Here is a 72,089-nt window from a genome sequence, read left to right on the forward strand (position 1 = left end):
TGTTCAACCTCGTCTCCTGACAAGTACTCTTTACTCGTACCGTGGTATGTGGTCTCTTATGAACTTATTCATATGCTTGCAAGACATTAGACGACATTCCACCGAGAGGGCCCAGAGTATATCTATCCGTCATCGGGATGGACAAATCCCACTGTTGATCCATATGCCTCAACTCATACTTTCCGGATACTTAATCCCACCTTTATAACCACCCATTTACGCAGTGGTGTTTAGTGTAATCAAAGTACCTTTCCGGTATAAGTGATTTACATGATCTCATGGTCATAAGGACTAGGTAACTATGTATCGAAAGCTTATAGCAAATAACTTAATGACGTGATCTTATGCTACGCTTAATTGGGTGTGTCCATTACATCATTCATACAATGATATAACCTTGTTATTAATAACATCCAATGTTCATGATTATGAAACTAATCATCCATTAATCAACAAGCTAGTTAAGAGGCATACTAGGGACTCTTTGTTGTTTACATATCACACATGTACTAATGTTTCGGTTAATACAATTATAGCATGGTATATAAACATTTATCATAAACATAAAGATATATAATAATAACCACTTTATTATTTCCTCTAGGGCATATCTCCTTCAGTATGGTGGCTGTTTTGAGGAGATGTATGGGCTTATGTGTAGGAGAACAAGAGAAAGTCCTCCCACGGGTTTGGATGTACCGGCGAAGTATGCACAATTCTCAATGTGAGCAAAAGGCAATGCACAGTACCGAAGAGGCTAGCAAATTTGGATGGTGGAAGTGCCAAAAACCGTAGCTTAACATTAGTCAAAAAGAACTCACAAGCTTATTGCAAACAACTAGCAGGTTCAACATTAAGAGCATGATTAAAATTTACTCCAAGGAGGGCCGTTCACGGTGGCACAAGTACCCCGCTAGCTCCCTAGACCTTCAGCACAACTTAGTTATTACGATGAACTCTCAGACATGGAAAGCTATCAAGTCCAACTACACCTTCAACTATTTAAATAGAGTTTGTAGTACGGCACAAGCTTAAAGATAACAATCCACTACTAATTTTAACTTATTTATCCAGCAAGCTTTACCATCTAAATACCACAAAACGTTTGCAAAGAATCAAGTTATCAAAGCTCAATGATCTACAAGATTATGCAAGTGTTTCATTATACCACTACCACATGCAACATTTCCTTAACCAACCGAATAACAATGAACGAAGCAGTTTCAACCTTCGCCATGAACACTAAAAGCTAAGAACACATGTGTTCATATGAACCAGCGGAGCGTGTCTCTCTCCCACTCAAGCATGAATTTATTCAAACAAAACAAAAATAAAAACAAACAGACGCTCCAAGTAAAGTACATAAGATATGACCGAATAAAAATATAGTTTCAAGAGAAGTGACCTGATAAGTTGTTGATGAAGAAGGGGGTGCCTTGGGCATCCCCAAGCTTAGACGCTTGAGTCTTCTTGAAATATGCAGGGATGAACCATGGGGGCATCCCCAAGCTTAGACTTTTCACTCTTCTTAATCATATATCATTCTCCTCTCTTGACCCTTGAAAACGTTAACTTCCTCCACACCAAACTCAAAACAAACTCATTAGAGGGTTAGTGCATAATCAAAAATTCACATGTTCAGAGGTGACACAATCATTCTTAACACTTCTGGACATTGCCCAAAGCTACTGGAAGTTAATGGAATAAAGAAATTCATCTAACACAGCAAAAGAGGCAATGCGAAATAAAAGGCAGAATTTGTCAAAACAGAACAGTTCGTAAAGAAGAATTTTTTAGAGGCAATGGACTTGCTCAGATGAAAATGCTCAAATTTAATGAAAGTTGCGTACATATCTGAGGATCACGCACGTAAATTGGCAGATTTTTCTGAGTTACCTACAGAGAACCCTGCCCAAATTCATGACAGACAGAAATCTGTTTCTGCGCAGTAATCCAAATCTAGTATCAACCTTGCTATCAAAGACTTCACTTTGCACAACAATGCAATAAAATAAGATAAGGAGAGGTTGCCACAGTAGTAACAACTTCCAAGACACAAATATAAAACAAAGTTACTGTAGTAAAATAAAAACATGGGTTATCTCCCAAGAAGTGCTTTCTTTATAGCCATTAAGATGGGCTCAGCAATTTCAATGATGCACTCGCAAGAAATAAGAGTTGGAGCAAAAGAGAGCATCAAGAAGCAAATTCAAAACACATTTAAGTCTAACCCACTTCCTATGAAAAGAAATCTTGTAAATAAACAAATTCATGAAGCATAATGCAACAAGCATAGAAAGATAAAACAAGTGCAGCTTCAAGATTTTAAGCAAAAAGAGAGGTGTTTTAGCAACATGCAAATTTCTACAACCATATTTTCCTCTCTCATAAAGATTTTCATTAGCATCATGAGCAAACTCAACAATATAACTATCACATAAAGCATTCTTATCATGAGTCTCATGCATAAAATTATTACTCTCCACATAAGCATAATCAATTTTATTAGTAATAGTGGGAGAAAATTCAACAAAGTAGCTATCATTATTATTCTCATCAAGTGTAGGAGGCATAGCATAATCATAATTAGATTTATCCTCCATAGTAGGCGGCACCAAAAGACTACTATCATTATAATCATCATAAATAGGAGGTAAAGTATCATTAAAGTAAATTTTCTCCTCAATGCTTGGGGGACTAAAAATATCAAGCTCATCAAAACCAGCTTCCCCAAGCTTAGAATTTTCCATATCATTAGCAACAATGGTGTTCAAAGCGTTCATACTAATATGTTCCATAGGTTTTTTAATTTCCGCAGCAAACAATCCATGTCTTAACTCAGGAAATAGATTAAAAAGCTCCATGTTGCTTTCCATTATGCCTAACTAGTGAAATAAAAACAAGAAATAAAAAGATGCAATTGCAGGATCTAAAGGAAATAGCTTCTTGCACTTACAACGGCACCAGAAAATAACTTAGTTACTTGGGACCAGAGTGTGAGTGCCTTTTACCTTTCCTCCCCGGCAACGGCGCCAGAAAATAGAATGATGTCTACTCACGCTTCTTTTCCTGTAGACAGTGTTGGGCCTCCAAGAGCAGAGGTTTGTAGAATAGCAGCAAGTTTTCCCTTAAGTGGATCACCCAAGGTTTATCGAACTCAGGGAGGAAGAGGTCAAAGATATCCCTCTCAAGCAACCCTGCAATCACGATACAAGAAGTCTCTTGTGTCCCCAACACACCTAATACACTTGTCAGATGTATAGGTGCACTAGTTCGGCGAAGAGATAGTGAAATACAAATGGTATGAATGAATATGAGCAGTAATAACGGCACCAGAAAATAGCTTGCTGGCGTGCAGTTGATGGTAGTAATATTGCAGGAAGTAAAGATGCAGTAGAACAGTAAATAAGCGATGATTGCAGTATTTGGAAACAAGGCCTAGGGATCATACTTTCACTAGTGGACACTCTCAACATTGATCACATAATAAAACCACTCTACACTCTCTTGTTGGATGATGAACACCATTAATTGTGTAGGGCTACAAGAGCACCTCAATGCCGGAGTTAACAAGCTCCACAACATTCGATGTTCATATTTAAGTAACCTTAGAGTGCATGATAGACCAACGCAATTATACCGAGTACTAACATAGCATGCACACTGTCACCGACAAGCTATGAAAGGGGGAATAGATCACATCAATACCATCATAGTAATAGTTAACTTCATAATCCACAAGAGATCACAATCATAGTATATACCAAGTACTACATGATGCACACACTGTCAACATTACATCATGGAGGAGGAATAGACTACTTTAATAACATCACTAGAGTAGCACATAGATGATATTCAACTTGATCACAAAGAGAGAGATGAACCACATAGCTACGGTAGAGCCCTCAGCCTCGGGGGTGAACTACTCCCTCCTCATCATGGAGAAGCAGCGATGGCGATGAAGATGGCGGTGATGTTGATGGAGATGACTCCGGGGGCAATTCCCCATCCCGGCAGGGTGCCGGAACAGAGACTTGTGTCCCCCGAATTGGAGTTTCACGGTGGCGGCGGCTCTGGAAGGCTCTCTGGTGTTTCGTCAATCCGTATCGAAGATTTAGGTCAGGGGGCTTCTTATAGGCGAAGAGGCAGAGTCGGAAGGGTTACGGGGCGCCACACAACAGGGGGGGCGCGCCCCCCTTGGGCCGCGCCGGCCACCTGTGTGGTGGGCCTGTGGCTCTCCTCTGGTCCCTCTCGGGTGTTCTAGAAGTTTCGTGGAATTATAAGATGCTGGGCGTTGATTTCGTCCAATTCCGAGAATATTTCCTTACTAGGATTTCTGAAACCAAAAACAGCAGAAAACAGGAACTGGCACTTCGGCATCTCGTCAATAGGTTAGTTCCGGAAAACGCATAAATATGACATAAAGTATGAACAAAACATGTAGGTATTATCATAGAACAAACATGGAACATAAGAAATTATTGATACGTTGGAGACGTATCATGGCGCTTCGGCTTCTTGTTAATAGGTTAGTGCCGGAAAATGCACAAAAATGATATAAAGTGTATATAAAACATGTGAGTATTGTCATAAAACTAGCATGGAACATAAAAAATTATAGATACGTTTGAGACGTATCATCTCTCCAATAAGATAAATAACATGTTGGGTAAACAAATTACAGTTGGGCAATTGACAAATAGAGAGGGCATAACAATGCACATACATATCATGATGACTACTATGAGATTTACTTAGGGCATTACGACAAAGAACATAGACCGCCATCCAGCATGCATCTATGTCTAAAAAGTCCACCTTCGGGTTAGCATCCGCACCCCTTCCAGTATTAAGTTGCAAGCAACAGATAATTGCATTAAGTACTGTGCGTAATGTAAACAATACAAATATCCGTAGACAAAGCATTGATGTTTTATCCCTAGTGGCAACAACACATCCACAACCTTAGGGGTTGCTGTCACTCCCCCAGATTCAATGGAGACATGAACCCACAATCTAGCATAAATACTCCCTCTTGGAGTCACAAGTATCAACTTGGCCACAGTCTCTACTAGCAACGGAGAGCATGCAAGATCATAAACAACACATATATGATAGATCAATAATCAACTTGACATAGTATTCCATATTCATCGGATCCCAACAAACACAACATGTAGCATTACACATAGATGATCTTGATCATGATAGATGATACGTCTCCGACGTATCGATAATTTCTTATGTTCCATGCCACATTATTGATGATATCTACATGTTTTATGCACACTTTATGTCATATTTGTGCATTTTCTGGAACTAACCTATTAACGAGATGCCGAAGAGCCAGTTGTTGTTTTCTGCTGTTTTTGGTTTCAGAAATCCTAGTAAGGAAATATTCTCGGAATTGGACGAAATCAACGCCCAGGGGCCTATTTTCACACGAAGCTTCCAGAAGACCGAAGAGTCAACGAATTGGGGCCACGAGGCAGCCAGGAGGTAGGGCGGCGCGGCCCAGGTCTTGGCCGCGCCGACCTGTCTCCTGGGCCCCTCGTGACGCCCCCTGACCTGCCCTTCCGCCTACAAATAGCCTTCGTCGCGAAACCCCCAGGACCGAGAGCCACGATACGGAAAACCTTCCAGAGCCGCCGCCGCCGCCAATCCCATCTCGGGGGATTCAGGAGATCGCCTCCGGCACCCTGCCGGAGAGGGGAATCATCTCCCGGAGGACTCTACGCCGCCATGGTCGCCTCCGGAGTGATGTGTGAGTAGTCTACCCCTGGACTATGGGTCCATAGCAGTAGCTAGATGGTTGTCTTTGATGGGGTTCGTAGCATAGAAAACAAAAAATTTCCTACCGCAAGATGAATAAATCCAAGATCTAATCTATGGAACACCCAAGATCTAATCTACAAGATCGAAGCAACGAGATTGATATGAGACTAACCCTCGAAGATTTCCAAAGCCTACGAGATTAGATCTCGTTGTTGGTGTAGACGATCATCCCCAGTGCTGCAATCCGGCAGCACTTCCGTACTCGGTCGCGCGTACGGTGTCGATGAAGCCCGTCCTCTCCCCGTTCCAGCGGGCAGCGGAGGTGTGGTAGATCTCCTCCAAGTTCCAGCAGCACGACGGCGTGGTGGTGGTGGTGGAGGAAGAAAAGCTGCAGGGCTTCGCCTAAGCCTGCGCAGCGTATGGAGGAGGAGAGGGGCGGCCAGAGGAGGAGGCAAGGGGATGGGTTGGCCGGCCACCCCCTCCCCTCTTTATATAGGGGGCCAGGTCGGCTGGGGTGGCCCCCTTTCCCATCTAGGGTTAGGGGGGGCGGCGGCCAAGTGTGGGGAAGAGGGATTTCTTCCCCCCAAGTTGATCCCCCCTAGGGTTTTGGGGAAACCCTAGGGGTTTGGCCGGCTGGGCCTTGAGGGGCATGTGCCCCTGGCCCATTAGGCTAGGGAGCACCCCCTTGGCCCATGCTAGGCCTCCTAGGGTCGTGGGCCCATTGGTGGGACCCCCGGAACCTTCTAGAACCTTCCCGGTCATCCACCGGAAAAATCCCGAACTTTTCCGAAACCTAGAAATCAACTTCCCTTATATGAATCTTATTCTCCGGACCATTCCGGAGCTCCTCGTGACGTCCTGGATCCCATCCGAGACTCCGAACAAACTTCGTCTCCATACCATATTCAAATCTACTCATGCGACATCGAACCTTAAGCGCGTCACCCTACGGTTCGTGAACTATGCAGACATGGCCGAGACTCCTCTCCGAGCAATAACCAATAGCGGGATCTGGAGATCCATAATGGCTCCCACATATTCATCGATGACTTAGTGATCGATTGAACCATTTACATACGATGCCAATTCCCTTTGTCACGCGATATTTTACTTGTCCGAGGTTCGATCATCGGTATCTCCATACCTTGTTCAACCTCGTTACTGACAAGTACTCTTTACTCGTACCGTGGTATGTCATCTCTTATGATCCAATCATATGCTTGCAAGCTAATCAGACGACATTCCACCGAGAGGGCCCAGAGTATATCTATCTGTCATCAGGATGGACAAATCCCACTATTGATCCATATGCCTCAACTCACACTTTCCAAATACTTAATCCCATCTTTATAACCACCCATTTACGCAATGGCATTTGATGTAATCAAAGTACCCTTTCGGTGTAAGTGATTTACATGATCTCATTGTTGAAGGACTAGGCAACTATGTATCGAAAGCTTATAGCAAATTGAACATAATGACTTGATCTTATGCTACGCTCATTTGGGTGTGTGTCCATTATATCATTCACCTAATGACATAACCTTGTTATTAATAACATCTAATGTTCATGATCACAAAACCATGATCATCCATTAATCAACAAGCTAGTTATACAAGAGGCTTACTAGGGACTCCTTGTTGTTTACATAACACACATGTATCAATGTTTCGGTTAATACAATTATAGCATGGTATGCAAACATTATCATAAACACAAAGATATATTATAATAACCATTTTATTATTGCCTCTTGGGCATATCTCCAACAGTCTCCCACTTGCACTAGAGTCAATAATCTAGTTTACATTTGTAAAGATATAACACCTTGGCCTTCTGGTGCTTTATCATGTTTTGCTCACGGGAGAGGTTTTAGTCAACGGTTCTGACACACTCAGAAACGTATGTATTTTGCAATTCATTTGCGTCTCAATGCATCACTTATTTTCCAAATGAGTCGGCATTAATTGTATATGCTTAGTCCTCTGGTGGAACCTTAATTCCGCGTTCTGAAATAAGTCACTAATATTGTCATACACAATATAGCTTCAAAGTTCTGACACTATCAGAACTACACCAAGTTCTCAAAGAACTCCTCGACTTAACATCCTTAGTCATTGTCAAAACAATGACATACTCTGCCTTCGTTTGTAGAATCCGTCACAATATTTAGAACTCATCTAAATCTAGCATAGACAACTTCTAGCTCATTGTGCTACCTCAACACTTATCCTAATTGAGATTGAAATTTTATTTTCATATGTGACCAAACTAATATCGGTGTAACACCTTACAGCGATTTGTTTGTCATTACCCCATACAAAACTATATATATCCTTGGTTCTTCTAAAGTACTCAAGGATATTCTTACTGTTGTCCAATAATCATCACATGAATCATTCTGGTATATGCTCGTAACACTTTAGAGCACAGGACATCTGAATTTGTACATATTGTTCGTGATCGAAAGTCACTCATGTGTTTTTACTCATTGAGTGTCAAATACACTCAAGTCTTGTTAAACCTTCACATGAAAAGAACACCTTCTTAATATTTCTATATTGAACTACTTCAATATTCATTCTATGTACTTTGACTTAAACTTATTATGTGTTTCAATCTATCTTCATAGCTCTTGACACTAAATATGTTTCAGTCCATATCCTTTCATTGAAGTTAATTCTCAATGAAACCTTTTTAATCAATTATATAATTACATTATTTATAATCAACGATATGTCATCCACATAAAGTATTACAAATATGTCTCAGCGCTCCCACTTAATTTCTTGCAAATGCAAGCATCTTCATCGTTTCTGATGAAATCAAAAACTCTTTGACTATTTCATCCGGTGAAGATTCCAACTCCGCGATACTCACTTCATCCAATTGAAGTTCGTATATCTATCTAGTATTCCACGGACTAGCAAAAAACTCTTGGTTATATCTAGTATACATCCTTCATACACACTTCTGGCAAGGAATGTATTTCTGCCATCCTACTATCATATCTCATAAAAGAAATATGTAGCGATTACTAGAATAATCCACATAGACTTTAAGCATTGCCACGGAAGATCTTATCTTATCGTAGTCAACTCTTTGAACTTTGTCGTAAACAACTTTTTGATAAGTCAAGCTTCTTTAAGGATATTCCATCCAAGTCCATCTATTTTATAGATCCATTTACTTTCAAAAAGCATTCATCTATCTTGGATTTCATGACGCATGGCCATTTTAACGGAGTCAGGCCCATCATAACTTCTTTGTATGTAGTTGGTTTATTATTGTTCAAAAATCAATCCTTTGTCCACAAATCATTTATTTGATCACAAAGTAAACCATACCTACAAGGTTCAATAAGTACTTGATCTCCATGACTATAACACTTTGTAGACATGGGAGCCATGATCGTCGTAGCCGCTTCCAGAACCATTTCCGATGCTGCGCTACTCTGATCATTATGCTCAGGTTTGTAAACCTTATCAAGTTCTATTGTCCTCCCACTCAAATACTTCGCTAGAAAACAATTTCTTGGAAATAAGCAAGTAATATTAACAAACACTTTTGTCTTTTACTTCATAGTGAGAAGAATTCCCAATCCATTCTGTTGGGATAACCAACAAAGACATTCATCCGATTTTGGTTGTAAACTTATTTATGTATGCCATGCATACCAAAATTTAAGAAATGACTATTAGGGTTCATACCCATGCCATAACTCGTATGGTGTCATTTCAACGGATCATGATGATGCTCTATTCAGTGTAAAAGCGGTAGTCTCTAAAGCATAATCCATAAAAAATATAATGGCGTCATTTTATATTATCTCATCATTAACCCAACAGGTTTGGATACGTCTCTCGGATACTCCATCATCACTATGATACTCCAAGAAACGTGAGGTTGTAGAACGATTTCATAACTCTCTTAGATGTTCGCCAAAACCCGTAATTCAAATATTTCCGCCATGATCCAATCATAGATATTTGACTTTTCTATTTCGATGATTTCCACTTCATGCTGAAATTTATTTGAATCCATTCAAATGTTTCCAACTTCTTCCTTATCGAATATATCCACATATATATACTCAATTCATTGTTGGAAGTTTTCATGAAGTAGAAGAATCTCCCGCACACAACTATGCCCAGTGAACCATATACATCACCATGTATGTTTCCACTAAGTTAGTTGCCCGTTCAACTCTTGGCCTATGAACGATATTTAAGTCATTTCCTTTTAGAAGAGATTTGCAAGCGCCAAATGATTCAAAAATCATATGACTCCAAAAATCCATTTGCATGGAGTTCTTTCATGCGTTCCTCTCTAACATGACCTAAACGGCGGTTCCACATATAAGTGGAATTCAAATCATTTGCTTTATGGCATTTTAGCGTCAGTGTTATGTATGTGTGTTTTACCATTAAGATTTATAATAACTTATCCATCGTACATGGAGCAATGTCATAATTTGAACAACTCATTGTTTTCATTCGACCAGAGCAAAATAACAATTTATTAAGTTCTTTATTATAAATTCTAAGGGTTATGTAGAATGCCAACGACAAACATAATAACACTTTATTATGTTCCAGACGTGCATTATTACCATATTCCTTATCAGTCACTTAGGCCATCATATTCTTGTATTGCGTTGTATTGTATGACATCTCATACCAACCAATCCGGTAAAAATACCCAAGAATTTCATTATGTGACCAAACAAGGAGTACACCCATAACATGTATATCATCTATATACACCCGAGCTAGACTTTCTTTTTCTTTCTTTCTGCCAAAATATCTTTTGTAGTTTCTCTTTTAGCTTTCCTCATTCTTAGAAAACACCTCACCTAGGTTTGTTGGTCAAACACCAATAACCTTGAGGATCTTACCTTAAAGTTGATCATCACATGACAAGTGTTCCAGATTTCACTATTAGTAACTTTTAATGTGATGAACAATTTCACTCACAATTTTAACCATTAAATCATGACGACTTTCCGAGACCATGTATGTACATGCTAGGCTCGTGAAGTTTAACCTCAGTATTCGCATGTGCAAATCTGGCTTGCACCCGTTGTATGCACACGTAGAATCTATAACACCCGATCATCACATGATGCTTCGAAACAACGAGTCTTAGCAACGGTGCATACTAAGGACGATCATTTCATGGATATACGAATATCGTTAGTGCCCAACTAGTTGGAGGATCGGGACGCCTAGCGTCGTCAACCTTCGTACATTCTCATAAAACTTATGAGTTTATGTAGTCTCACTAGATTATATTCTATCATCTTGCAATAAGGTCTTAGATATCACATATATCTCATACCTTGCTTATTTTTGAAAACAAAATTTCTAGCTCCTTACTTTTCAAACGGATTTGAACTTCAAGTTTCACGGAGACAAGATGATTTGGTACTAATTGAAACCCCTGCTCTTTGAATCATCAATGTGAGGTTTACTAAAAGTTTGCATTAGGACTTAATCATATCTTGATACTTTAACAATACGGTACCAGTCCGTAAAGTTACTTGTCAGACTTAATAATATTTCTATCTCAATTACAAGACTAGCGCATGGTAGATAACGGATGCCAATTCTACAAATTTAATTCAAAATACTATTCAGACTATGTTCATGATAATTAGTTCATGTTTTAATCTAATTACTAATGAACTCCCACTTAATACAACATCCCTCATGGTTGTTAAGTGGTACACGATCCAAATCCACTACACCAAAACCGATCATCACGTGAGATGATGTAGCTTCGATGGTGAACATCAACATGTTGATCATATCATCCATATGACTCGTGTTCAACCTTTCGGTTTCCTATGTCCCGAGGCCATGTCTGTACATGCTAGGCTCGCCAAGCAAACCCAAGTATTCCGCGTGTGCAAACATGGCTTACACCCGTTGTATGTGAACGTAGAGTCTATCACATCCGATCATCACGAGATGCTTCAAAACGACGAACTGTAGCAATGGTGCATACGAGGGGAGAACACTTTATTATCTTGATATTAATGTGAGGGATCATCTTATAATGCTACCGTCGCGATCTAAGCAAGATAAGATGCATAAAGGATTAACATCACATGCAATTCATAATATGTCATATGATATGGCCTTTCTTCTTGTGCTTTTGATCTCCATCTCCAAAGCACACGAGCATGATCTCCATCATCACCAGCATTGCACCAAGGTCCATGGCGCCGCTTCATGGTTGTCCATCACTTATAGCTACTATAACAACTACTTGAAATAAAGCTATTACAAGATGAATAGACACGCAGGTCTTAACAAATTTAAAGACAACCATTAGGCTCCTGCCGGTTGCCATAATACAATAATGAACATCTCATACATCAAATATAATCATCATCACATCATGGCCATATCACATCACCAAACCCTGCAAAAACAAGTTAGACGCCTCTAATTGGTTTGCATATTTTACGTGGTTTAGGGTTTTCGAGTAAGATCCAATCTACCTACGAACATGAACCACAACGGTGATACTAGTGTTGTCAATAGAAAGAGTAAATTGGATCTTCACTATGGTGGGAGAGACAGACACCCGCAAAGCCACTTATGCAATACAAGTTGCATGTCAAGCGTGGAGCAAGTCTCATGAGACGCGGTCATGTAAAGTTAGCCCGGGCCGCTTCATCCCACCATCCCGCAAGATGCAAAGTACACAAACTAAAGCAACAAAAGCATCAACGCCCACAAAACCATTGTGTTCTACTCGTGCAACAGATCTATGCATAGACATGGCTCTGATACCACTGATGGGGTTCGTAGCATAGAAAACAAAAATTTTCCTACCGCAAGATGAATAAATCCAAGATCTAATCTATGGAACACCCAAGATCTAATCTACAAGATCGAAGCAACGAGATTGATATGAGACTAACCCTCGAAGATTTCCAAAGCCTACGAGATTAGATCTCGTTGTTGGTGTAGACGATCATCCCTGCCGCAATCCGGCAGCACTTCCGTACTCGGTCGCGCGTACGGTGTCGATGAAGCCCGTCCTCTCCCCGTTCCAGCGGGCAGCGGAGGTGTGGTAGATCTCCTCCAAGTTCCAGCAGCACGACGGCGTGGTGGTGGTGGTGGAGGAAGAAAAGCTGCAGGGCTTCGCCTAAGCCTGCGCAGCGTATGGAGGAGGAGAGGGGCGGCCAGAGGAGGAGGCAAGGGGATGGGTTGGCCGGCCACCCCCTCCCCTCTTTATATAGGGGGCCAGGTCGGCTGGGGTGGCCCCCTTTCCCATCTAGGGTTAGGGGGGGCGGCGGCCAAGTGTGGGGAAGAGGGATTTCTTCCCCCCAAGTTGATCCCCCCTAGGGTTTTGGGGAAACCCTAGGGGTTTGGCCGGCTGGGCCTTGAGGGGCATGTGCCCCTGGCCCATTAGGCTAGGGAGCACCCCCTTGGCCCATGCTAGGCCTCCTAGGGTCGTGGGCCCACTGGTGGGACCCCCGGAACCTTCTAGAACCTTCCCGGTCATCCACCGGAAAAATCCCGAACTTTTCCGAAACCTAGAAATCAACTTCCCTTATATGAATCTTATTCTCCGGACCATTCCGGAGCTCCTCGTGACGTCCTGGATCCCATCCGAGACTCCGAACAAACTTCGTCTCCATACCATATTCAAATCTACTCATGCGACATCGAACCTTAAGCGCGTCACCCTACGGTTCGTGAACTATGCAGACATGGTCGAGACTCCTCTCCGAGCAATAACCAATAGCGGGATCTGGAGATCCATAATGGCTCCCACATATTCAACGATGACTTAGTGATCGATTGAACCATTTACATACGATGCCAATTCCCTTTGTCACGCGATATTTTACTTGTCCGAGGTTCGATCATCGGTATCTCCATACCTTGTTCAACCTCGTTACTGACAAGTACTCTTTACTCGTACCGTGGTATGTCATCTCTTATGATCCAATCATATGCTTGCAAGCTAATCAGACGACATTCCACCGAGAGGGCCCAGAGTATATCTATCCGTCATCAGGATGGACAAATCCCACTATTGATCCATATGCCTCAACTCACACTTTCCAAATACTTAATCCCATCTTTATAACCACCCATTTACGCAATGGCGTTTGATGTAATCAAAGTACCCTTCCGGTGTAAGTGATTTACATGATCTCATGATTGAAGGACTAGGCAACTATGTATCGAAAGCTTATAGCAAATTGAACATAATGACTTGATCTTATGCTACGCTCATTTGGGTGTGTGTCCATTATATCATTCACCTAATGACATAACCTTGTTATTAATAACATCCAATGTTCATGATCACGAAACCATGATCATCCATTAATCAACAAGCTAGTTATACAAGAGGCTTACTAGGGACTCCTTGTTGTTTACATAACACACATGTATCAATGTTTCGGTTAATACAATTATAGCATGGTATGCAAACATTATCATAAACACAAAGATATATTATAATAACCATTTTATTATTGCCTCTTGGGCATATCTCCAACAGTCTTCTCCTCATTGTGCTTAATTGTCGGGTCTTGTGAGCTGCCGAACATGATCAAGATCATCTATCTGTAATGCTATATGTTGTGTTTGTTGGGATCCGATGAATAGAGAATACTATGTGATGACCCACAAGTATAGGGGATCGCAACAGTCTTCGAGGGAAGTAAAACCCAATTTATTGATTCGACACAAGGGGAGACAAAGAACACTTGGAAGCCTTAACAGCGGAGTTGTCAATTCAGCTGCACCTGGAAACAGACTTGCTCGCAAGAGTTTATCAGTAGTAACAGTTTTATAGCAAAGATGAGTGAAATAACAGCAGCAGAGTAACAAAGATAGCAGTAGTGATTCTAGTAAACAACAGGATTAAAATACTGTAGGCACGGGGACGGATGAACGGGCGTTGCATGGATGAGAGAAACTCATGTAACAATCATAGCAGGGCATTTGCAGATAATAATAAAACGGTGTCCAAATACAAAGCAATCAATAGGCATGTGTTCCAATTATAGTCGTACGTGCTCGCAATGAGAAACTTGCACAACATCTTTTGTCCTACCAGCCGGTGGCAGCCGGGCCTCAAGGGAAACTACTGGATATTAAGGTACTCCTTTTAATAGAGTACCGGAGCAAAGCATTAACACTCCGTGAACACATGTGATCCTCACATCACTACCATCCCCTCCGGTTGTCCCGATTTCTGTCACTTCGGGGCCATCGGTTCCGGACAGTGACATGTGTATACAACTTGCAGGTAAGATCAATAAACAATGAATATCATGATGAAACAATAACATGTTCAGATCTGAGATCATGGCACTCGGGCCCTAGTGACAAGCATTAAGCATAACAAGTTGCAACAATATCATCAAAGTACCAATTACGGACACTAGGCACTATGCCCTAACAATCTTATGCTATTACATGACCAATCTCATCCAATCCCTACCATCCCCTTCGGCCTACAGCGGGGGAATTACTCACACATGGATGGGGGAAACATGGCTGGTTGATGTAGAGGCGTTGGCGGTGATGATGGCGATGATCTCCTCCAATTCCCCGTCCCGGCGGAGTGCCAGAACGGAGACTTCTGGCTCCCGCGACGGAGTTTCGCGATGTGGCGGCGTTCTGGAGGGTTTCTGGCGACTTCGACTTCTCTCCGTGCGTTTTTAGGTCGAGGCCGATAAATAGTCCGAAGGAGGGCGTCGGAGGCCGGCCGAGGGGGCCACACCATAGGGCCGCGCGGGCCCCCCCTAGGCCGCGCCGCCTTATGATGTGGGGCCCTCGGGCCTCCACCTTACTTGACCTTCTGGCTCCGTCGCATTCGGGAAAATAGGGCCTTCGCATAAATTCCGAGGATTTTCCCGAAAGTTGGATTTCTGCACAAAAATGAGACACTAGAACAGTTCTGCTGAAAACAGCGTTAGTCCGTGTTAGCTGTATCCAAAATACACAAATTAGAGGCAAAACAATAGCAAAAGTGTTCGGGAAAGTAGATACGTTTTGGACGTATCAACTCCCCCCAAGCTTAGCTTATTGCTTGTCCTCAAGCAATTCAGTTAACAACTGAGCGATAAAAAGAACTTTCACGAACACATTTGCTCATATGATGTATATATTCTCATGCTATGGCTAATACTTAAGCAGTTCATAATGAGATATATGCAAATAGGATCATCTAACAGCTATGTCAATCATGGAGAGGTACCAACAATTAATAATAAGCATCATGAATCATGTATATAAGCAGGATTGCAATGTTCATAAGAGAGTATGATAAAGTGGTATCTCGCTTGCCTGTATTTGATTGGCAAAACATAAATGCCCAGGCACCTCTGGAGTTCATAGAAAGACTAGAAGTAGTGATTGTCAAAGATAAAAGCATCAAAGTTATACCACAATCAATCATATTTTGAGACAAGCATATTATACTAAGAATGACAGTTGTGCTCTCAAGATAGTGCTCAAAGAAATAATGGAGACACAACATAGAAGTAAAAGATTGACCCTTCGCAGAGGGAAGCAGGGATTAACATGCGCTAGAGCTTTTCATTTTTGAAATCAGGAGTAAAATCATTTTGAGAGGTGTTTGTTGTTGTCAACGAATGGTAATGGGTACACTAACTACCTCGCCAACCGGACTCTCAAGAGCGGCTCCCATGAATTATTTGCATATTTATGTGACACTCCTTCCAACCTTTCTTACACAAACCATGGCTAACCGAATCCTCGGGTGCCTGCCAACAATCTCATACCATGAAGGAGTGCCTTTTTATTTTAGTTTTATTATGATGATGACACTCCCCCCAACCTTTGCTTACACAAGCCATGGCTAACCGAATCTTCGGGTGCCGTCGAACAATCACAAACCATGGAGGAGTGTCTATTTAAGTTAATTAATTCGGGACTGGGAATCCCATTGCCAGCTCTTTTTGCAAAATTATTGGATAAGCGGATGTGCCACTAGTCCATATGAGAGTCCGTCAAAAGTAAATGACAAGGTTGAAAGCTAAACACCACATACTTCCTCATGAGCTATGAAACATAAACACAAATTGAGAAGCATTTTGAAGGTTTTAAAGGTAGCGCATGAGAATTTACTTGGAATGGTTTGAAATGCCATGCATAGGTATTTATGGTGGACACTCTGGAATAACTTGGTTTTTAGGTATTTGGAAGCACGAGCAGCGTTCCCGCTCAGTACAAGTGAAGGCTAGCAAAAGACTAGGGAGCGACAAATCAAGAGAGCAGTAACTGTCATAATCATGCTTGCGGCAAAATAAATTAACGGAGGCATAAAAGTGATACAAGAACTCTGAAGCAATATAAATCATCGAGGCTTAATTGACTTTGGTTCAGTCATAAGCATGCGTGAGCATGTGCCAAGTCGATATAGATGAATTATTCAGAGGAGGACACCACAATGCCATACTTACTTATGAATAAAACAATGCAAGCAAACATCCATGACATGCTACTCATATTAATAAATTGGAGCTAAACATGGGAGATCATAAACTACTAGACTTTCTCAAATAACATATACCTCACATGAACCAACTAAGCATGCTCACATGGATGAGTATATGTACAAAAATGAAAACAGATAGAGTTCATACCAGCCTCTCACCACAATCAGATTGTCGTAGATCGTCATTATTGCCTTTTCACTTGTGTAGCTTGGATAATATGAAATGAAAACCACGCTCCAGCCACCGAAGACCATTGAACTCAAGATGAACTTAACAAACCAAAGAAGAACAGCAAATATTTTTGGTGTTTTCGAAATAGAGACAAGAACAAAAGGAAACAAGCAAACAAAGCAAAATCTTTTTTGGTTTTCTTGTAGCAAACTAGCAATAGCAAATAAAGCGAAACAAATGCAAGAAACCAAAGCAAACAAATGGTGAAGAGAAACAACAGAAATATTTTTGGTCTTTTTGTGTTTTGGAAAGGAAACAAAGCAAAAACAAGAAATAGCAAACTAGAAGAAACACAGAAAAGCGAGATGGCAGAAATCTGCCAAAACCTGACAGCAGTACAGAAATCCATTTTTACAAAAATCTTACGTTGCTCAGCTCGAAAAGTGTTCAACTAATGAAAGTTAGATAACAACCTGGGGAACCTGCACAAAAATTAGCAGCTCAAAATAACGTTCTGGCTGTGCGCACGAATTTTTCTAGTAACAGTCCAGAATCTGTTTTCAGGCAGCACTTCCCCAAATATCATCTCCCTCTCATTAGAAAACCACTCAAAGAGACTAAACAAGTATGTACAAGTATCCAGCAATCATAATATGCAAAGAATGAGTGATGCCGGTATACCTCCCCCCAAGCTTAGGCTTTTGGCCTAAGTGGAGTTCAACCCCAACGAGGGTCGCTGTTCCTCGCCGGTGGATAATTCATGGCGTAGTCATAGTAAAGTTCCTGTGCAGAAGAAAAGCGTGGAGGCTCCACATGCCCAACATGTTGATGCGAGGAACTTGCTGCATCGGATGATGAGTCGAGGTGCTCCTCGACCTCCGTGTCATCTCTTGCATGATGGCCTCCTCTTTCTATGTGTGCATCCAGTGCACCTTCTGTGACCGACCAATCTTCCCTGGAATCAAGGTTAGACAGAACAGGCGCAGGCAATCTTACTAGTTTCTCAGTTTTCTTAGTTATTCTCCAGACTTTCTTATAAAATGTCATCTTGTAAAACAGGTTACCCAAGTTGGAGGAATCAGAAACAAATTCATGTTTAATCATAGAGGCTATGTCAAGTTTTTCTATGGAGAATGGAATATCAAAATGCTGAGGTTCTACATTATGAAAAGCTAGTAAACGAGAGGCGATGAGACCTCCACAAATTCCACCTTTCTCATGGTTAGTAGCAAGTCTATAAGCTATCAATGCCCCCAAATTATAAGTCCTACTACCTTGCAGTGCCGCAGCTAGAAAAGCTAAATCCGGGATAGATAGTTTACCGCCAATCTTTTTAGCAAGAACGCATTTAGTAATGAAATAGGCAAAGTAGCGGATAGCCGGGAGCTGAATGCTAGTGATTTTACCACTATCCTCTGAGAAACTCTTTCCATAGCAAATCATCTTGAAGAGGTTTAAGAGTTCTTGCGGCGATCCCCTTATCTTCTCGCATGATCCCCATTGTGGTACTCTAATTGCTGCACAAAAATCACTGAATGGCAAGTTGACAGCTTTATTGTAAATTTTATACTGGACCGTGGGGTTAGATCGTGACCAATTGAACTTAAAGTCCTGCAAAAAAGACATAGTTAATTTTGCATACTGTCTTGGCTCTCCCTCAACAAAATTACTCAGCCCTGCACGAGAAATTAGACTTTGAACATCTTCAAATATTCCCGCGCTTCTCATGAAATCTGCGCATGGGTAGTAGGAGGGGTATACTCCCTCTTCACGGTTCACTCTCATAAATTGTTGGACCTCCAATTCTTGTTGGTTCAATTGATATCTATTCCACTCCATTTTCTGAAATTTTCAACAAACAATATAAAAATTTGATTTGGTGACATATAATCAAGGGGAACGACTATAGGAACTTGCTAGAGTACTAATCATGCATCAAAACTAGTTTATACAACTTAGAACAAGCATGCAAGCTCACTAAACATGTTACCTACAGCAGCAAAATATTCAAGATATACTCAACCAAACAAAATTCTACTTGGATAGGTGGAGGAGTCACATACCGGAGAGCAAATGTGCCAAATTTCAGACAGAAATCTGGGCTGAGCAAAGAGATTGAAAAATCCTGAGCTCTTGAGCAAAAACGCGAGTGAGAGAAAGCTGGTTCGAGTTTTTTCGGGAGAGAGAAGGTGCTGGGAGAAAGAGATGAGATATTGGGGCAAGGAGGGGCCCACACCACAGGGTGGCGCGCCCCCCTCCTTGGCCGCGCCGGCCTGTGGTGTGGCACCCTGTGGTGCCCCACAGGTCATCCTCTGGTGCTCCCAGATGCCTCGTCGAAAAATAGGACCAACGGTATAATTTTTGTGAATTTTTGAAAACTTTGAAAAATGCACATTTCTGGGTATTTAGTTTATTATTACTGGCCAGGAAAAATTTTGAAATCTCCAACTAACTAAGGAACTTTGCAAATTAAAAGTGCTACAGCAACTAGAGCAAGTGGAGGAAGAAAGAGATGTTGTTTACCTCCTCTATGCATATAAAACGTATTTGTTAACAAGGTTGATCAGGTCTTGCCACCAAATAAATTTTACATAGCATAAGAAGAAATAAACCTCAAATCAATCATGTTACCTTGAATTGTATTGATATGGATCCAATCACGAGGGTTTGATATTCTTCTTTAGGCTCATATATAGGACAATCAATAGTTCCCACTTTGATAGTTCTCACATTAGAAATAGTATTAACTCCACACGCTTTCTCAATCCTCTTGGGAAAATAAACGGTATGCTCCCTATCATCAACATTGAAAGTAACCTTTCCTTTATTGCAATCAATAACAGCCCCTGCGGTGTTAAGAAAAGGTCTCCCAAGAATAATAGACATATTATCATCTTCAGGCATTTCCAACACAACAAAATCAGTTAATATCAAGCAGTTAGTAGTAACTTGAACAGGAACATCCTCCCATATACCAACAGGAATAGCAGTAGATTTATCAGCCATTTGCAAAGATATATCAGTAGGTATCAACTTATCTAAGTAAAGTCTCTTATAAAGAGAAAAAGGCATAACACTAACACCGGCTCCCAAGTCACATAGAGCAGTTTTAACATAATTATTCTTAATAGAACAAGGAATAGTAGGTATACCTGGGTCACCCAACTTCTTTGGAACTTTGCCATTGAAAGAGTAATTAGCAAGCATAGTGGAAATTTCCTCATTAGGAATTTTCCTTTTGTTAGTAACAATATCTTTCATATACTTTGAATAAGGAGGCAATTTAATAGCATCAGTCAAAGGGATTTGCAAGAATAAAGGTTTCATCCAATCACAAAATTTATTATAGTGTTCTTCTTCCTTTGATTTCAGTTTCTTAGCAGGAAAAGGCATTTGCTTTTGAACCCAAGGTTCTCTTTCATTACCATGTTTCTCAGCAATAAAATCTTCTTTAGTGTACTTTTTATTTTTAGCATGCTTTTCAGGTTCTTCTTCAACCTCTTCTTTATCAGAAGCATCATTCTTATCATTATCTTTATCATGTTCATTACCACTTTCAGTTTTAGCATCAGAAATAGAAATACTATTAGGATCATTAGCAGGTTCAGAGGATTCTACAACATTTTTATGTTTCTTCTTCTTTTTCTTCTTAGAAGGAGCACTAGGTTCAATGCGTTGAGAATCTTGTTCAATTCTTTTGGGATGCCCTTCAGGATATAGAGGATCTTGGGTAGAGACACCACCTCTAGTTGTTACTTCATAAGCATGTTTCTCTTTAGAATTATTCCCCAACAAGTCATTTTGCACTTTAGTGAGTTGATCAATTTGAGTTTGAACCATATGAAAATATTTAACAAGCATCTTAACATCATTGGAGGTTCTTTCTACAATATCATGCAATTCACTAATAGCTCGAGAATTTTCCATTAAATGATTCTCTACTCTCATATTAAAATTTTCTTGCTTAACAATATAATTATCAAACTCATCTAAGCATTGTGCAGGAGGTTTCGAATACGGAATATCTTCCCTAGTAAAGCGTTGAAGGGAGTTTACCTCAATCATGGATGAAGGGGGAATTATCTCACATATATCTTCTATGGGAGGAAGATTCTTCACATCTTGATTTAATACCTTTCTCCTTGAGAGACTTCTTGGCTTCCCTCATATCTTCATCATTTAATTTAATCATACCCTCTTCTTCAATATTGGCGTTGGAGTTGGTTCGGGCGTAGTCCAATCATCATGATTCTGGCCTATTTTAGCCAATAATTCTTCAAATATTGCCGTCTGAGTTCTTTTCCTGAAAACACAACCAGCACAACTATCCAGGTATGCCCTAGACTCAATGGTTAGTCCACTATAAAATATATCAAGTAAATCATGCTTTTCCAAATCATGGTCAGGCCGAGCTCTAATAAGAGAACAAAATCTCGCCCAAGCCTCAGGCAATTTCTCTCCATCTCCCTGGTCAAAATTATAGATTCTCTGCAAAGCAATATGTTGAGCACTAGCAGGAAAGTATTTACGGAAGAAAACATCAAGCAATTCTTTTGGACTTTTAATAGAATTAGGTGGCAAAATATTATACCAAGTTTTAGCGTCATCCTTTAATGAGAATGGAAAGATTTTAGCAACAAAGTAAGTACGCATCTTGACATCATCAGAAAACAAGCTACTTAGAGTAGATAACTCAATCATGTGTTCAACAGCACTTTCTTTTTCAGTACCACAAAAGGGTGTTTTCTCAACAATAGCTATATGAGATAGATCAAGAGAAAAATCATAATCTTTATCCTTAATGTTTATAGGAGATGTGGCAAACTTAGGATCAGAGACAGCTTTATATCTAACGGCATGTTCTGCAAGCAACTTTTTAATTTTTCTTGCATCAGTAGTAGCATTGCATTTTTCAATAAAATCATCATTAAGCTCCACATAATCTTCATCAGGATCATCACTAAAATAATCAAGTTCAGGTGAATTAACAGGTGTAGTAGCATTAGGAGTTTCAGCATTTTCAATTTGTCTAGACCTAGCAATTGTAGCATCTAGAAAGGATCCCAACGAACCACTATCATCAAGCACATCAGAAATATTATCAATATTATGAGAGTTTTCAGATTCAGCAGAAGTACCCGCATGTGAAGCATGTGGCGGTGAAACAAGTTTATCAATCACAGATGGTGAATCAAGTGTAGCGGAGGTACTCAGAATTGTACCTTTTCTTGTAGTGGATGGTAATATGGCGACTTTAGAATCGTGAGGTTTACCCATGATGGAGAATTTGCAGCGAACAATATTAATCCAAGTGAACTTCCAAATAAAGCTATGCTCCCCGGCAACGGCGCCAGAAAATAGTCTTGATGACCCACAAGTATAGGGGATCGCAACAGTCTTCGAGGGAAGTAAAACCCAATTTATTGATTCGACACAAGGGGAGACAAAGAACACTTGGAAACCTTAACAATGAGTTGTCAATTCAGCTGCACCTGGAAACAGACTTGCTCGCAAGAGTTTATCAGTAGTAACAGTTTTATTGCAGTAGCAGTACTTAAATAACAGCAGCAGAGTAACAAAGACAGCAGTAGTGATTCTAGTAAATAGCAGGATTAAAATACTGTAGACACGGGGACGGATGAACGGGCGTTGCATGGATGAGAGAAACTCATGTAACAATCATAGCAGGGCATTTGCAGATAATAATAAAACGGTGTCCAAATACAAAGCAATCAATAGGCATGTGTTCCAATTATAGTCGTACGTGCTCGCAATGAGAAACTTGCACAACATCTTTTGTCCTACCAGCCGGTGGCAGCCGGGCCTCAAGGCAAACTACTGGATATTAAGGTACTCCTTTTAATAGAGTACCGGAGCAAAGCATTAACACTCCGTGAACACATGTGATCCTCACATCACTACCATCCCCTCCGGTTGTCCCGATTTCTGTCACTTCGGGGCCATCGGTTCCGGACAGTGACATGTGTATACAACTTGCAGGTAAGATCAATAAACAATGAATATCATGATGAAACAATAACATGTTCAGATCTGAGATCATGGCACTCGGGCCCTAGTGACAAGCATTAAGCATAACAAGTTGCAACAATATCATCAAAGTAACAATTACGGACACTAGGCACTATGCCCTAACAATCTTATGCTATTACATGACCAATCTCATCCAATCCCTACCATCCCCTTCGGCCTACAGCGGGGGAATTACTCACACATGGATGGGGGAAACATGGCTGGTTGATGTAGAGGCGTTGGCGGTGATGATGGCGATGATCTCCTCCAATTCCCCGTCCCGGCAGAGTGCCAGAACGGAGACTTCTGGCTCCCGCGACGGAGTTTCGCGATGTGGCGGCGTTCTGGAGGGTTTCTGGCGACTTCGACTTCTCTCCGTGCGTTTTTAGGTCGAGGCCGATAAATAGACCGAAGGAGGGCATCGGAGGCCGGCCGAGGGGGCCACACCATAGGGCCGCGCGGGCCCCCCTAGGCCGCGCCGCCTTATGGTGTGGGGCCCTCGGGCCTCCACCTTACTTGGCCTTCTGGCTCCGTCAGTATTCTGGGAAAATAGGGCCTTCTGCATAAATTCCGAGGATTTTCCCGAAAGTTGGATTTCTGCACAAAAACGAGACACCAGAACAGTTCTGCTGAAAACAGCGTTAGTCCGTGTTAGTTGTATCCAAAATACACAAATTAGAGGCAAAACAATAGCAAAAGTGTTCGGGAAAGTAGATACGTTTTGGACGTATCACTATGTTATGTTGATTATCAATTTATGTCTATGTGTTGTTTATGATCTTGCATGCTCTCCGTTATTAGTAGAGGCTCTGGCCAAGTTTTTGCTAGTAACTCCAAGAGGGGGTATTTATGCTCGATAGTGGGTTCATGTCTCCGTGAATCTGGGGGAGTGACAGAAACCTCTAAGGTTATGGATGTGCTGTTGCCACTAGGGATAAAACATTGATGCTATGTCCGAGGATGTAGTTATTGATTACATTACGCGCAATACTTAATGCAATTGTCTGTTGTTAGCAACTTAATACTGGAAGGGGTTCGGATGATAACCTGAAGGTGGACTTTTTAGGCATAGATGCATGCTGGATAGCGGTCTATGTACTTTGTCGTAATGCCCAATTAAATCTCACTATACTCATCATAATATGTATGTGCATGGTCATGCCCTCTCTATTTGTCAATTGCCCAACTGTAATTTGTTCACCCAACATGCTATTTATCTTATGGGAGAGACACCTCTAGTGAACTGTGGACCCCGGTCCAATTCTCTATACTGAAATACAATCTACTGCAATTGTTCCACTGTTTTCTGCAAACAATCATCATCCACACTATACATCTAATCCTTTGTTACAGCAAGCCGGTGAGATTGACAACCTCGCTGTTTCGTTGGGGCAAAGTACTTTGGTTGTGTTGTGCAGGTTTCACGTTGGCGCCGGAATCCCTGGTGTTGCGCCGCACTACATCTCGCCGCCATCAACCTTCACGTGCTTCTTGACTCCTACTGGTTCGATAAACCTTGGTTTCTTACTGAGGGAAACTTGCCGCTGTACGCATCACACCTTCCTCTTGGGGTTCCCAACGGACGCGTGTCGAACGGAAAGACAATACGTCAACCACGCGCATCAAGCAAATTTCTGGCGCCGTTGCCGGGGAGATCAAGACACGCTGCAAGGGGAGTCTCCACATCGCAATCTCTTTACTTTGTTTTTGTCTTGCTTTATTTTATTAACTACTTTGTTTGCTGCACTAAATCAAAATACAAAAAAATTAGTTGCTAGTTTTACTTTATTTGCTATCTTGTTTGCTATATCAAAAACACAAAAAAATTAGTTACTTGCATTTACTTTATCTAGTCTATTTTATTTACTACTGCTAAAATGGGTACTCCTGAAAATACTAAGTTGTGTGACTTCACAACCTCAAATAATAATGATTTCTTATGCACACATATTGCTCCACCTGCTACAGCAGAATTCTTTGAAATTAAACCTGCTTTACTGAATCTTGTTATGCGAGAGCAATTTTCTGGTGTTAGTTCTGATGATGCTGCTGCCCATCTCAATAATTTTGTTGAACTATGTGAAATGCAAAAGTATAAAGATGTATATGGTGACATTATAAAATTAAAATTGTTCCCTTTCTCATTAAGAGGAAGAGCTAAAGATTGGTTGCTATCTCTGCCTAAGAATAGTACTAGCAAAAGTGCCCGTGCGTTGCTACGGCATCACATTAATCTTTCATATGAGCTCGTCGCTGCACCAGCTTGTAATACCATTGTAATGATGGTGGCGTCACACTTAAATTTTATTGAGATACGAATCCGAATGAATTTACAGTTAGGCATTCTTCGTTGCTATATGTTGATTTTTATTTAATATTTTCTATGCCACAGAGAATTCATTATAAGCTTAGCTGTTGTTTTGGCCGAGCATTTACCTTTAGTTTAAAATCCGAAAATAAAATAAGGTGAGGCTAACGACGCAATAGGTTAAGCAAACAAAGACAAATAATGCTGGACTACAAATAACTTTCTTTATAAGAGACAAAATAAACAACTTCAAAGCACTGAAAAATCAAAAGAAAGCTCATGTGAAGCCGATACCCTTCGCCTATATGGCAAGATCACTCTTGTAACAATGGAAAATTTAATAAATTTCATTTTGGTGCAAGAAATACAGGATATGATCACACTTTTAGTACCCGGTTGAAATACACCGGATCCTCAGAAATCACGATGTCATGAAAATATTGTAATTATAAGCTTCACGGAAACTGATTAGTTGGCTAATGAGCTAATACAATATAATCCTAGGTCGCATGAGTATATCAAAGTAGAATTCCTATAAAATGTCCTTTGGTAGGTGTGTATTTTCTCAACTGGGGTACTTTTGCTATTAAATGTTTATTTCGTTGGCAGCTCATCTCACAACTGGTTTATAAATTACCTAATAAAAAACGATCGCTGTAAATTGAACATGAGCCTGTATCTTTGGATTATAAACGCGCAATGTCTGCACTGCGTGTCTGCGTCAGCACCGATTATACTAAACTAAATGGCATCCGATTTCTTGTTAATGATGCAAATCAAAATCTCACCACATCAGAGAGTAGTATCTGCTTAGCCTCCTTGCAGAAGCTGTCGGTGGGGAGCTGATGAATACTCTCCGCATCACCTGGAACCTCCGCAGCATCAGCGGCTCTGTCAAGGCCGGCCGTCCTTGCTCTGGACGCAGGCGCCTCGGCACCCAGCCACGCTCATCTTCACCTCGTGTCGTGTCAGCGAGCAGAACATGAGGACACGGGGATGGCGGCGCTGAGCCCTGTGATTCAGCGTGCTCTGAGGCTGCCCGTAGTTCGATTGGAGCTAGCACCGGAGGCAGGCCGGTGACCGCGTCGGTGGGCGAGATAGCTGGAGGCGCGGCGGGGATCTCAGCAAGCGGCAAGTGAAGATGGGGTGCACAGGGCCCTAGCCGGCGTCTTGTCGATGGGAGCGGGCGGGGCCCTACCGGCGGCGCGAGGCCTCACTGGTAGGTTTCCGCGAGAGCTTGCATCGATGTCGATTGGGGATTTTTCCTTGTTCTTTTGTCTCCCTCCACACGCTCTGCTCTCAGGTCGGGGCGCACAACTTCCTCCCCGGCTTGCTCTTCGCCTCTGTTCAGGTCGGGACGGCAGGAACGTGATTGCTGCGGCCGACGGCCTGCCGCGCCAGGTACATGTGCGCCGGCACCCACCCATCGGCGTCATCTCCTCCTGCTGGCACAGCGTGGCGGGCTCCCGATCCAGCTCGGCGGCGATCCTCGGCGATGCCGCTACGTCTACCCGCGCCAACGCTGCCATCTGACGCCCGTCCGCGAACGCTTGGCTCAGCGCGTAGCGAGAAATTTCCGGCGAGGTTGCAATGGATTTGTTGGAATTTTTTGTACAGATCCGTGGGAATCACCGAGGAGGAGAGAGCTATATATGGGTGGATTTTCTTGTGTGAGGAGGCAAGGAATTAAACTGAGCTAAATCAGAGATTTGATTCGGGAAACTGAGTTCGATAAGAACTCGTTCTCTCCGAATCTGGCTTGGCGGCGGGGATCATGGGAGGCACGGCCTGTGGCTGTTTTTTTGCACGAAAGAACGAACCGGTACAATGGCATTGTACAGTAGTATGCGATTTGGTGGGAGGGCAAAACGGTCCAATGAAAAGTTGGACGAAAAATCTGGCAGAAACCTTAGCTCCTTTATTATTAGGTATAGATTGATTCATGGACTAAATGCAAGGATGCTTTTATTGGTAGATATTATCCCCCTACTAAAATTATATCTTTGAGGAGTAGCATAATGAATTTTAAACAATTGGATACTGAGCATGTTGCACAAGCATGGGAAAGAATGAAATCTTTGGTTAAAAATTGCCCAACCCGTGGACTGACTACTTGGATGATCATCCAAACCTTTTATGCAGGACTGAATTTTTCTTCGCGGAACCTATTGGATTTAGCTGCTGGAGGTACCTTTATGTCCATCACTCTTGGTGAGGCAACAAAGCTTCTTGATAATATGATGATTAATTACTCTGAATGGCACACGGAAAGAGCTCCACAAGGTAAGAAGGTAAATTCTGTCGAAGAAACCTCTTCCTTGAATGATAAGATTGATGCTATTATGTCTATGCTTGTGAATGATAGGACTAATGTTGATCCTAATAATGTTCCGTTAGCTTCATTGGTTGCTCAAGAAGAACATGTTGATGTAAACTTCATTAAAAATAATAATTTCAACAACAATGCTTACCGGAACAATTCTAGTAACAACTATAGGCCATATCCTTATAATAATGGCAACGACTATGGTAATTCTTATGGGAATTCTTACAACAATAATAGGAACACACCCCCTGGACTTGAAGCTATGCTTAAAGAATTTATTAGTACACAAACTGCTTTTAACAAATCTGTTGAAGAAAAGCTTGGGAAAATTGATATACTTGCTTCTAAAGTCGATAGTCTTGCTGCTGATGTTGATCTTTTGAAATCGAAAGTTATTCCTAATGAAAATCTTAATAATAATATTGTTACTACAGCAAATGCCATCCAAGTTAGAATTAATGAGAATATAAGATTGATGGCCGAATTGCGTGCTAGGTGGGAAAGAGAAGAAAATGAAAAAGAAGACAATATAGCTAAAGTTTGGACTATTACCACCACTAGCAATGCTAATGCTCCACAAGTTGCTGCACCTCCTACTATTACTAATAAAAGAATTGGTGTTAGCAATGTTTCCACTTCTAATGCAAAGCGCGAAAAACTGCCTGAAACTGTTAAAACTGCTGAAACTGCCTGTGATAAAACTGCTGAAATTTTTTCCAACATTGGGGATGATGATCCCATTGCTTTAGATTATAATGGTTTGAATTTTGATGATTGCCATATCTCTGAAGTTATAAAGTTCTTACAAAAACTTGCTAAGAGTCCTAATGTTAATGCTATAAATTGGCTTTCACGAAACATATTACAAATACTCTCATAAAAGCTAGAGAAGAGAAACTAGAACGCGAAGCTTCTATTCCTAGGAAGCTAGAGGATGGTTGGGAGCCCATCATTAAGATGAAGGTCAATGACTTTGATTGTAATGCTTTATGTGATCTTGGTGCAAGTATTTCTGTTATGCCTAAGAAAATCTATAATATGCTTGACTTGCCACCATTGAAAAATTGTTATTTGAATGTTAATCTTGCTGATCATTCTACAAAGAAACCTTTGGGGAAAGTTGATAATGTTCGCATTACCGTTAACAATAACCTTGTCCCCGTTGATTTTGTTGTCTTGGATATTGAATGCAATGCATCTTGTCCCATTATTTTGGGAAGACCTTTTCTTCGAACTGTTGGTGCTATCATTGATATGAAGGAAGGTAATATTAAATATCAATTTCCTCTCAAGAAAGGTATGGAACACTTTCCTAGAAAGAGAATAAAGTTACCTTATGATTCTATTATTAGAACAAATTATGATGTTGACACTTCGTCTCTTGATAATACTTGATACACACTTTCTGCGCCTAGCTGAAAGGCGTTCAAGAAAAGCGCTTATGGGAGACAACCCATGTTTTTACTACAGTAATTTTGTTTTATATTTGAGTCTTGGAAGTTGTTTACTACTGTAGAAACCTCTCCTTATCTTAGTTTTGTGTTTTATTGTGCCAAGTAAAGTCGTTGATAGTAAGGTTCATACTAGATTTGGATTACTGCGCAGAAACAGATTTCTTTGCTGTCACGAATTTGGGCCAAATTCTCTGTAGGTAACTCAAAAAATTATGCCAATTTACGTGAGTGATCCCCAGATATTTACGCAACTTTCGTTAAATTTGAGCATTTTCATTTGAGCAAGTCTGGTGCCTCAATAAAATTCGTCATTACGAACTGTTCTGTTTTGACAGATTCTGCCTTATATTTCGCATTGCCTGTTTTGATATGCTTGATGGATATTTCGATTCCATTGACTTTCAGTAGCTTTGTGCAATGTCCAGAAGTGTTAAGAATGATTATGTCACCTCTGAACATGTATATTTTGATTGTGCACTAACCGTCTAATGAGTTGTTTTGAGTTTGGTGTGGAGGAAGTTTTCAAGGATCAAGAGAGGGAGATGATACAACATGATCAAGGAGAGTGAAAGCTCTAAGCTTGGGGATGCCCCGGTGGTTCACCCCTGCATATATCAAGAAGACTCAAGCGTCTAAGCTTGGGGATGCCCAAGGCATCCCCTTCTTCATCGACAACATTATCAGGTTCCTCCCCTGAAACTATATTTTTATTCCGTCACATCTTATGTGCTTTGCATGGAGCGTCGGTTTGTTTTTGTTTTTGTTTTTGTTTTGTTTGAATAAAATGGATCCTAGCATTCTTTGTGTGGGAGAGAGACACGCTCCGTTGTTGCATATGGACAAATATGTCCTTAGGCTTTACTCATAATATTCATGGCGAAGTTTCTTCTTTGTTAAATTGTTATATGGTTGGAATTGGAAAATGCTACATGTAGTAATTGCTATAATGTCTTGGATAATGTGATACTTGGCAATTGTTGTGCTCATGTTTAAGCTCTTGCATCATATAATTTGCACTTATTAATGAAGAAATACATAGAGCATGCTAAAATTTGGTTTGCATATTTGGTCTCTCTAAGGTCTAGATAATTTCTAGTATTGAGTTTGAACAACAAGGAAGACGGTGTATAGTCTTATAATGTTTACAATATGTCTTTTATGTGAGTTTTGCTGCACCGTTTCATCCTTGTGTTTGTTTCAAATAGCCTTGCTAGCCTAAACCTTGTATCGAGAGGGAATACTTCTCATGCATCCAAAATACTTGAGCCAACCACTATGCCATTTGTGTCCACCATACCTACCTACTACATGGTATTTCTCCGCCATTCCAAAGTAAATTGCTTGAGTGCTACCTTTAAATTGCTAATCCTCTACCTTTACAATATATAGCTCATGGGACAAATAGCCTAAAAACTATCGTGGTATTGAATATGTACTTATGCACTTTATCTCTTATTAAGTTGCTTGTTGTGCGATAACCATGTTCCTGGGGACGCCATCAACTACTCTTTGTTGAATATCATGTGAATTGCTATGCATGTCCGTCTTGTCTGAAGTAAGGGAGATTTACCAACTTTATGGTTAGAGCATGCATTTTGTTAGAGAAGAACATTGGGCCGCTAACTAAAGCCATGATCCATGGTGGAAGTTTCAGTTTTGGACATATATCCTCAATCTCATATGAGAAAATTAATTGTTGCTACATGCTTATGCATAAAAGAGGAGTCCATTATCTGTTGTCTATGTTGTCCCGATATGGATGTCTAAGTTGAGAATAATCAATAGCGAGAAATCCGATGCGAGCTTTCTCCTTAGACCTTTGTACAGGCGGCATAGAGGTACCCCTTTGTGACACTTGGTTAAAACATGTGCATTGCGATAATCCCGGTAATCCAAGCTAATTAGGACAAGGTGCGGGCACTATTAGTATACTATGCATGAGGCTTGTAACTTGTAAGATATAATTTACATAACACATATGCTTTATTACTACCGTTGACAAAATTGTTTCTTGTTTTCAAAATCAAAGCTCTAGCACAAATATAGCAATCGATGCTTTCCTCTTTGAAGGACCTTTCTTTTACTTTTATTGTTGAGTCAGTTCACCTATCTCTCTCCACCTCAAGAAGCAAACACTTGTGTGAACTGTGCATTGATTCCTACATACTTGCATATTGCACTTGTTATATTACTTTACATTGACAATATCCATGAGATATACATGTTACAAGTTGAAAGCAACCGCTGAAACTTAATCTTCCTTTGTGTTGCTTCAATGCCTTTACTTTGAATTATTGCTTTATGAGTTAACTCTTATGCAAGACTTATTGATGCTTGTCTTGAAGTACTATTCATGAAAAGTCTTTGCTATATGATTCATTTGTTTACTCATGTCATTTACATTGTTTTGATCGCTGCATTCATTACATATGCTTACAATAGAATGATCAAGGTTATGATGGCATGCCACTCCAGAAATTATCTTTGTTTATCGTTTACCTGCTCGGGACGAGCAGAAACTAAGCTTGGGGATACTGATACGTCTCCGACGTATCGATAATTTCTTATGTTCCATGTCACATTATTGATGATATCTACATGTTTTATGCACACTTTATGTCATATTTGTGCATTTTCTGGAACTAACCTATTAACGAGATGCCGAAGAGCCGATTCTTGTTTCTGCTGTTTTTGGTTTCAGAAATCCTAGTAAGGAAATATTCTCGGAATTGGACGAAATCAACGCCCAGGGGCCTATTTTCACACGAAGCTTCCAGAAGACCGAAGAGTCAACGAAGTGGGGCCACGAGGCAGCCAGGAGGTAGGGCGGCGCGGCCAAGGTCTTGGCCGCGCCGACCTCTCTCCTGGGCCCCTCGTGACGCCCCCTGACCTGCCCTTCCGCCTACAAATAGCCTTCGTCGCGAAACCCCCAGGACCGAGAGCCACGATACGGAAAACCTTCCAGAGACGCCGCCGCCGCCAATCCCATCTCGGGGGATTCAAGAGATCGCCTCCGGCACCCTGCCGGAGAGGGGAATCATCTCCCGGAGGACTCTACGCCGCCATGGTCGCCTCCGGAGTGATGTGTGAGTAGTCTACCCCTGGACTATGGGTCCATAGCAGTAGCTAGATGGTTGTCTTCTCCTCATTGTGCTTAATTGTCGGGTCTTGTGAGCTGCCGAACATGATCAAGATCATCTATCTGTAATGCTATATGTTGTGTTTGTTGGGATCCGATGAATAGAGAATACTATGTTATGTTGATTATCAATTTATGTCTATGTGTTGTTTATGATCTTGCATGCTCTCCGTTATTAGTAGAGGCTCTGGCCAAGTTTTTGCTAGTAACTCCAAGAGGGGGTATTTATGCTCGATAGTGGGTTCATGTCTCCGTGAATGCAGGGAGTAATGAAACCTCTAAGGTTATGGATGTGCTGTTGCCACTAGGGATAAAACATTGGTGCTATGTCCGAGGATGTAGTTATTGATTACATTACGCGCAATACTTAATGCAATTGTCTGTTGTTAGCAACTTAATACTGGAAGGGGTTCGGATGATAACCTGAAGGTGGACTTTTTAGGCATAGATGCATGCTGGATAGCGGTCTATGTACTTTGTCGTAATGCCCAATTAAATCTCACTATAGTCATCATAATATGTATGTGCATGGTCATGCCCTCTCTATTTATCAATTGCCCAACTGTAATTTGTTCACCCAACATGCTATTTATCTTATGGGAGAGACACCTCTAGTGAACTGTGGACCCCGGTCCAATTCTCTATACTGAAATACAATCTACTGCAATTGTTCCACTGTTTTCTGCAAACAATCATCATCCACACTATACATCTAATCCTTTGTTGCAGCAAGCCGGTGAGATTGACAACCTCGCTGTTTCGTTGGGGCAAAGTACTTTGGTTGTGTTGTGCAGGTTCCACGTTGGCGCCGGAATCCCTGGTGTTGCGCCGCACTACATCTCGCCGCCATCAACCTTCACGTGCTTCTTGACTCCTACTGGTTCGATAAACCTTGGTTTCTTACTGAGGGAAACTTGCCGTTGTACGCATCACACCTTCCTCTTGGGGTTCCCAACGGACGCGTGTCGAACGGAAAGACAATACGTCAACCACGCGCATCAATAGACAGCTCACAAGATCTAAACATGATGGCACAATAGGAGAAGACAACCATCTAGCTACTGCTATGGACCCGTAGTCCAAGGATGAACTACTCACGCATCAGTCCGGAGGCGGGCATGGTGATGTAGAGCCCTCCGGTGATGATTCCCCTCTCCGGCAGGGTGCCGGAGGAGATCTTCTGAACCCCCCGAGTTAGGGTTGACGGCGGCGGCGTCTCTGGAACTGTTCTGGTATTTTGGCTCTCGGTACTAGGATTTTCAGGGACGAAGGAATAAATAGGCGAAGGGGCAGCGTCGGGGGAGCCAGGGGGCTCCCTCCCCACGTCACGGCGCGGCAGTGGGGCCCCCCGTGCCGCCATATGGGGAGGGCCCCCTGCTGGCCTTCCTCGACTCCTCTTCGGTCTTCTAGAATACTTCGTGGAAAATAGGGCCGTGGGCTTTTGTTTCGTCCAATTCCGAGAATATTTGTAAAACAACTTTTCTGAAATCTAAAACAGCAGAAAACAGGAACTTGCACTGTGTCACCTTTTTAATAGGTTAGTCCCAGAAAATGCATAAAAATATTATAAAGTGTGAATAAAACATGTAGGTATTGTCATAAAACTAGCATGGAACATAAGAAATTATAGATACGTTGGAGACGTATCAGGAAGACATGCCATGTCCTCTGGAAGACATGTTGGCTGATAACATGGGCGCGCGTGACTGGAGCCTTTCCGATCTGTATAAATCTCCAACGGGAAGACCAAAACTCGTCGGTGGCTAGATCGAAGTGGTCGACATCCGGCAAAAAGATGACTTGGCGGAAGATCTCTAGGTCCAACCCTACATTATTAATAGGCCGAAGCTATCCGCCCACACGATGCTCGCCTTTGATCCATACTTGTAGACACTGGTTAGCGACGCTGCACTGTGCAACCGCATCGCGTAGGCCCTTGGCGAGGCTCCAACCATGGCAGAAGACGAGGGTCAGACAATCCCGACCGGTTCGACGATTCTCAGCCCCACCGTTGCCACTGGGCGACATCGTGTGCAGCCTACGGGCCTAGCCACCAAGCGTTCCAAGCAGTCGTCACGCGCCTTGAAGAGTCAGGGCCGCCAGCTTGAAGCCCTAACTCCGCCACCACAAGGGACGACCAGAGATCCCCGCCCCTTCAGGACCGGAGGTGCTGCCACCAGGATGAAGCCGGTGGGGGCGAATCGGCGGTGGAGGGGCCTTGCAGCTGTGGCTAGGATCATTCTACATCAACTAAGAGACGAGAGTATCGCGTTCAAAAGAAACGTGCGCCAGACATAAAATCGCGTTCAACCATGTGCGCCAAATAGGTTTTATGCCTAGCGTGGTCCAATAGCCTGTTCTGGCGTCCCCAGGACACCCCCAACCCACTGGACGTGTGGTGGATGCGCTGGACACGAGTCGTGGAAAACATGGCGGGTGACGGGCCACGCCTATCATACACAAAACCCCCATAGGCGGTTAGCTATTATTGATGGCGGCGATGGTTCCCACGTGTCACAGCCGCACTTTCCCGCCCTTTCTCCCATGCTTCCTGCCTCTGTTTTATGCCTCTTCTCCGGCTATTAAATATCGGTCACCGTTTCACGTTCCCTCTCACACCAGCCTACACCACCTCACCTACTACAAAGAATTGCCACCTGATTACCACGTATTCCATGTTTGACCGCAAACGGCGCACTCTGCTTGCCGCACTGCTGAACCGGTGCCGCCTAGCCTCCGTTCGGACGACGACTTTGATTTCGGCGAGTTCAACGAGGCGGGGACCATGTGCAACGCGGTAAAGGAAGAATAATGGGGTTTTAGTTTAAGTTAAGTTTAAGTTAAATTTCATTCAACTTTGAAAAAAAAAACTAAGTTGAATTTAGGGTTTTCTATAACGCTATGTGGGAGACGGGGATGTTCATCCCAAAAGCGATAAGCCGCACCAGCGCAGACCATGCGCTGTGTGACTGTGTCTGGCGTGTTTGTTGGACGTTGTTTTGGCTCGCTCGAGATGCTCTAAAGCTTTCGTATCAAGCCTAGAGATAATAATAATTCTTAATAATCTTCTGTGCTAACCATATAATTGGGACAAAAACCAAAATTGCGTTCTCACCCTGCTATAATCTGCAAAGCATGCATGTCATTTCCCTTTTCGAGAAACAGCCTGTCTGTCAGGGCAATCCAACTATGTGCATTCCAATCTCGATCCAGCTCAACTGTCGTCACAGTCCAAAAGAAGAAGAAACAAAATGAAAATGCAACCGAATATCCAGCCAGAGCCACTGCTGTATAAGCATGTCACGCCGCGCCCTCTTAGTTCTACGGCTCTACGCACACCACTGTTGTAATCTAAGCCCAGAGTGAGCTCGCCCGTGATTTTTCTCTCTCGCTCGGTGATGAGGATCGCGTCCTCGTGGCAGCTGCTCCTGCCGACGGCTGCCCTGGCGTGCTGCTGCTTATGCCTCGGCGCCGCGGCCAGCGAGAGGCGGTGCAAGTTCCCGGCCGTGTTCAACTTCGGCGACTCAAACTCCGACACCGGCGGCTTCTGGGCCGCCTTCCCGGCGCAGCCGCCACCGTTCGGCGTCACCTATTTCGGCAGGCCCACCGGTCGCGCCTCCGACGGCCGACTCGTCATCGACTTCATAGGTACATACCCGCCATTAATTGCCGCATGATCGAGCCTGTGGATTGATTGATTCTGACGAGAAGCTGGTGTGTGTATGATGTGTGGTTTTATCAGCTCAGGCCATCGGGCTGCCGTTGCTGAGCCCCTACCTGCAGTCCGTCGGCTCCGATTTCCGGCATGGCGCCAACTTCGCCACGTTGGCCTCGACGGCGCTGCTGCCCAACACGTCGGTCTTCGTCACCGGGATCAGCCCCTTCTCACTCGCCATCCAGCTCCGGCAGATGAAGGAATTCAGCCACAGAGTGATCGTCTCCGGTGGCAGTAGTGGTACACTTGAAATATTGCGAATCTTGAGCAAATAATGTGACCATGTTCTGAATTTTGTGATATTGTTGCTCAAATTAAGCAGAGGTGGATTATATGCTCGCTTGGTTTGCAGGACAGCTTCCCTCGCCAGATGTTTTCAGGAATTCTCTGTACACGATAGAGATTGGCCAGAATGATTTCACCTCCAACCTAGCATCCAAGGGAATTGAATATGTCAAGCAAACTCTTCCTTCAGTTGTCAGCCAGATCTCGGGGACAATACAGGTAATTTTGTGTACTAGATATGGTGGCCAGTGTAGCTTGAAATGATCACAAGAATTGCAGAATTTGGTGAACTCCATGAGTAGTTCATGTATGGCATCTACTTAACTGTTGTAGGACTTATACAGAATCGGGGCACGCAAATTCATGGTGTTTAACATGGCTCCAATTGGATGCTACCCAGCCTTCCTCGTAGAGCTTCCTCATAATGGCAATGATCTTGATGAGTATGGTTGTATGAAAACTTACAATAGCGCAGTTGTCTACTACAACGAACTCCTCAGCAACAGCTTGGCCAAGGATAGGAAGACGTTGCAGGATGCTTCAATCGTATACGTAGACAAATATTCCATCATGCTCGAGCTGTTCCAGCATCCAGAAGCTCATGGTAAGCTCCCTCAAATCTGTATTGTACGGAGTAATATAATTCATCAGTATGCTAGCCATATGGTTCACAGCCATACTTGACACTGCAAGTGTTCTAAGTTCTGAAACTCGTTTGGTGATGATGATGATGATATTCAGGGCTGAAGTACGCAACAAAGGCATGCTGCGGATACGGTGACGGAGCTTACAATTTTAACCCTTATCTCTATTGTGGTAACAGCAAGCTTGTTAACGGCCAACCTACAAGTGCGACGGCATGCCGAGACCCGCAGAACTACGTGAGCTGGGATGGGATCCATGCCACAGAAGCTGCAAACAATATCATGGCGTCTGCAGTGATGAGTGGCTCCTACTCATATCCGCAATCTGAACTTGTTAAACTTTGCCAGCCATAGCCTCATAGTCTGGCTGATCACAACAAGTTTAGGCAGACGGTGGTGCTAGAAAAAAAGTATGAGTGCTATCAGTTAGCAGCTGTGTAGAATTATGCAGGGAATATAATAACCTTTAAGTGTGTCCTGAATCCTGATACACAGGATCAATACATGATGTGCACTTGTCAGATTGGAAGTATCCAGGCGGCCAAAATCAAAAGAAAAATTTAGTTTGTTGCAACAATCGTCGGTTGCAAATTTCTGATGCACAAGAATCATTACTGTGAAGGGATCATTCACCAAGCATAACATTCACAGTCAAAGACAATTTATTTGCAAATTCGGAATTGAGGATAAAATATATCACTTCCATTGCAATTTTCAAACAAGTACTCAACACACGGCCATAGCATCGACTAGAGCCTTATAAGAACACGAACGCAGGTAGAACATAACAGGATGGAACAAATGACCCCTAGAACACGAACCCAAGTAGCACACGAAGGCAGTTGAACTTTGCCAGCCGTAGCCCCATAGGCTGGCTGATCAGTGATCACAACAAGTTTAGGCAGAGAGCCAGAGACGGTGGTGCTAGGAGAAAAGTATCCGTGCTATCAGTTAACAGCTGTGTAGAATTATGTAGGGAAAAGTGTGTCCTGAATCCTAATATACATGATCAGTACATGATGCGCACTTCCTAGATTCGGCCAATATCACCCAAAACTTCAGAAAGAAAATATTAGTTTGTGGTGTCGATTGTAAACTTCTGATGCCCAAGAATCATTACTATGAAGGGATCATTCAGCAGGCATAATAACATCCAATGACATATAATTAATTTGCGAGATCAAACTGAATTCAGAAATGAAGATAAAATATACCATTTCCATTGCAATCTTCAAACAAGTAGCCAGTAACACACGGCCATAGCATCGACACGAGCTTAATAAGAACACGAACGCAGGTAGAACAGAACAGGATGGAACAATCAATCAGCAAGGAACCATGAGGGCAGGAAGCAGAGCCTAGGCGCGCTCTCCACGGATGCGGCGAGCAAGCTGGATGTCCTTGGGCATGATGGTGACGCGCTTGGCGTGGATGGCGCACAGGTTGGTGTCCTCAAAGAGCCCGACGAGGTAGGCCTCGGCGGCCTCTTGCAGCGCGGAGACGGCGGAGCTCTGGAACCGGAGATCCGTCTTGAAGTCCTGCGCGATCTCCCGCACGAGGCGCTGGAAAGGGAGCTTGCGGATGAGCAGCTCCGTGTCTTCTGGTACTTGCGGATCTCGCGCAGCGCGACGGTGCCGGGGCGGAAGCGGTGGGGCTTCTTCACGCCGCCGGTGGCCGGGCCGGACTTCCGCGCGGCCTTGGTGGCGAGCTGCTTCCGCCCGTGGACTTGCGCGCCGTCTGCTTCGTGCGGGCCATTGGGAAGGTGGTCGGAGCTGGGGACGGGTGGCGTGGGCGGGCTGTGGAGTCTTCCTGGGAGATCGGAACGGCGGTGTGAGGATTTGGGGGCGACGGTGGATCGATTAAGTAGGGGTGGGAATTTAGAGGATGGCGCGCGGCTTCAAAATTTCGAGCGGAAACTTTTGACTTTTGGACGGACGTTGGCGCCAGGTCGAGGCGCGCGGGCCTGGTGAGAGCATCTCCACTCGTGCCCCCGTCGAGGCTCCCGGCGAGCGTTTTTTCCATCCGGACGGCGTAATTCGGTCCAGTCGCGCCCCCGGTTCCTCGTTTTCGTCCGGATTTGGCCCTTCATCCATCCGGCGAGCCCACGCCATTCCCGGCCCCCCCGGGGAGCGCTCGGGGACTCCGGACGAAACGAAAGCGCGCGAAACGTTCCCGCGCGTCTGGTGGCCCCAACTTGTCGGCGAGAGACACCGATCGTCGTCCTCATCGCATCGTCTTCCGCGCGCTGTAAAAGCCTGCCGCCGGTCAGCATTCGCCGGATGCGTAGCTTCCACGCGGCGAGTTAATGCCGTCGCCTCGGTTTCATGCGCGCCTACCGCTATTTATCGCCGAACTACCCCGGCTGCCCCGCATTCACCTCCTCGCTCGTCTTCCCCCAAATCATCCCCGAACTCGAAGGAACCAGCAATGGCGAACGACGGTGCGACCAACAACGGCTTCGGCCGCCGCTCTCTCCACCAATGGGAGGGGCGACTCCTGCACGCGGCGGGCTACCCTGCGCCGCCGGACTTCCGCGCGCCGGGAGGCTGGAGGCTGAGCGCAGGCGGCGTGCCGATCCCGCCGCCGCCAACGGGTGGCGGCGCACTCGAAACGGCGATCGAGGAGGTGCTCGCCACTCTCGATGACGAGCAGCGCGCGGATCCGCGCTTCTTCCCCGACAACCACGAAGCGTGGATCGCGTTCTTCCGGCGAAGGTACGAACGTGAACTCGCCGCTTACGACGGCCCTCCTCCTCCTCCGGCAAGGAACAACGCCGCCGGCCGCCGCCGATGGTGGAGCGCGCCCAACCGCACCCTCGAGAATGTGCTCGCGCACATCGAGGACGGGAACTCCTCGTCTCGGGGATGCCGCCGCCGGTGGCGGCTACCGTGTCGCGCCGGCACGGTAGTTCCTGGATACCGAGGAGGATGGCGCCGTCCTCTTCGTCGTCGGGATCGAGATCGGCGTCTAGGTCCGGCGGGTCGACGCCGGCCACCGTCAAGAAGGAGTGGCCGTCTCCGGCCACCGTGAAGAAGGAGCCGGCGTCTCCACCGCCGACCGCAGGGCGCAGCAGCGTCGCGCTCGTCATCCGCGACCAGCCCTCCTCGCCGCAACGCGGCGGAAGAGGAAGACGGCGAAGAATCAGGCCGCCGCGGCCGCCGCCAACCAGCTCGCCGAGGAGGAGGCGACGCGTGCGGCGGACGCCGCGGTGGCGGAGGCGATCGCCAGGTCGCTGAAGGACCTGGTGCCCGCCGACAACACCCTCCCCATCGACGCCGCGCTGGAGTGGTCTGTGCGCGACCGGGAGCGCCAGGAGGAGGAGCGAGCGGCGGATGTTGGATCTGGCCGCCGCGCGACAACTCGCCGCCGCGCCGCCGCACCGCCGTCCTCGCGGAACGCCGCGCCCAGGGAGGTGATCAAGCTCGAGGAGAGCAGCGACGACGACATCTACCGGCCGTCGCCTCCACGCGCCGGCGACGCTGGCCAGGGCACGAGCCGCTGGTACGAGGCGCCGCCGCCCCAGGACGACGCCGGCTCCAGCGACGACGACGACGGCGGCGACTACACGACCTTCTACCGCCATTTCGGCATGTAGGAGGCCGCTTTTAGTTTTAGTATTAGTTTGCCAATCGCCGAATTCAAATATATGTACGAATTCGGCCTATTTATGTACGAACTCGCCTCTATATGTTAAATATCATTAAATTTCGCTTATGTTTGAACGAATTCGCCTATTTTGTCTGAATTCGTCGTATTACGTTGCATCCATCCTGGGCTCGCGGCTGGGAAAATGGGCCTCCCCACGCCAAATCTTCCTCCAGTCCGGACGAAAATTTCGCCGGATTTGGGCGTGGGGAGCCCAAACGAGTGGGGATGCTCTGAGCCGTTGGAACCGTACTGCGGTAGTGGTATGCAGGTATGAAAACTATTTATATGGTTCTTTTTTGAGCCATCGTATATTTTATTGGTAGAAAAATTAAGTTACATGAGCCAATAAACTTGAAAACTGAAAGACAGATAATGAGAGTTTTCTAAAGCTTTGCAGATAAAACTCTAAAAGACAGAAAAAATACATAATCATCCCTAACCTTCCTTGCATTCCCCAAAACTAGCGACCGCCACCAAACTCCAACGCTGCCTAGGCACACATTCGAAGAGACGCTGAGACTCCACCATTGCGAGATTTGAAGAAGCATCATTCGCCAATGGTAGTTGTTTATGCCTTTGGATTGGGTCAACTTGAATTCAATCGGACTATGCACAAATGATGTACTTTGCTTTAAAGCACGATGTTGTGTTAAAAAGTTAAAACATATCGAAGATTTTTTTGTAGGGACAATAATATTTTAGTGAAGAATTATTTTATCTAATTACTACCGTGTTCGAGATATCTATGATTGGAGAGCTGGGTCATTTGCCTTTGAAATCGAGCAATTGATGAGAGGAGTAACTTTCAAACAATCAAGCTAAATACACGGAAGACATGCTCAAGAGATTAAGTATGGCGGTTGTTAATGCGGCAAAGACTTCTATGCTACCCAATTACCAACTTGATCTCGATCACAATGGTAAACCATGGATCAAAAGATATATTGTTTTATGATTGGATCTCTACTTTAGCTTTGTGCATCTAAAGCACATATTATATTGGGTATTTGGGTATGTATGCAAGATCTCAATAAGTTCTTTAGAAGGTCCACTTAGTGGCGATTATGGGAGTTCTCAAACATTTGCTTTGTAGCGCAACCTTTGATCTATGGTTACCCATGAGTTTAAGCTTGAAGCTAATGAGTACTCAGATTTTGATTGGTCGGATATAAGGTGGGTCGCAAGTCTATATCCGGTGCATGCCAATTCCCGGGAAGGTCGCTGGTCTTGAAAGGAGCAAAATTGTGTGTCAGTCTCCACCATGAGGCCGAGTACATCGCGGTAATAAGTTTTGTTTGGCTCAAATTGATACAGATGAGGCAAAATATGATGAATCACGTTGTCACTTATGACAAAGTGATTCCATGTGTCAATGTGTCAATGAGATTTCTACCAACAAGACCGCTAGCAACCATGTGCAAATAGCAAGAGGAAGCATATTAAGATCTGTGATCACTTTATTCGTGAGTATGTAGCCCATTGTGACATTAAGCACTCACATGTTGGAATCGGGAAGTAAGTTTCCTATATCTTCCCCAAGCCATTGAAGAAGCAATATTTTGAGGCTTAAGCCATTAGCTAAATCTCACTGACTCAAGTAACCTATTTCTATTATGATTTCAACATGTGGCGTGGGCTAAGGCTCATTACGAAAGATGGTTCCTATTCAACAACAGTGAACATGCAACATGACTAATAAATTATGCTCGAAAAAATGTTATTTATGCAAAGATGATTTGAGAAGCAAGCCGAATGAGCTCATATTTCGTCTGAAACAGATAAGCAACTGGGCATAGCAACTCGGTTGATCTAACAAATTGTAGTATCGATGTGCTCAATGAAGATCGCGAGAATACTCAAGGTTCCCTCGAAATAAATAAAAAATACTCGTGGTGAGAATTGTTCCCATTCAACAACAGCGAACGTGACTGCTTGGCTAGCTGATAAAATTAAGCAAAAGTAACTAATGTTTTCTTTGTTATAGGCTTTTTGTATATTGTTTGTAAGAATGTCTGCATATTTACCCTATTTTCACTTAGTCTCGTGATATTATATAACCAAATAACCAAACAAATAACCTATTTATATTATTATTTTCACATGTGGCTTTGGCTAAGGCTCATTAAAGAATATGATTCCTGTTCAATAACAGTGATGGTGCAACTTGGCTGATAAATTATGATCAAACAACATTTTACTTCTGCAAAGAGGATTTGAGTAGCAAGTTGGGTGCGTTCAGATTTCGTCCTAATCAGATAAGAAATCGGTGCGATTTCGTCCTAATCAGATAAGAAATCGGTGCATAGCAACACAACTAATCTAACTAAGTGCGCTGCTTGGTGGTGAGTGTAGATGGATTAGTTGATTGGTTGCTGGTTTTTCTTTTCGTTGTTGTTTCCCATGGTGTTCTCCTCCCATGTATAGTCAGAAGCCTAGATCCCCATTGTTGTCGCCGGTCTGCTCATCTTCCGTATTCACCGGGTTTGGTGGGTTTATTTTTTTCTTAGGGAAGAAAATTGCCAAGAGTGAGAGGAAGAGAGAAACATTTGGCATGCTGTTGTTTCTAGTTGCGACAATGTCATGGCTCGATCTCGCGCACGAACTGTCCTTAGTTTGGTGAATCCACAATTGTTACATTATTTTTGATACGAAGTTGGTGGTGGACATGAGACCATGATGGGATGAAGTCTTCCAAGTTTGTGGCAATACTAATTTTTGAGTAATTCTCACCGCGGCAACTACAGTTATGGTGAGTGCTCCAATTTTCATTACCCTTTGTAATATAAATTTTGGACCTTTTTTCAAATGATTTTTAAGGGACATGCGACTGTAGACTAATCAAAATGTCTCGTGCAAGTCTGTCCGCAGTCGCACACTCTCGGATAGAACACACGGATCGCGATCTGCGTGCTGGCCAGAAATCAAGATCCCTGACCTCCAGAAGCTAGGACTTCTCAAATAAATTGATTAATTCCAGAATATAAATATGAATACACCTTAACATGTGAAACTAGAACATACTTGATATAGTAAGCAACACATGAATAATAAAAGTGCATATAGTACAACAACTATGCTAAACAAATCGAATTATGTCGCACATGCCGAGCGGTTGAAGATGAAGTAGATGCCAGTGTAGCAGTGATATTGTTGACGACAATGTTGGTGAAGAGGGTTCAAAGTAGACGATGATAGAGATGGCGATACGCGACACCGCTCAACTTGTACGGTAGACAATCCGTGATGAAGAGCTTGAGAAGTCGTGCAAAGCTATTCCTAAAAACCTAATTTGGCTTCTTTTGTAAAGGATCACAAAGACGAGTGGTTCCGGAGACCTGCTCTTCAAGTAGGATGGAGTAGGCTACGATGGTTGGCAAAATCCTAACTCGTGTATCAGAAGTTTCGGCGGTAGTCGAGCAAGAGTTTATATAGGCTCACGAAAATCCATGCAACGTAGGCCACGCCCGGGTCGCATCTTTGGACTCGGTTACATATAGCCCACGATCCGGAAGAGAACCAAAACGACTAACTATGACGCTTATGTCTAAGACTACGTTTTCCTTAACAACAACAACAACAACAACAACAACAACAACAAAAAGTCTCATTTGAGGCTCAATCCACTCAACACGGGCACGAAGCGACACAACGTGTCGAGTCGAGTCGAGACGAGCGAGTGAGGAGAAACGCATGTCCCGCTCCTCATCTCATGCACTTACTAGTGGTGGAACAACCCACTTTATAAGATGGTCTAACTTCCTCCCAACTTCCAATGTGAGACTAAGAGAATCTCCACTCGTGACCCTCATACGGCGTCCGGCGCCTGAGCATATGGGGGGTGCCGGCGGGTAACGCCTAAATAGGGGGGCACCGGCGCTCAGCCGCATCCCCAAACGCCCAACCCCAACTTTCAAACTAAAAAACATAGGAATGAATCGCCCATCAAAGAGTGTTCGCGCCCACAAAACGATCAATGTCTTAACAAACACATCGTCGCAAATCGCAAGTCTCGACGAACACATCGTCGCAAATCGCATAATATCAATGTCTAGTGTAACAAAAAAAGGCACGCAGGCCGGCCGGCATTACATAGTCGCGGGAATCACCGAGTGATTTCCTCCACCTGGGAATAGGGGATGATGGTCGGCGTCGGTGGTTTAGCGGTCGGCGATGGCGGTGTGGCGGTAGATGGGGACGCATCGGTGGCCGGTGGAGTAGTAGCTGTCACATGAGTTGCGGTGCTAGGTTGGGGCGCGGGTGCAGCTCGACTCTCAGCTAAGATCGTGGCGCGCTGCTCGGCGCACCACGCCTCGACGTTGTCGTCCGTTCCACTGGTGTCGACTAGCAAGATCATCAGGTCCTCCTTCCTCTTATTGACGACGATGTTGGCCTTGATCAGGTCGAGCTTGATGTCCTACCTCTCCATGACCAACACCCATCTTGCCGACGCCACCTCCTCCGCTGAAGAGGGTGCGCTGGAGCTCAGGCGATCCAACCAGCATGTCCAGGTCGCCAGCGGTGAAGGTGTTTGGGGCGGCGAAGGTGTTGGGGTTGAACCCACCGAGTGGGTCGTCATTGTGGCCGCTCACCGAGAAGCAGGATAGGTGGGGTGGGTTACCTTGGGCGTCATGGAACAACGGCGATGCGGTGGACGGTGATGATGAAGAGACGATTCCTTGATTGACGCTCCACGCTGACGGGGACGAACGGATGCGCAGGCATAGTGGGCGTTGATACGTCCAAAACGTATCTACTTTCCCGAACACTTTTGCTATTGTTTTGCCTCTAATTTGTGTATTTTGGATACAACTAACATGGACTAACGATGTTTTCAGCAGAATTGCCCTGGTGTCCTATTTTTGTGCAGAAACTCAACTTTCAGGAAAATCCCCGGAAATAATCGCAATGGGCCTATTTTCATAGAAGATTGACGGAGCCAGAAGACGAGATGGAGGGGGGCCACGAGGCGCCCACCCCACAAGGCAGCGCGGTGGGCCCCTGGGCCACGCCGTCCTATGGTGGCGGCGCCTCGGCCAGCCTCCGACGCCCCTCTTTCGACTACTTAAGGCTTTCGACCTAAAAACGCACGGGGGTTAGACGAAATTGCCAGAAGACATCCAGAACTCCGCCGCCATCGCGAAACTCCGTCTCGGGACCAGAAACTCCGTTCTGGCACTCCGCCGGAACGGGGAATTGGAGGAGATCATCGCCATCATCACCACCAACGCCTCTCCATCAACCAGCCATGCTTCCCCCATCCATGTGTGAGTAATTCCCCCGCTGTAGGCTGAAGGGGATGGTAGGAATTGGATGAGATTGGTTATGTAATAGCATAAGATTGTTAGGGCATAGTGCCTAGTATCCGTAGTTGGTACGTTTATGATATTGTTGCAACTTGTTATGCTTAATGCTTGTCACTAGGGCCCGAGTGCCATGATCTCAGATCTGAACATGTTATCAATTCATGATAATATTCATTGCTTTATGATCTTACCTGCAAGTTGTATACACATATTGCTGTCCGGAACCCGAGGCCCCAAAGTGACAGAAATTGGGACAACCGGAGGGGAAGGCGGTGATATGAGGATCACATGTGTTCATGGAGTGTTAATGCTTTGCTCCGGTGCTCTATTAAAAGGAGTACCTTAATTACTAGTAGTTTTCCTAGAGGCCCGACTGCCACCGGCTGGTAGGACAAAAGATGTTGTGCAAGTTTCTCATTGCGAGCACGTACGACTATATACGGAACACATGCCTATGGTTGTTTAGTACTTGGATATTGTTTTATTACTATCTGCAAATGTCCTGCCTTGATTGTAACATGAGTTCTCTTATCCATGCAGCGCCCGTTCATCCATCCCTGTGCCTACAGTATTTTAATCCTGTTGTTTACTATAATCACTACTGTTGTCTTTGTTACACTGCTGCTGATATTTCACTACTACTACTATAAAACTGTTGCTACTGATAAACTCTTGCGAGCAAGTCTGTTTCCAGGTGCAGCTGAATTGACAACTCCGCTGTTAAGGCTTACAAATATTCTTTGGCTCCCCTTGTGTCGAATCAATAAATTGGGTTTTACTTCCCTCGAAGACTGTTGCGATCCCCTATACTTGTGGGTCATCAAGACTATTTTCTGGTGCCGTTGCCGGGGAGCATAGCTTTATTTGCAAGTTCACTTGGATTGATATTGTTCGCTGCAAATTCTCCATAATGGGTAAACCTCGCGATACTAAAGTCGCCATATTACCATCCACTACAAGAAAATGTACAACTCTGAGTACCTCTGCTGCTCTTGATTCACCATCTGTGATAAGTCAACTTGTTTCACCACCACAAGCTTCACATGCTGGTAATTCTGCTAAATCTGAAAATTCTTCTTATAATTTTAATGATGCTTCTACTGTGCTTGATGATGGTGGTTCGTTAGGACCTTTTCTAGATGCTACAATTGCTAGGTCCAGACAAATTGAAAATGCTGAAATTCCTAATGAAAATACTGTTACACCTGTTAATTCACCTGAGTCTGTTGAATACTCTAGTGATGATCCTGATGAATATTATGTGGAACTTGACGATGATTTTATTGATAAATGCAATGCTACTACTGGTACAAGTAATATTAAAAAGCTTCTTGCACAACATACTGTTAGATATAAACTGTCTCCTGATCCTAAATTTGCCACATCTCCTATAAACATTAAGGATAAAGATTATGATTTTTCTCTTGATTTATCTCATATATCTATTGTTGAGAAAACACCTTTTTGTGGTACTGAAAAAGAAAGTGTTGTAGAACACATGAATGAGCTTTCTACTTTGAGTAGCTTGTTTTCTGATGATATCAAGAAGCGTACTTATTTTGTTGCTAAAATTTTTCCTTTCTCATTAAAGGATGATGCTAAAACTTGGTATAATAGTTTGCCGCCTGATTCTATTGATAGTCCAAGTGGTTTGCTTGATGTTTTCTTTCGGAAATACTTTCCTGCTAGTGCTCAACATATTGCTTTGCAGAAAATTTATAGTTTTGACCAGGAAGATGGAGAGAAATTGCCTGAAGCTTGGGCAAGGTTTTGCTCTCTTATCAGAGCTCGACCTGGACATGATCTGGAAAAGCATGATTTACTTGATATATTTTATAGTGGACTAACCATTGAGTCTAGGGCATACCTGGATAGTTGTGCTGGTTGTGTTTTCAGGAAAAGAACTCCGCATTTAAGTCAAGAATTATTGGCTAGAATAGGACGAAATCATGATGATTGGACTACACCTGAACCAATCCCAACGCCAATATTGAAGAAGAGGGGTATGATTAAATTAAATGATGAAGATATGAGGGAAGCCAAGAAATCTCTTAAGGAGAAAGGTATTAAATCTGAAGATGTGAAGAATTTACCTCCCATAGAAGATTTATGTAAGATAACTCCCCCTTCATCCATGATTGAGGTACATTCTCTTCAACGCTTTAGTAGGGAAGATATTCCGTATTCAAAACCACCTGATCAATGTTTAGATGAGTTTGATAATTATATTGTTAAGCAAGATAATTTTAATATGAGAGTAGAGAATCATTTAATGGAAAATTCTCACGCTATTAGTAAATTGCATGATATTGTGGAGAGAACCTCCAATGATGTTAAGATGCTTGTTAAACATTTTCATATGGTTCAAACTCAAATTGATCAACTCACTAAAGTGCAAAATAACTTGTTAAAAAATAGTTCTAAAGAAAAACATGCTTATGAAGTAACAACTAGGGGCGGTGTTTCTATTCAGGATCATCTATATCCTAAAGGGCATCCCAAAAGAGTTGAACAAGACTCTCAACGAACTGAAATTAGTGCCCCTTCTAAGAAAAAGAAGAAGAAACATAAAGCTGTTGTAGAATCCTCTGAGCCCGTTAATGATCCTAATAGTATTTCTATTTCTGATGCTGAAACTGAAAGTGGTAATGAACATGATAAAGATAATGATAAGAATGATGCTTCTGATAAAGAAGAGGTTGAAGATGAACCTGAAAAGCATGCTAAAAATAAAAAGTATACTAAAGAAGATTTCATTGCTAAGAAACATGGTAATGAAAGAGAACCTTGGGTTCAAAAGCAAATGCCTTTTCATTCTAAGAAACTAAAATCAAAAGAAGAAGAACACTATAATAAATTTTGTGATTGGATGAAACCTTTGTTTCTGCAAATCCCTTTGACTGATGCTATTAAATTGCCTCCTTATTCAAAGTATATGAAAGATATTGTCTCTAACAAAAGGAAAATTCCTAATGAGGAGATTTCCACTATGCTTGCTAATTATTCTTTCAATGGCAAAGTTCCAAAGAAGCTGGGAGACCCAGGTATACCGACTATCCCTTGTTCCATCAAGAATAATTATGTTAGAACTGCTCTATGTGATTTGGGAGCAGGAGTTAGTGTTATGCCTTTTTCCCTTTACAAGAGACTTTATTTAGATAAGTTGATACCAACTGATATATCTTTGCAAATGGCTGATAAATCTACTGCTATTCCTGTTGGTTTATGTGAGGATGTTCCTGTTCAAGTTAGTAATAATTGCTTAATATTAACTGATTTTGTTGTGTTGGAAATGCCTGAAGATGATAATATGTCTATTATTCTTGGAAGACCTTTTCTTAACACTGCGGGGGCTGTTATTGATTGCAATAAAGGAAAGGTTACTTTCAATGTTGATGACAAGGAGCATACTGTTTATTTTCCCAAGAGGATTGATAAAGTATGTGGAGTTAATACAATTTCTAATGTGAGAACTATCAAAGTGGGAGTTATTGATTGTACTATATATGAGCCTAAAGAAGGATATCAAAATATTATGATTGGATCCATATCAATTCAATACAAGGTAACATGATTGATTTGAGGTTTATTTCTTCTTATGTCATGTAAAATTTATTTGGTGGCAAGACTTGATCAACCTTGTTAACAAGTACATTTTATATGCATGGAAGAGCTAAACAACATTTCTTTCTTCCTCCACTTGTTTTACTTGCTGTAGTACCACTTGTTTTGCAAGGTGCTTTAGTTGTTTAGAGGTTTGAAAATCTTTCTCTGCCCTGTAATAATAATTTCAACACCCAAAAATGTGCATTTTTCAAAGTTTTCGAAAATTTACAAAAATTATACCGTTGGTCTTATTTTTCGAAAAGCAACCTGGGAATGCCTGGGGCTGACCAGGCTGCTCCCCATGTGCCAGCGCGGCCAAGGAGGGGGGTGATACGTCCATTTTGCATCACTATTTTATATCATAATTTATTGTTATTCATTGATATATTTCATATTTAGAAGTGATACTTATGTTATTTCATCTATTTTGCATGTTTCATGATTATTGGAGGATCGCGCACCGGAGTCAGGATTCTGCTGGAAAAAGCGCCGTCAGAATGAAATATTTCAGAAGATCAACAATTGACGGAAATTATATGAAAAATCCTATTTTTCCAGAAGACGAAGGGAGCCAGAAGGAGGATCCGAGGAGGGCCGCCATGGGCCCCCCTCATAGGCCGGCGCGGGCCCATGCCTGGCCGCGCCGCCATGTGGGGAGGGGGACCACAGCCCCCTCTGGACTCCTCTCCTTCGCGTACTTCTTCGTCCCGAAAACCTAAGCTCCAGAGGATAGTCGCGAAGAGTCACAGCCGCCTCTGCGGGGCGGAAAACACCAGAGAGAAAAGAGCTCTCCGGCAGGCTGAAATCTGCCGGGGGAATTCCCTCCCGGAGGGGGAAATCGACGCCATCGTCACCGTCATCGAGCTGGACATGATCTCCATCATCATCACCATCATCTTCATCATCATCACCGCCGTCTCCACCGCTGCACATCGTCACCGCTGTAACAATTTGGGTTGGATCTTGATTGTTTGATAGGGGAAACTCTCCCGGTATTGATTTCTACTTGTTATTGATGCTATTGAGTGAAACCATTGAACCAAGGTTTATGTTCAGATTGTTATTCATCATCATATCACCTCTGATCATGTTCCATATGATGTCTCGTGAGTAGTTCGTTTAGTTCTTGAGGACATGGGTGAAGTCTAAATATTAGTAGTGAATTATGGTTGAGTAATATTCAATGTTATGATATTTAAGTTGTGGTGTTATTCTTCTAGTGGTGTCATGTGAACGTCGACTACATGATACTTCACCTTTATGGGCCTAGGGGAATACATCTTGTACTCGTTTGCCAATTGCGGGGTTGCCGGAGTGACAGAAACTTAAACCCCCGTTGGTATATCGATGCAGGAGGGATAGCAGGATCTCGGAGTGTAAGGATGTGGTTAGATTTATCTTAATTACTTTCTTGTAGTTGCAGATGCTTGCAAGGAGTATAATCACAAGTATGTATTAGTCCTAGAAAGGGCCGTGCATTAGCATAGGTTCACTCACACAACACTTATCAAAACAATGAAGATTAATCAGTTGTATGAAGCAAAAGCACTAGACTAAATTCCCGTGTGTCCTCAAGAACGTTTGGTCATTATAAGTAAACAAACCGGCTTGTCCTTTGTGCTAAAAAGGATTGGGCCACTCGCTGCAATTATTCCTCTCGTACTTTACTTACTCGTACTTTATTCATCTACTACATCAAAACCCCCTGAATACTTGTCTATGAGCATTTACAGTGAATCCTTCATCGAAACTGCTTGTCAACACCTTCTGCTCCTCGTTGGGATCGACATTCTTACTTATCGAAAATACTACGATACACCCCTATACTTGTGGGTCATCAAGACTATTTTCTGGCGCCATTGCCGGGGAGTGAAGCGCTATTGGTAAGTGGAATTGGTAAGGGAAACTTTTACTGTTAGTGCTGATTTTATTCATGCCTGCTGCTATAATTCATTATGGAGAGATCTTCTCTTGAATTTTTATTTGGAAAATCTACTACTACTGCAAAGGTAGTGGATGAGGCGCCAGATGAGGAATATGTTCCATACAAAATACCTATGAAAATTATTGAACGTGTGTTATCACCAGAATTTGACCGAGTCAAAGGTGGGCCGCGATCAAGATGGGCTTGAAGAGTATACATGGAAGAAATACGTGAATCGGCCTGTTATGCAAAGTTTGGGCTAGTTTGCCCGTGTATCTGTAATATAGTAGGATACGTGTTGGTTAGTTAGAGTTTGTCTCGTGCACGGTTGGGATTATTCCCACGTTAGAAAGTCTACGGACTATAAATATGTATCTAGGGTTTATGAAATAAATAACAATCACGTTCACCACAAACCAATCCAGGCGCATCGCCAACTCCCTTGTCTCGAGGGTTTCTTCCGGGTAAGCATCATGCTGCCTAGATCGCATCTTGCGATCTAGGCAGTACAAGTTTATTCGTCGTTCATGCGTTGCTCGTACTGAAGCCTTTTTGATGGCGAGCAACGTAGTTATCTTAGATGTGTTAAGGTTAGCATTGTTCTTCGTATCATATGCTATCGTCGTGCAACCCTTAGACATCTAGCCGCCCTTACGCCTTTCTTAGGCGTAGGGGTGGCACCCCACTTGTTCATTATTTAGTAGATCCGATCCGTTATGGTTGCTCCTTGTTCTTCAAGGATTAGTTTAATATCTGCATAGTTAGGCCTTACAAAGGGTTGGAGGATCCAGCGGCGCGTAGGGTGTAGTTTGCTAGCCCTAGACAGGATGTTCCGGGGATCAACCTCGTGTTGGTTTTTAGGCCTTGTCTAGGATCGGCTTACGATCACCGTGCGTGGCCGCGAGGCCCAATCACGAGTAGGACGTTCCGATTATGCGGTGAAAACCCTAAATCGTCGTAGATCGTTTTAGCTTTATCTTGATCAAGCAGGACCACCATATATTCGTACACCTCGTGCAAATCATGGGTGGATCGGCTCTTTGAGCCGATTCACAGGACAACCTGAGAGCCGATCGAGGCTCGTATTTAATGTTTACGTGTATGCCATGCAGGAAACTAAGCGAGGCATCTCCATCACCTTCCTGACCAGGTATAGGTCAGGTGGCACGCCCTTGCACCAGCATCGGACGTGCGTGCCGGAGTCTTTGCGGGCCGTCGCTCGGAGGGACCAGGGCCAGCCGCAGCCCTAAGTTGCTCCCGGCTCTCCTGTGTTGCCCGTCGCTGCTCGCCGGTGGGTTTCTGACCGCAACACATTCTGGCACGCCCGGTGGGACAGCCTTCGACATCAACCACATCGCCATCTACATCTGAGATGGCGGACGGCACTCCAGTCATGTACGAGGATCTGATCGAGGAGCTCAAGAAGAAGTATGACGAGGTCAAAGCGATCCTCGAAGCCGACCTCATCGGCTCTTTTCACAGAACCCGTTCACATGGCATCAGGTGGAAAGGGTTCTCACCTGAAGGTGCGCTCGATGGAGTGGACCTGTCCGCCCCATCTGAGGAACGCACCAGGTCCCTGCGTCAGGAGATTAACTTCATGGTAGCTCATTTGCTACACCGCCACTCTGAGAACCTGGTGAACACTTTGGAGCGTGTTGCTCTTCGAGTGATCCAGGAGATCATGAGGCACCAGTACTCTCCGTCAGGACCAGCTCTCGGGACATACCAAGGAGAGATGCCACTCCAGTCCCGTCCACCGCTGTCATTCGCGTTGGCAGCACCAGAATTGCCGAATTCACCGGCATTCGTCATCTACAAGATCGGTGGTGACCCTAGTGACTACCAGTTCTTGCACGAGGCGCCTAAGGAGATCCCTCACGGATACACGTGCACATACGTGCCAGACTACGGTAACTGGGCGCTCACAAACCAGGCCGCAACAGCAGGGACTTCTGGAAAAGCAGGAGGAACTTCAGCAACAGATCTTGAGAAGCAGACGTGGCTAGCTAAGTATGCCACTCCGACAAACCTCCAGAGCTCAGCTCCTGCAGTTGGCTCAGAGCTGGAAAAGCAAGCATGGCTGGCTAAGTATGCCACTCCGGCGAATCTTCAGAGTTCGACTCCTGCAGCCAGCACCGCGGATCAAATCAGTACGATCCTGAGAGACCAGTTCGGCATGGTGCCGAAAAGGAGGACAATCGGCTATTCCAAGCCGTACCCCAACGAGTACGAGTTGATCCCGCTACCACCCAAATATCGGCTCCCTGATTTCTCCAAGTTCAATGGATCAGATGGTTCCAGCTCCATCGAGCATGTGAGCCGATATTTGGCACAGCTGGGCACGATCTCAGCAGCAGATGAGCTACGTGTGAGGTTCTTCGCACAGTCCCTCACAGGATCGGCTTTCGGGTGGTACACATCGCTGCCACCAGACTCGATCCGGACTTGGAAGCAGTTGGAAGAACAGTTCTACATGCAGTATCACTCAGAGGCTTCCGAGGCCGGCATTGCCGATCTAGCTCAAATACGTCAGAAGCGCGGGGAAACTGTGGCAGAATACGTCCAGCGCTTCAGAAATCTTAGGAACCGATGTTATTCGGCTCGTGTGACTGAAAAAGAAGCAGTCGAGTTGGCAGTAGTGGGCCTTGCATCACAAATCAAGGATATGGCCTCCCAAGCAGACTACCCTTCACTGGCGCACATGGTTCAGAAACTGTCGTTATATGAACAACGCCACCCGGACATGTACCAGGACAAATTCAAGCGTGCGGTAGTCCTGGTTGAGGCAGATGAAGACGAAGGCTCTGCGGGAGATCAAGAAGTAGCAGTGGCTGAATGGACTCGGGGGGCAACCCCCGTGTCCTGCAAATGGGTTAAGCCACCAGGTCCGCCCAGAGGGTTTGATTTTGACGTGACTAAAACCGAGCAAATCTTCGACCTCTTACTCAAGGAGAAGCAGTTGAAGTTACCCGAAGGCCTCAAAATCCCCACGGTACAGGAGCTGAACGGAAAGCCATACTGCAAATGGCATAACTCGTTCTCCCATGCCACCAATGACTGCAGGGTGTGGCGTCAGCAGATCCAAATGGCGATAGAACAAGGACGTCTGATTTTCAACCAGTACGCCATGAAGGTCGACACCCACCCCTTCCCCGCCGTTAACATGGTGGAGTGCACTTACCCTGAAGGTTGCCAGCCAGGATTCTCGTTCAACATCAACATGGTAGGACCTGGACACCACTCTGGCAAGGATGGAGACGAGGGCAGCTGCTCTCGTAGCAAGGACACAGAGGAGGCCGCTCCACGCGATCGGCTCCGGCACGATGGCAAGCGCTATATCACAGAGGGAGAAGTAAGGAACGTAAGATATCAGCGACCTCTCTCTGATCACCTCCTCAACAAGTACGTGAGTCAATATAGCCAACGCCGACGATCCAGCGACGACGATGATAGAGACCGTCTGGCTAGGGACACCAGGAGACATCGTCGGCATGATCGCGACGAGGAGGAGTACAAGCGCCGTGCCAAGGAAGAATCGAGGAAGCAAGACGACGAGGATAGGCACTGGGACTGCCCCTTTTTCAGACACTGCTGGGATTCAGGAATGAGCCGATTGCCTACAATCGGCAACTGCCCAGAATGTAGATAGAAGAGGAAGGATGCAGCTAACGTGTCCGTGTTCAAACGTCTAGGGCCTCTCCCACCTCGAAGCAAGCACGCTGAGTCCCCTCGGGTGGAAGATCTCGAGGATTTGGAAGACAATGAAGAAGAAGAAGAAGACAGGTACCACCGGCCAAGGTGGTGCCCTGATGGACTCAGCCGTTCCCAAAAGCGTAGGGTTCAGCGACTGCGCGGCTTGGAGGAAGCCAAAAGGTTATACCTGCACACGCTAAGGAAGGCGCGGCCTGATCTAGCCGCGAAGATCCAGCGAACCCTGGATGAAGAGGGTCGACCACAAAAAATGGAGTGGCGCCCCAAGCAAAGGAAAGTCGATGATGAAACATCGGCTGGCACAAACATGGTGTTCATCCTTCCTACGGAGTTCAGTGCTCCAGGATTAGACGAGGCACCTGTGGCACAACTTGACTGCGGCCAACGGCCGGTTATCTTTGAGAAGCCACGAGAAAGAAGCTACAGACATCTGAAGGCCCTGTACTTGCGAGGTTATATCGATGGGAGGCCTGTCAACAAGATGCTGGTGGACACCGGAGCGGCAGTCAACATTATGCCATACTCTATGCTACGTCGGTTGGGACGCCCTAGCTCGGATCTGATCAAGACCAACGTGACATTGAGCGATTTCAACGGCCAAGCGTCTGACGCACAAGGTGTTCTGAACGTGGATCTAACCGTAGGAAGGAAAACCATCCCTACGACGTTCTTCATCGTCGATAGCAAGAGCACCTATGCTGTTCTTCTAGGAAGAGATTGGATCCACGCCAACTGTTGCATTCCCTCCACGATTGCACCAATGCGTAATACAGTGGGATGGAGATGAGGTAGAGGTCGTCCAGGCCGATGACTCAGCCGAGATTTCAACGGCTGGCATGAACACTTGGGAAACAGCAGGCTAAGAGCCACTCTCAGGTATCAATTTGGACGACTGCGAGCGCATCGACGTGACGAAGGACAGGGTTAGGCTGGTCTTATCCACCGGCATGACCGTGTAGCAAGAACAAACCGATGAGCAAATGTGGCGAGGCCGATCCTTGGGATCGGCCCCAAAGATCTATGAAGGAACATTACAAAACCTTCATTGAGCGATTCAATATGGAGGCCGATTCCAGCAATCGGCCAAAATTATCCTCACCACATGTTCTGCTTGTGTTCAACATCGATCTACTGGGCAGCGGTTTTACGTCGGCTGATGAGTTAGGAAAAGTCAACATTGGTCCTACCGGAGCCGACGTGCAAATACAGTGCCTTGGCTAACTACAGAGCCGATATCTGCAGTTACCTGACAGATTCGGCTCGGGGGGCACCTAATCAGATGAACATGTGCAGATGAACATGTGTGCAGTGAAATATTGGGGGCCGATAGAAAAATCGGCCAGTAAAAAAAAATCAGCATCACGATATATAGCCGATGCACGGACATCGACTTTAGAACTAAGAAACAAAGCCGATGCACAGCCATCGACTCTAGTACATTTACACAAGATCTACCGGCTGCGTGTTCAAGATACGGATTTCGACCAGGTCGGTTTTCAGTCCAGTTGTGATACCTTCTGCTTCCTCGAGGGAGTAAACAATGAGCCGATTTTGGGTACCTGAACCTTCTCTTCGAGGACTTCCAACCCTTTGCGACAGTTCAGCAGTACTGGTAGAAACATCAGTTTTGGCACAAGGCAACCCTTTGCTCTTTAAGCCGTTGGTACTTCATCTGCAATATCGGCTTTCAAAGGAAGAAGGGTGATCGGCTCTGATGCGTCTACAAGTTGGCTATTTTCCCAGCTACGTTCGTAGACATGATTGGGGACCTCTGCATGGTGGCTGTCTCAATTTGCATGAGTTCAGGGCCCTTGGACTGAACTGTGTATCCTCGCCACCGTTCTCACTTTGACTGAGGCTCGGGGGGCAGCTGATTTGATAGACACTCTGTTTTTGGAGCCGATTGGAGTTGCATCGGCTGACCCTGCACCATAACCTTCTCCGAAAGCGGTGAGTCGTTGCAGAAGCAGACTGCTAGAGCTATGGAGAGGAGCCTGAAAGGGAAGCCGTCGTCATCTACAGGGTTTGGACCGTCCTGTTACTGCAAGAAAATGAAGGATACTGCGACGGTTCTGCCACGACATGACCCGACGAAGAAAAAGCAGAGTGATTTTGGAATTATCAATTCCAAAACCAGGGGGGCATGTGTTATCACCAGAATTTGACCGAGTCAAAGGTGGGCCGCGATCAAGATGGGCATGAAGAGTATACATGGAAGAAATACGTGAATCGGCCTGTTATGCAAAGTTTGGGCTAGTTTGCCCGTGTATCTGTAATATAGTAGGATACGTGTTGGTTAGTTAGAGTTTGTCTCATGCACGGTTGGGATTATTCCCACGTTAGAAAGTCTACGGACTATAAATATGTATCTAGGGTTTATGAAATAAACAACAATCACGTTCACCACAAACCAATCCAGGCGCATCGCCAACTCCCTTGTCTCGAGGGTTTCTTCCGGGTAAGCATCATGCTGCCTAGATCGCATCTTGCGATCTAGGCGATCTAAGTTTATTAAATCGTTCATGCATTGCTCGTACTGAAGCCTTTTTGATGGCGAGCAACGTAGTTATCTTAGATGTGTTAAGGTTAGCATTATTCTTCGTATCATATGCTATCGTCGTGCAACCCTTAGACATCTAGCCGCCCTTACGCCTTTCTTAGGCGTAGGGGCGGCACCCCGCTTGTTCATTATTTAGTAGATCCGATCCGTTATGGTTGCTCCTTGTTCTTCAAGGATTAGTTTAATATCTGCATAGTTAGGCCTTACAAAGGGTTGGAGGATCCAGCGGCGCGTAGGGTGCAGTTTGCTAGCCCTAGACAGGATGTTCCGGGGATCAACCTCGTGTTGGTTTTTAGGCCTTGTCTAGGATCGGCTTACGATCACCGTGCGTGGCCGCGAGGCCCAATCACGAGTAGGACGTTCCGATTATGCGGTGAAAACCCTAAATCGTTGTAGATCGTTTTAGCTTTATCTTGATCAAGCAGGACCACCATATATTCGTACACCTCGTGCGAATCATGGGTGGATCGGCTCTTTGAGCCGATTCACAGGACAACCTGAGAGCCGATCGAGGCTCGTATTTAATGTTTACGTGTATGCCATGCAGGAAACTAAGCGAGGCATCTCCATCACCTTCCTGACCAGGTATAGGTCAGGTGGCACGCCCTTGCACCAGCATCGGACGTGCGTGCCGGAGTCTTTGCGGGCCGTCGCTCGGAGGGACCAGGGCCAGCCGCAGCCCTAAGTTGCTCCCGGCTCTCCTGTGTTGCCCGTCGCTGCTCGCCGGTGGGTTTCTGACCGCAACAACGTGTTGTGGATAACCGTTATGCAGGGGATGGAACTGTCCATCCTGGAGATCATTTACTGTTCTTACATGAATTATGCGGTTTATTCAAGTGTGCAGGTATTGCTATGGATGAAGTTAGGAAGAAACTATTCTCTATATCGCTGTCTGGTAAAGCGGCGCATTGGTACAAATTGCTGAATAATGGGGATTCTCTTGAATGGAATGATATTGTGCCCCTATTTTATTCTAAGTTCTACCCTCCGAGTGAGATTCACAAGGACCGGAACCGCATATATAATTTTTGGCCTCATGATGGAGAGAGTATTGCCCAAGCGTGGGGAGATTGAAGTCTTTAATGCTCAAATGCCCCATTCATGAGCTTCCTGGTAATATTATCATTGATAATTTCTATGCAAGACTTTCTTTTCAAGATAAGACCTTGCTGGATACTTCTTGTTCTGGATCATTTACACGCAACAAAGAAGAGTTTAAGAGGGACCTTCTTGATCGGATCCAGGAGAATATTGAAGGATGGGAGAACGACAAAGGTAGAGAGTCTGGTATAAACTATGATTATAAATGCATTGAAACTTTTATGGATACTGATAAATTTCGTAATATGAGTGCTACTTATGGTCTTGATTCTCAAGTCGTTGCAAACCTTTATAAAACTTTTGCCTCTCATTATGAATTGCCTAAGAAGAATTTTGATAAGTATCATGAACCGTATAAAGATAAAATTGATTCATTGATACGTCTCCAACGTATCTATAATTTCTGATGTTCCATGCTTGTTTTATGACAATACCAACATGTTTTGTTCACACTTTATATCATTTTTATGCGTTTTCCGGAACTAACCTATTGACGAGATGCCGAAAGGCCGATTCTTTGTTTTGCTGTTTTTGGTTTCAGAAATCCTAGTAAGGAAATATTTTCGGAATCGGACGAAATCAACACCGAAAGTCTTAGAATTCCCGGAAGCTTCCGGAACACCGAAGGAGAGTCGGAGGCGGGCAGCAGGGGGCCCACACCATAAGGCGGCGCGGGTGGCCCCCTGGGCGCGCCAGCCTATGGTGTGGGGGCCCCAGCCGCCTCCTTGCGCCGCCTCTCCGCCTATATATTCGTCCCTGACCTAAAAACATCGGGGAGTTCGACGGAAACAGAGAAAACCATCCAGAGCCGCCGCCATCGCGAAAGTCCAATTCGGGGGACAGAAGTCACTGTTCCGGCACCCTGCCGGGACGGGGAATTGCCCCCGGAGCCATCTCCACCGCCGTCTTCACCGCCATCTTCACTGCCATCGCTGCCTCCATGATGAGGAGGGAGTAATCCACCCCCGAGGCTGAGGGCTCCGCTATAGCTATGTGGTTCATCTCTCTCCCATGTACCTCAATACAATAGTCTCATGAGCTGCTTTACATGATTGAGATTCATATGAGTTTTGTATCACTATTCATCTATGTGCTACTCTAGTGATGTTATTAAAGTATTCTATTCCTCCTGCACGGTGTAATGGTGAAAGTGTGTGCATCCGTGTTAGTACTTGGCGTAGGCTATGATCATGATCTCTTGTAGATTGTGAAGTTAACTATTGCTATGATGGTATTGATGTGATCTATTCCTCCTTTCATAGTGTGAAGGTTACGGTGTGCATGCTATGTTAGTACTTGGTTTAGTCGAGTTGATCTATCTTACACTCTAAGGTTATTTAAATATGAACATTGAATTGTGGAGCTTGTTAACTCCGGCATTGAGGGTTCGTGTAATCCTACGCAATGTGTTCATCATCCAACAAGAGTGTAGAGTATGCATTTATCTATTCTGTTATGTGATCAATGTTGAGAGTGTCCACTAGTGAAAGTATGATCCCTAGGCCTTGTTCCTAAATACTGCTATCGCTGCTTGTTTCTTGTTTCTTGTGTTACTACTGCTGCGTTACTCTTGCTTGTTTCTTGTCTGGGCAAAGCACTTTTCTGGTGCCGTTGCCACTGCTCATATATATTCATACCACCTGTATTTCACTATCTCTTCGCCGAACTAGTGCACCTATTAGGTATGTTGGGGACACAGGAGACTTCTTGCTTTGTGGTTGCAGGGTTGCATGAGAGGGATATCTTTGACCTCTTCCTCCCTGAGTTCGATAAACCTTGGGTGATCCACTTAAGGGAAAACTTGCTGCTGTTCTACAAACCTCTGCTCTTGGAGGCCCAACACTGTCTACAGGAAAAGGAGGGGGCGTAGACATCAAGCTATTTTCTGGCGCCGTTGCCGGGGAGGAAAGGTAAAAGGTACTCACACTACGGATCCCAGCTACTAAGCTATTTTCCGCCGTCGTAAGTACTCGAAGCTATTTCCTTTAGATCCTGCAATTGCATCTTTTTGTTTCTTGTTTACACTAGTTTGGCATAATGGACAAGAATGAGCTTCTTATTCTATTTCCTGATTTAAAACATGGATTGTTTGATGCGAAAATTAAAAAACCTATGGAATCTTATTTGCATGCTGGTAGTAATATTAGTATGAACGCTTTGAACACCATTGTTGATAATAATATAGAAAGTTCTAAGCTTGGGGAAGCTGGTTTTCATGATCTTTTTAGTCCCCCGAGCATTGAGGAGGAAATTTACTTTGATGATACTTTGCCTCCTATTTATGATGATAGTAGTCTTTTGTTGCCACCTACTATGGAGAGTAAATTTGATTATGATTACAATATGCCTCCTATATTTGATGATAGCTACTTTGTTGAATTTGCTCCCACTATTACTAATAAAATTGATTATGCTTATGTGGAGAGTAATAATTTTATGCATGAGACTCATGATAAGAATGCTTTATGTGATAGTTATATTGTTGAGTTTGCTCATGATACTACTGAAAGTTATTATGAGAGAGGAAAATATGGTTGTAGAAATTTTCATGTTACTAAAACACCTCTATATGTGCTGAAATTTTTGAAGCTACACTTGTTTTATCTTTCTATGCTTGTTGCATTATGCTTTTTGAACTTGTTTATTTACAAGATTCCTTTGCATAGGAAGCATGTTAGACTTAAATTTGTTTTGAATTTGCTTCTTGATGCTCTCTTTCGCTTCAACTACTATTTCTTATGAGTGCATCATTAAAACTGCTGAGCCCATCTTAATGGTTATAAAGAAAGAACTTCTTGGGAGATAACCCATGTGTTTTTACTATAGTACTTTGTTTTTATTTTGTGTCTTGGAAGTTGTTTACTACTGTAGCAACCTCTCCTTATCTTAGTTTTCTGATTTGTTGTGCCAAGTGAAGCCTCTAATCGAAGGTTGATACTAGATTTGGATTTCTGCGCAGAAACATATTTCTATCTGTCACGAATCTGGGCTGTTTTCTCTGTAGAAAAATCAGAAAAATATGCCAATTTACGTGCGTGTTCCTCAGATATGTACGCAACTTTCATTAGTTTTGAGTTTTCTGATCTGAGCAGCGGAAATATTTATTAAAAATTCGTCTTTACGGACTGTTCTGTTTTGACAGATTCTGCCTTTTAGTTCGCATTGCTTCTTTCGCTGTGTTGGGTGAATTTCTTTGTTCCATTACCTTCCAGTAGCTTTGAGCAATGTCCAGAAGTGTTAAGAATGATTGTGTCACCTCTGAACATGTGAGTTTTTGATTATGTACTAACCCCTCTAATGAAGTTTATGAGAAGTTTGGTGTGAAGGAAGTTTTCAAGGGTCAAGAGAGGAGGATGATATACTATGATCAAGAAGAGTGAAAGCTCTAAGCTTGGGGATGCCCCGGTGGTTCATCCCTGCATATTTCAAGAAGACTCAAGCATCTAAGCTTGGGGATGCCCAAGGCATCCCCTTCTTCATCGACAAATTATCAGGTTCCTTCTCTTGAAATTATATTTTTATTCGGTCACATCTTATGTACTCTACTTGGAGCGTCTGTATGTTTCTTGTTTTTGTTTTTGTTTGAATAAATACTTGTGTGGGAGAGAGACACGCTCCGCTGGTTCGTATGAACACATGTGTTCTTAGCTTTTAATGTTCATGGCGAAGGTTGAAACTGCTTCGTTAATTGTTATATGGTTGGAAATGGAAAATGCTACATGTAGTAATTGGTGTGATGTCTTGAATAACTTGATACTTGGCAATTGTTGTGCTCTTGTTTAAGCTCTTGCATCATATACTTTGCACCTATTAGTGAAGAAATACATAGAGCTTGTTAAAATTTGGATTGCATGAGTGGTTTCTCTAGAGTCTAGATATTTTCTAGTGAGGTGTTTGAACAACAAGGAAGACGATGTATAGTCTTATAATGCTTGTAATATGTATTTTATGTAAGTTTTGATGTACTAGTTCATGCTTGTGTTTGCTTCAAACAACCTTGCTAGCCTAAGCCTTGTATCGAGAGGGAATACTTCTCATGCATCCAAAATACTTGAGCCAACCACTATACCATTTGTGTCCACCATACCTACCTACTATATGGTATTTCTCCGCCATTCCAAAGTAAATTGCTTGAGTGCTACCTTTAAACAATTCAAAATTTATCACCTCTGATTTGTGTCAATGTTTTATAGCTCATGAGGAAGTATGTGGTGTTTATCTTTCAATCTTGTTGGGCAACTTTCACCAATGGACTAGTGGCTTCATCCGCTTATCCAATAATTTTGCAAAAAGAGCTGGCAATGGGATTCCCAGTCCCAAATTAATTAACAAAAATAGACTCTCCTCCATGGTATGTGATTGTTGGACGGCACCCGAAGGATTCGGTTAGCCATGGCTTGTGTAAGCAAAGGTTGGGGGGAGTGTCATCATAATAAAACTAAAATAAAAAGGCACTCCTTCATGGTATGAGATTGTTGGCAGGCACCCGAGGATTCGGTTAGCCATGGTTTGTGAAAGAAAGGTTGGAAGGAGTGCCACCCAAAATAAAATAAAATGGGAGCCGCTCTTTGAAGGTTTGTCTGGCAAGGGGGTTAGAGTACCGCTACCATTCGTTGACAACAACATACACCTCTCAAAACTTTATTTTTATGCTCTCTTTATGTTTTCAAAATAAAAGCTCTAGCACAAATATAGCAATCGATGCTTTCCTCTTTGAAGGGCCATTCTTTTACTTTTATTGTTGAGTCAGTTCACCTATTTCTCTCCATCTCAAGAAGCAAACATTTGTGTGAACTATGCATTGATTCCTACATATTTGCATATTGCATTTGTTATATTGCTTTGCATTGACAACTATCCATGAGATATACATGTTACAAGTTGAAAGCAACCGCTGAAACTTAATCTTCCATTGTGTTGCTTCAATGCCTTTACTATGAATTTATTGCTTTATGAGTTAACTCTTATGCAAGACTCATTGATGCTTGTCTTGAAAGTACTATTCATGAAAAGTCTTTGCTGTATGATTCACTTGTTTACTCATTGCATTTACATTGTTTCGAATCGCTGCATTCATCTCATAAGCTTTACAATGGTATGATTAAGATTATGTTGGTAGCATGTCACCTCAGAAATTATCTTTTATCGTTTACCTACTCGAGGACGAGTAGGAACTAAGCTTGGGGATGCTGATACGTCTCCAACGTATCTATAATTTCTGATGTTCCATGCTTGTTTTATGACAATACCAACATGTTTTGTTCACACTTTATATCATTTTTATGCGTTTTCCGAAACTAACCTATTGACGAGATGCCGAAAGGCCAGTTGCTATTTTCTGCTGTTTTTGGTTTCAGAAATCCTAGTAAGGAAATATTTTCGGAATCGGACGAAATCAACACCGAAAGTCTTAGAATTCCCGGAAGCTTCCGGAACACCGAAGGAGAGTCGGAGGCGGGCAGCAAGGGGCCCACACCATAAGGCGGCGCGGGTGGCCCCCTGGGCGCACCAGCCTATGGTGTGGGGGCCCCAGCCGCCTCCTTGCGCCGCCTCTCCGCCTATATATTCGTCCCTGACCTAAAAACATCGGGGAGTTCGACGGAAACAGAGAAAACCATCCAGAGCCGCCGCCATCGCGAAAGTCCAATTCGGGGGACAGAAGTCGCTGTTCCGGCACCCTGCCGGGACGGGGAATTGCCCCCGGAGCCATCTCCACCGCCGTCTTCACCGCCATCTTCACCGCCATCGCTGCCTCCATGATGAGGAGGGAGTAATCCACCCCCGAGGCTGAGGGCTCCGCTGTAGCTATGTGGTTCATCTCTCTCCCATGTACCTCAATACAATAGTCTCATGAGCTGCTTTACATGATTGAGATTCATATGAGTTTTGTATCACTATTCATCTATGTGCTACTCTAGTGATGTTATTAAAGTATTCTATTCCTCCTGCACGGTGTAATGGTGAAAGTGTGTGCATCCGTGTTAGTACTTGGCGTAGGCTATGATCATGATCTCTTGTAGATTGTGAAGTTAACTATTGCTATGATGGTATTGATGTGATCTATTCCTCCTTTCATAGTGTGAAGGTTACGGTGTGCATGCTATGTTAGTACTTGGTTTAGTCGAGTTGATCTATCTTACACTCTAAGGTTATTTAAATATGAACATTGAATTGTGGAGCTTGTTAACTCCGGCATTGAGGGTTCGTGTAATCCTACGCAATGTGTTCATCATCCAACAAGAGTGTAGAGTATGCATTTATCTATTCTGTTATGTGATCAATGTTGAGAGTGTCCACTAGTGAAAGTATGATCCCTAGGCCTTATTCCTAAATACTGCTATCGCTGCTTGTTTACTGTTTTACTGTGTTACTACTGCTGCGTTACTACTGCTTGTTTACTGTCCTGGGCAAAGCACTTTTCTGGTGCCGTTGCCACTGCTCATATATATTCATACCACCTGTATTTCACTATCTCTTCGCCGAACTAGTGCACCTATTAGGTGTGTTGGGGACACAAGAGACTTCTTGTTTTGTGGTTGCAGGGTTGCATGAGAGGGATATCTTTGACCTCTTCCTCCCTGAGTTCGATAAACCTTGGGTGATCCACTTAAGGGAAAACTTGCTGCTGTTCTACAAACCTCTGCTCTTGGAGGCCCAACACTGTCTACAGGAAAAGGAGGGGGCGTAGACATCATTCATCTATAAATAAATGTGTTGTAATTGAAACTGTGGATCACGTTATTCCTGAAGCTTATATTGAAAAAACTCCTTTCCCTGCTAAAATGAAGGAGTACTCTGTTATAAATAGTGCGGTTAATAAAAGTGAAAAGAAACCTATAGAACCAGAAGAGCAAATAAAAGTTGAACCTGCTATTGCAATAGTTAAAAATCTTGTGACTGAAAATGTGGAAGATGGTCATATTATTTTCTGTGAAGATGCTTCTAATATTGTTTCACATCCTAATAAGTCTAGAAAAACTAGTGTTCCTATGCTATCTGTTAGAATTGGTGATCATTGCTATTATGGTTTATGTGATATTGGTGCAAGTATTAGTGCTATTCCTTATGAGCTTTACACGGAGATTATGCATGAAATTGGTTCTTGTGAACTTGAAGATATTGATGTGGTTATTCGGCTAGCTAATAGAGAAACTATCTCTCCAATTGGTATTGTTCGAGATGTGGAAGTTATGTGGTAAGATTAAATATTCTGCTGACTTTTTGGTACTTGGTTCTGCTGCTAGTAAGTATTGTCCTATCATTTTTGGTAGACCTTTTCTAAATACTTGTGGAGCTGTTATAGATTGCAAGAAAGAGAAAATTTTGACTAAATTTGCTGGTGAATCTTATGAGTTTAATTTCTCTAAATTTGCCAAAACTCCTTATAAAGCTGATTCACCTAATAATGATTTTAGAGTTGAACAGTGTGCATCTATTGCTCTTGCTCCTAATAATCCTTTGCAGCAACATTTGGAGAATAGTGAGAGTGAAGTTTTTAGGGAAGAAAGAAATGAGCTTGATGAAATTTTCCTTCGTCAACCTATTCTTAAGCATGATTTACCAGTAGAAGATCTAGGTACAACACTGCCACCAAAAGAAGATCCTGTTTTTGATTTAAAACCATTGCCTGATAATCTTAAATATGCTCATATTGATGATAAGAAAATATATCCTGTTATTATTAGTTCTAAGCTTTCAGAGATTGAGGAAGAAAGGTTATTGGAAATATTGAAGAAACACCGAGGAGCTATTGGCTACACTCTTGATGACTTGAAGGGGATTTCTCCCTCTATTTTCCAACATGCCATTAATATGGAATATGATGCAAAGCCTGTTGTTGAACATCAGCATCGTCTAATTCCTAAGATGAAGGATGTGGTAAGAAATGAGGTATTAAAACTTCTTGAAGCTGGTATTATATATCCTATTGCTGATAGTAGATGGGTTAGTCCTGTGCATTGTGTTCCTAAGAAAGGAGGAATGACTGTTGTACCTAATGATAATGATGAGCTCACCCCTCAAAGAGTAGTTGTAGGGTATAGAATGTGCATTGATTACCGAAAAGTTAATAAGGTTACTAAGAAAGATCATTACCCTTTACCTTTTATTGATCAAATGTTAGAAAGGTTATCTAAAAATACTCATTTTTGCTTTCTTGATGGTTATTCTGGGTTTTCACAAATTGCTGTTAAAACTAAGGATCAAGAGAAAACCACTTTCACTTGTCCCTATGGAACTTATGCTTATAGACGCATGCCTTTTGGTTTATGTAATGCTCCTGCTACTTTTCAAAGATGCATGTCTGCTATTTTTCATGGCTTTTGCGAGAATATTGTGGAGGTATTCATGGATGATTTTTCTGTCTATGGGAATTCTTTTGATAATTGCTTGCGGAACCTTGATAAAGTTTTGCAGAGGTGTGAAGAAACTAACCTTGTTCTTAATTGGGAGAAATGCCACTTTATGGTTAATGAAGGAATTGTATTGGGACATAAAATTTCCGAGAGAGGTATTGAAGTTGATAGAGCTAAGGTTGAAGCAATTGAGAAGATGCCCTATCCTAGGGATGTTAAAGGTATTCATAGTGTTCTTGGTCATGTTGGGTTTTATAGGAGATTCATTAAAGATTTCTCCAAGATATCAAAACCTCTTACCAATCTTCTTCAAAAAGATGTACCTTTTGTTTTTGATGATGATTGTAAGGAAGCTTTTGAAACTCTAAAGAAAGCCTTAACAACTGCTCCTATAGTTGAACCTCCTGATTGGAACTTACCTTTTGAAATTATGTGTGATGCTAGTGATTTTGCTGTAGGCGCTGTTCTTGGACAGCGAGTAGATAAAATATTGAATGTTATTCATTATGCTAGTAAAACTCTTGATGCTGCTCAAAGAAATTATGCTACTACTGAAAAAGAATTGTTAGCTGTAGTCTTTGCTTGTGACAAGTTTAGATCCTATATTGTCGATTCAAAAGTTACAATTCATACTGATCATGCTGCAATTAGATACCTAATGCAAAAGAAAGATGCTAAGCCAAGGCTTATTAGATGGGTGCTTCTGTTGCAAGAATTTGATTTGCATATTATAGATAGGAAAGGTGATGATAATCCTGTTGCTGATCACTTGTCTAGATTGGAAAATATTGCTTATGATCCTGTTCCTGTTAATGATAGTTTTCCAAATGAACAATTGGCTGTAATAAAGGTGAGCTCGCGAGATAGCCCTTGGTATGCTGATTATGCTAACTTTATTGTTTCCAAGTACTTGCCTCCAACCTTTTCAGCCCAGCAAAGGAGGAAATTCTTTTATGACTTGAGGCATTATTTTTGGGATGACCCACACTTATATAAAGAAGGAGTGGATGGTATTCTGCGAAGATGTGTTCCCGAATATGAACAACAAGAGATATTGAGTAAATGTCATGGTAGTGCTTATGGAGGACATCACGCCGGAGATAGAACCGCACAAAAGGTTCTACAATCAGGTTTTTATTGGCCAACCCTATTCAAGGATGCAAGGAAGTTTATTTTATCTTATGATGAATGTCAAAGGGTTGGTAATATCTCCAGACGCAATGAAATGCCTATGAATTATACTCTTGTTATTGAACCATTTGATTGTTGGGGATTTGACTTCATGGGACCTTTCCCTTCTTCAGAAGGTAACACTCATATACTTGTCGCTGTTGATTATGTTACTAAATGGGTGGAAGCCATATCCACAAAAAGTGCTGATGGCGAGACCTCTCTAAGAATGCTTTTAGATATTATTTTTCCTAGATTTGGAGTTCCTAGATATATTATGACTGATGGAGTTTCTCATTTTATTCATGGTGGTTTTAGAAAAACTCTTGCTAAATATGGTATTAATCATAGAATTGCTTCCGCTTATCATCCTCAAACTAGTGGGCAAGTAGAACTATCAAATAGAGAGATTAAATCTATCTTGCAAAAGACTGTTAATAAATCTAGAAAGAATTGGGCTAGTAAATTGAAGGAAGCACTATGGGCTTATAGAACTGCTTATAAAAATCCCATGGGTATGTCACCTTATAAAATGTTTTATGGAAAAGCTTGTCATTTACCTTTAGAACTAGAGCACAAAGCTTATTGGGCTGTAAGAGAACTAAATAAAGATCCTAAACTTGCCGGTAAGAAGAGATTGCTACAACTGAGTTCTCTAGATGAATGGAGAAGTGAAGCTTATGAAAATGCTAAACTCTTTAAAGAGAAAGTGAAGAAATGGCACGATAGAAGAATTATCAAAAGAGAATTTAATATTGGGGATAAAGTCCTATTGTATCGGTCTCGTCTCAGATTCTTTGCATGGAAATTACTCTCGAAGTGGGAAGGGCCATATGTCATTGTGGAGGTATATCGTTCAGGAGCGATTAAAATTAGTTCTCTCCAAGGCGATGCCACACAAGTGGTGAATGGATAAAGACTCAAGCATTATATCTCTGGAGATTCTTATAATGAAGATGTTGATGTTATTTGAGTGGAAACTCCGGAGCTTTCATCAAAGGTCAAATTGACAGTCCGGTAGAATTCGACTTTGAATAGGTAACAGTACTGGTAATAAAAAGTTCGCGTTTTACTTTTCGAACAATGTTTTTGCTGTTTTTGGAAAATATGAAAAATTACGAGATCGAAACGGAGTGGAGGAGACGCACGAGGGCGTGCCCCCATAGGCCGGCGCGGGCCCCAGCCTAGCCGCGCCGCCCTATGAGGAGGCCACCTCGTTGCCCCTCTCCGACTCTGGTTCGACCTGGTACTTTCCTTTTGTCGTAAAAATTCCTGCTATATAACCCCCCGGACCCCTGGTCCGTATATCGTTTTCTCGATGTGTTTTGTTTCGAGCTGTTTCTGCCAGGATCTGTCTTTGATCTAGAAGCACCATGGTCTCCAACAACAAGGGCAAGGGGCTTTCGGACGAAGATAGTCAAGATCCCGAGTGGAAAGAGGTGGACGAGAGCGTCAAGGAAGAAGATGAAGAAGAAGTGGAGGAAGACTCGTGTGCATACCCGCGTGCTGCCATCGCAAGCATCGAGGTGGTGGAAAACCCTTTCAATGCCAAGAGGAGCGCAATAATTCGCATCGGAGGAAGGGTTCCACGTCACTACTTAGCTCCAAAGACATCTTCTCCAGGCACTTACCATCCCTTACGCAATCTAATTTACAATAGTCAAATTGAAAAGACTCCCAAGGCAGCATTGCCTAGCAATTGGGATATAGATCGTTCTAACACTGCAGGAAGGATGAAGCCTGAAGCTGAAGAGTGGGGAAATAACTCCAAGAGTTGGGGCTCGCCATCAGACATACTTCTTAACCGCGTCGAGCACAATTCAGAGATGATTCGCAACCTCATGTACAAGATTCATGAGCTTCAGGAGCTTGTTGAGAAGCTTGTCAAGAATTCATCATCACCACCGCCGAAGGAGTAATTCATCATCGGTATTGGCATCCCCTTGGTTTGTTCCAAGCTTGGGGGAGTGCCGCGGTATCACATCATCACTATCTTTTACTTTTTACTGTCAAGTAGTGTCATATCATGAGTAGGGAAGTTATCATATAAGATGGGTTGCAGTGTGGAAGTATCTCTCCTTAGTTGGTTGTCTATGTATCCCTTGGTGTGAGTTATCGTTATGGAATATTAATGAGAAGTCTTATCATTTACATATTGCACATCTTATTTTAGTTTGCAATTTCTATTATATGATTGATCTTGTGGTTAGTATTGGTATCACTTTGGGAGCATTGAGTAAATATATTTGGTTTTGGCAAACTTAGCATTGGTCAATAGCAACAACACTTTGAGGTTTAAGTAGAAAAGAGAAATACATGTAGATATGTTGTTTCATTGTCTTTCTTTCTTGTTAGCTCTTAAGCTTATTATTCTGAAGTTAAAATTGTTTGTGCTTACAAGGAAGATGCATGATTGTTTCTATCACATGTATATTTGTTTGTTTCCCTCAACTCTTATGCTTGCTAATCAACCTTGCTAGGCAAAAACCTGTACCGAGAGGGAATGCTTCTCGTGCATCCAAACCTTAACCCAAACCTATGCTATTTGTGTCCACCATAACTACCTAATACATGGTATTTCCTGCCATTCCAAGTAAATACTTCGTGTGCTACCTTTAAACAATTCAAAATTTACTATCTCTTATTTGTGTCAATGTTTTATAGCTCATGAGGAAGTATGTGGTGTTTTATCTTTCAATCTTGTTGGGCAACTTTCACCAATGGACTAGTGGCTTCATCCGCTTATCCAATAATTTTGCAAAAAGAGCTGGCAATGGGGTTCCCAGCCCCGATTAATTAATTTTCATAATTTTACAAATAGACACTCCTCCATGGTATGTGATTGTTGGAAGGCACCCGAGGATTCGGTTAGCCATGGCTTGAGAAAGCAAAGGAGGGGAGGAGTGTCATCTAAATCTATACCTAATAATAAAGGGAAGTGTTTCCGTAGTTCGGTCCATTTGGTTTCGTCCGTCCTTCTACCGATGGCTTCGCTTCGTCCGTCAGCTGCGGTCGATCGTTGCCGTCGTTTCGATTGATTTGGTATGTGAACTCTCTCTCCCGATTAAATCGTAACCGGATCGTTTACGGTCGTCGAGGTCTCCCTCGCCCTGGCTTCTTTCTGTTCGCTAACGCCCGCATCATATATAATCTAAGCCAAGCCAACATAACCTGTACCGAAGAGAAGCTAGGCTTATCCGATTTTTTTGATCTCCTATGGCGGCGCCTCTCTCCTCGGTTGGATGAACGGAACCCGGCCTCCGAGTCGCCACCCCGAGCTGCGTCCATGCGGTTCGTCGCCTGCCGGCTAAAACCTGAAGACCTTCCGCGGATCACGATTTTGACGGCTCCGCAC

At 43.4% G+C, this 72,089-nt stretch overlaps 1 protein-coding gene and 1 pseudogene across 1 annotated transcript; one reads left to right on the forward strand and one right to left on the reverse strand.

The window, feature by feature from the left end:
* The first annotated feature begins 36,004 nt into the window (after positions 1-36,004).
* On the forward strand, positions 36,005-37,826 carry LOC127313647 (GDSL esterase/lipase At4g01130). The gene is made up of 5 exons (XM_051344128.2): positions 36,005-36,358; positions 36,453-36,665; positions 36,778-36,929; positions 37,044-37,314; positions 37,452-37,826. The coding sequence occupies exons 1-5, from the start codon at positions 36,109-36,111 to the stop codon at positions 37,706-37,708; spliced, it is 1,143 nt and encodes a 380-aa protein (XP_051200088.1). The 5' UTR covers positions 36,005-36,108; the 3' UTR covers positions 37,709-37,826.
* A 726-nt stretch (positions 37,827-38,552) lies between these two features.
* LOC127313646 (histone H3.2-like) lies at positions 38,553-39,185 on the reverse strand (annotated as a pseudogene).
* Between the last annotated feature and the right edge of the window lie 32,904 nt (positions 39,186-72,089).

This window comes from Lolium perenne, chromosome 7 (genome assembly GCF_019359855.2).
Source record: "Lolium perenne isolate Kyuss_39 chromosome 7, Kyuss_2.0, whole genome shotgun sequence".
Lineage (NCBI taxonomy): Eukaryota > Viridiplantae > Streptophyta > Magnoliopsida > Poales > Poaceae > Lolium > Lolium perenne.

Excerpts from the sequence above, each read along its gene's own strand:
- LOC127313647 (XM_051344128.2), top strand. The coding sequence starts at position 36,109 with ATGAGGATCGCGTCCTCGTGGCAGCTGCTCCTGCCGACGGCTGCCCTG. Across the intron at positions 36,666-36,777 it reads CGTCTCCGGTGGCAGTAGTG|GACAGCTTCCCTCGCCAGAT; the intron begins GTACACTTGAAA and ends CTTGGTTTGCAG. Across the intron at positions 36,930-37,043 it reads AGATCTCGGGGACAATACAG|GACTTATACAGAATCGGGGC; the intron begins GTAATTTTGTGT and ends TAACTGTTGTAG.